Below are 60948 nucleotides of genomic sequence, written 5' to 3' on the forward strand. Positions count from 1 at the left end.
CAATTTGCCTTGTTGCCTTTAGATTTGTAGTTTTACCTCTCTGAAGATTACTCTGAGAAAGGAATTAGGTTGTTGTTAGGTTTGGCAGCAATACTAAAATTATACTTTGAGTAATCTACATTTAATTCAACAACATAAGGGAAAGTCCTTTATTATTTAATGAAAAACATATATTTTAAAACCAGCCACATTTTCAATTTAAATCTGGAAATTCATGTATGAATAAAATTAAAGACCACTTAAAGCTTTTGGTTAATTTTTATGTGGTACTACAAATGTGAGGTTAGATACGTAAACTGAGGGATAACCTACAATGCTCGAGAAGTGGAACAGTCAGAATTAGTCTATAAAAGTGATTTCAACCTGCTATAAAATATTGACTCATTTGGCCTTCATTTAACATCTGCCCGGCTGGTCCTGCAGCAAACCTTCTGCTTTCCTCCATTTCCTTGTCTCGCTTAGTCTTTTAAAACATGCTGAAAGTCAATTATCAGCACCACTTCTCTCTGACATCATTGCGCTAATACAAGCTGCTCTTGACCTTATGTTTGTGTGTCTTGAGCGGATGGGAGCGCCGTGCTTCTCCTGATTGGATTAACTTCAGATGTGGTGTGTGTCCGGGTCTATTACAACGGCTGTGTTGTGATTTTGAACCCCGAGCCCAAACTCTCCCAGCCCCCTCCTCCTCTAGCCACTGTCCCACCCCTCTCCTCCTTTACACCTCCCTGAAGGCCCGCACTCTCTACACGCCATCTCCCGGCACCCAACACATGAAGAAGCGCCACGGACACACATACACATATGCCTCTGCTCACGCCTCCAAACAGTCATATCCCATGTGTCTCCTGCACAGTGATGGAATGCCTGAAGACACCCTCTATCCCTCCATCCACACCCTCTGTCTCTCTCTGCTCCCCTCTCTGGAGGGGTCATCTCAAACGGAGAGCTTATAATCAACTCAATTAAGTGGGTCTGATTGCCATGGCAAATTGGTCTGGGTTATAACATTATCATTAGCGCCTCAAGTGCAGTCACAATGGGACACAGCAGTCAGACGAGAGCGGGACTAATCGGAAGGGAGGATGTAGTCACTCCGAACGGGAACTGAGGCAAAAGTTGAGTTTGTCTTTGTGGAGATGAGTTATTAGAATATAACTTTCTGTACACACTGCAAGAATGATATATTTTAACCCTTTCATGCACAGTGGTGACTACAGTGGAAAGCTAATCAAAAGCTGTTCTCTTGTGTATGCATGAGTTAGGGTTAGTGGAAAATCCTAGAAACTCTGCAGTTCATCGTTAGCGGCTAGAATCACTATTATAGTATTAGAATATGTTGAGAGAACAAATGTGAGAAAACAGATTTGCATTATTATTATTTTGATTTCATAGCTTTCACACACTATATTATTTTCTGCTATTGGTTTGTTAAATACATGTTTTTCTTTGTTAAAAAGTTAAATGCATGCACTTTTTTTCCCCATGAAAAATAGCATGATAAAGAAAAATTGCAATTGCATCGTTTTTTTTTTTTTACTCCTACAGAGGAAGAAAAACACAAAACAAAAACTTGACTGAGATTCCCATATTTCATGCATCAAAGGGTTAAGGGAGGGAATGGACAGTTAAAAAATTTGCATTCAGTACAGGTCTGAAGAGCAGAGAGTGTTGTTATAGGAGTATCTCTACTGTATGCCCAACAACACAGCTTGGATACCTGCTGGCTTAAAAACCAGTGGTTCACTCAGTAATTGTTTCTCCGTATATGATATTTGTTTCTTTTTGTGGCTCGCTCAAGGTGTCAACACCTTTCATAGTGACGGTTGTGGCTCACGTGCCCCGGAGCAGCCTGTTTGATCTTTTTGAGAACTGTCAACTTATTGCGTGACTCTATGGAAATTGAATTCTGTATTTATTTACACACCAGGTTAATAGAATAGATGCCTAGGTGATTTGAAAGTCAAACAACCACACCTGCCATTCATTTTGAGTCCGCTGTTTAAGTACACAAAGAGGGGATCATAACGAAGTGAACGGCTCATCCTCAACATTCATGCATCAAAATACACTATGGATTAATACAGCAGCAATAAATCCAGATTTCCATGATTGAAAAGCTGTTTCAGGGAATATTTTGTTGGATCCTCATCTACATTCTGAAACCCTGTGAGTGGCCTACATAAACCCATGCTCCTTGTGTGCACGTGCACGTGCGGAGAGGCACAGTGTTTGGTCTTGCACAGCAACACAGTGGCCCAGTTTGAGTAAAATCAGTGTCAATGCATCTCTAATAATGGGTGCTGGTGCATGTGCACGTGTGCGAGCCTCTTCCAGAAGCTTTAAACAGACTTGTCATGTTGGGAGACGCCGCTGTCAAATGGAGGACGAATCTGAGGATGTCAATTGAATGCCAAGAAATGTCTGTCAGTCGTCTTGACGTAGTTCTCTCCATTGTGATTAGCATCACTTAATATTCACGCATGCTTATCTGACTGCTGAGGCAGTGCCAAACTGACTGCTGTCGTTAGAGAGCATCACGCACAGACTCCCTGCGATAAACACGCGGATGATGTAACAGCCATGTGCCATTGCATGTCAATACGTGTCACAGCCCCTTGTACTCGGTGACGGTGTCACAGGGTCAATTCAACAAGAGGAAAATGATATTACTTCGCCGACTGGGGAGTGAAGGCCTGGCTCTCTTTGTGCCTCAGGCTTATGTTTGCATAGACAAGACTGTGGATTAGCTAAACAACACTGCCACTTACTGGCCACGTTTAAGCACTGAACAAGAAAATAAAGGGGAACATGCAGCTGGAATTAAGTCATGTGTGTTGAAAGGCCTGAAATGTCTTTTGCAAACTTATTGCACGAGTATTGACTTTTATTTTATGATTAAAAATAAATAGAGACCCGCACATGAATTAGGACTGGCTTGGTTTTTAAATCTACTACATACCTACATCTCTACTCTGCATGGTTTGCAAAATTTAAAAGGCTTTTTTCAGAAATGCAGCGTCTTCCCTCCCACACGCTAAATGCATCAAAACAGGAACCTCTTGAATTATTTTGTTTTATATTAGCAGTTGTACGTGTCAGTTTTGTTTCCTTGTTTCTCTACCACATAGTTTTTTTTTTTTCCACCTCTGAGAGAGTGTGTGAATGTGTATCATTGTGGCACTCTGACAGTCACGGCCGGGAGGAGGAACAGTGGTGTGCTTGCTGCAGATGGCAGCACACATTTTTTCATTCCTTAAACAGACACAAAAAGCAGCTGAGGGACCAGGGCCTGTCTGTAGATTGTGCTGGAGAAGAGTAGGTACTTGGCACAAGTAGCAGAAACAATTAGCGTCACATAAGCAGAGGCCCGAAGCAGTGGGAGAGAGAGAGAGAGAGCGAGAGGATGATGGAAAAAACACGGTATCTCATTTTCCCAGAGAAGACCTTAGCAGAGCTGCGTGCACCGCTCCGAGACGTTCCCTTCCTTTCCTCATCACAAATCAAACATTTTTTTGGGAGACAGTTGGTGTCATATCTCATTTAATTGATGTGCTCTTGTCGGTGGCATGTTTTTGTTTGTATCTGTGCATTTTTAATTAGGAAATAGACAGAGGAAGCTCCGTGTCCTTAGAGAGACCTCACATCCCACTCGCATCCCCAAAATTCCTTTTTGAAAAATTCCTGGCTACTGCCTTCCCGGTTCCTATTTTGAAGTTGGAAGATGAAACGATCTAAAGTGCGGTTTGTGAAAGAACTCTTTGCTCATTAAACTCTACCTGCTGTTAAGATGAAAAATGGTAAGGATCACTTTTGAAAGATGAAACTTTGTCTAAAACGTAGAACGATAGGTTTGAGAGAAAACTCATCAAGGCCAAATTCCATTAAAGTGATGGAGGAGGAGAACGACCCCAGGTTTCTTCATTTATATAATTATTAATACTAAGTTTGTGGTAAAATAAAATGTCATTACTGAATCACTGGTTTGATGTTTTGGGATGAATGTGGACACTCTTTCTTTTTTATAATTTCACGTTTACCACAGAACAGAAGGCAGCTACAAACTATATCTGCTGAAAACGATTAGCCCTAACATTTGATACGCCACCGTGTAAATGTAGTTTAAAAGATGAATAATCTAGTCTCATGATACCAACCGTCTCAGTGTCTGGCATGGTAAAGTGTCCTTATTAACCTCCTTCTGTCTAGCTGCTGCCCCAGTTTCTGTATCAAACTGTATATAATATATATTTTTATGTCTAAAAGTGTGAATGTTTCATTTCAGCTGGAAATAAACCTGAGATAGTGAATGTATTCTGCATTGTTCTTTAACACGGTTAAACATATTTAACAACAAATGCTGAACCCCTCACTCTTCACTTAACTCAGCAGACTACACCAAAAAAACAAAGAAACCCTCCTTATCTTCTTGCACCACTAGGGGGCAGTATTTCAGTGTGCAGGTTAGGTGTTGGGTGTTTCCTGCACCATTAGAATTAAAATCTAAACTAGTTCTGCTTGGATTCTAGTCACAAACTTGTTACTAGCTACTGAAAGTAACAAACATTGCAACAAGCAGCAGCTTGGTGGAATTCACACAATGAGGACATGGTTTTGTTGTGAAATATAAAAACTATTCACATTTCTAAAACGCTATGTAGCAACAGTGCAAAGTGCAATTTCACTTTTTAAGTGAGCCTGTTTGGTTTGCAACACAACCGACAAACAGAGTCTTCTGTAATACAGGACTTTGGCAAATAAAGAGAACAGACTCTCCAACAACATTTAGGTCTGTTCATGAGGTGTAACAGGTCCTGTGTGATCTGCCTTTAAAACTGTGTCTTTTCTATTCCCCACAATAGAATAGAGAAATAAAAACTAGTTTAATGATAAGAAATAAACTCATCTGACTGTAAAATAAAAGTAAATAAAATGCAATTTGTGGAATCATGGAACTTTTTTGTGAGTTTCACTGGAAAAAGAAACAATATATTAAAACTGAGCTCTCTGTTTACTATAAATAGAAAAATATGGTTATTCATTTTTACATTTGAATGAAATAAATAATAAAAGGTCCCAATATGATAGAAAAATCAATAAGATGAACCTCCCTCTCAAAGGTTAAGCAAAACAAACAAACACTGTAGATACTGTTACATAAAAAGGGCTGAAACAGAGAGAATCTGTGGATTCCAAGTTGATCAGTGTTTAACAAAGTCCTGAGTCCAGACCATCATGGCAACAGACATTAAAATGCTTTTTTGTGTTGGACTTGCCTTAGTACTAACAGGTATGAGAAGACTGATCAAGGCTGTGGAGTCTGGTAGGTGACAGGGATTTCTTACAGTGCTGGTAACCGTGGCTGTGGTTCTGTTTCCCGTGGATCAGGTGTGGGAAAGTCTGCCTTTATTGGAAAGAGCCACAGTGAGGGCAAAGACGATCCTGTGCTGCAGTATGTGGTTAACAACTCACTGAGGGAGCATCCAGTCCTCACCAAACTCCGACTGGTAAGAAGCGTAATCACTCCTATCATTCATTTTGTTCATTTCTCTGTTTAGTTTGCAGCTGTTTCAGTGCTTTGCTGCTCTTTTGATCACACTTAACTTAGTGTGGACAGACACCTTCCAACACTAATCTACATGCTGAAGCTACGAGCAGGTTATTTAGGTCGGACGAAGGCTGGTGGGTCATCTGGAGCTTCGGGGTAAAAACTGAAGAAGATTGAACCTTTGAAGTTGTGCTTCAAACTTTGTATCTCACTGTGGATGCTGCAGCACATGCTTAGAATAGTTTGTGTTTAAGTACAGTTTCTATATGTGTGTCACATTATCTCTACTATGTATACAACTGGATGTATATGGCACAGTACATGATGGCAGGAACAGTACTACAGGAACAGGACCACTAGAGGGCAGACTAGCTTTAGAGCACGCAACACAGGCACAATAAATGCAGACAAATAAGAACACTTGCTCTGTAATATGTTGTTGAATTACTCATGCCATTTAATAAAAGCTATTTAATAAGTTTATCATTTATTTCAGAGAACCCTTCAGGATCGGTGGAGTGTGATGATGGTTGCCAGTGAACAAGCCCAGTTCATGGCAAATCTCATTAAACTGATCAATGCAACTAAAGCCATTGAAATTGGTGAGATTAAGTGACAAGTTAAATGGATTAAAGGAATATTCATAAAATACAAAAACACTAAAAATATACTAGAAGCAAATAAATGTGTAATCATGAAATTAACCCTCTCCTGAATATTTAATGTTGAAATGCACATACTACTGCATCTTTCTGATTACACCTAGCAGATAAGATCATTTGAAAGTTTTATTGTCTGAATTTGACTGGATCCATATTAAGAATTTTTGTTTTGAACATTTTTCGTGGTTTTAAGTGACAAAGGAAAAAACTATTTACAAATATAATATGTTTAAAGATTCAATTACTGCTTTATTTGACCCGCAGGGATGTACACAGGATACAATGCACTTAGCATGGCTCTGGCCATGCCAGACAATGCAAGTGTGGTAGCCTGTGAAATAGAAGACACCTATGTAAACATTGCCAAGCCATTTTTTAAAGAGGTAAGAAAATGTCTTTTTAAACAGCCTGAAATCAATTTAATCATGTATAAAAACTGTGTCTACTGAAGGTAAAATATTAAATTATCTTGTCTTAAATTCTCTTAAATCTATATGAATTCACCAGTGCATCAAATCCACATCCCGACACTCATGCAACATTTAAATTTAGCTTTCTGCAAGTTTCGTTTTTGTGTTTCAATTAAAGTAAAATTGTGCAACAAACAGCACACTGTACTTTACATCTGTCTTCTGTCAGTGTATCTTCACAAAATGCTGTAGGCAGAGTAAAAAGGTGTCTGGTCAGGAAACAGTGTCACATAAAGATGCAAAGCCCAGCAGAGGAAATAAAATCAATTCCTATTTAAAAGCTCCTTTAACATTCTCTTTAGAAAACACTTAAAGAAGAAAAATCCCTGCCCATTGATTCATTCCTACAATTTCACCTTTTCCGTAGGCTGGAGTTGAAAATAAGATAGATATACGACATGAAATAGCCATGAAGACACTGGGCAAGTACTTTTATCCACTACAGTAATAACGTCCGATTCAAATTGGACTAATTCATTTTTGATTTTAAATTCTGATCTCTGTTTCATCAGATGACCTAATAGCAGCTGGGGGCGCTGGAACATTTGACTTTGTGTTCATTGATGCTGATAAATCCAACTATGATAGATACTATGAAAAGTCCCTTCAGCTCATAAGAAAAGGGGGAATCATTGCGATTGACAATGTAAGTACACCTAGAACAAGCAGGTCAAGTTTGCCTTTAGTCCAGGATACTGACACTGTGAGTGTTATCACATTTGTAGGTGCTGTGGAGCGGAAAGGTTGTAAACCCTGCTCCCAATGACGTCACCTCGCAGGGGCTGGATGCTCTCAACAAGAAGCTGCACAAGGACCAGAGGATCGATCTGAGCATGCTCACTGTGGGCGATGGGTTGACTATTGCCATTAAACGATAGTATAAAACGTGTGTGGATATGGTCCATGCTCTAAGCACATGTCATATATAAACATGTGAGTATGTTCATGATTTACCTGGCTGTGAAAGAGTTGATGCTGAAAGAAAAAATGTAAATGAAGGAAGTTTAACTGAATATTTGCACAATGTGTTATTGATTTTAATTAAGTTAAATAAATAACCACTGTTAAAAAGTAGTAAACAAACATGTGTGGTAGTGTGGCAGCAGTGTATGTGTACTTTATTACAATCCATCACCATCATAAACACTCCCTGTCCCCAAGTGATAAGTCACAGTCGCCTCCTGCTGTAGCACTAACACAGCAGGGCCTGGTGTGATAATAAAGGGCCAGTACAACAACTTAAGATCGCTGACATATTTAATAGCGCCGCACACAGCACTGCTGGCGTTGGGGACCTGCAGTCAGTTGATCCACGTCACCGCCGTCTCGGACAAATTGTAGAGTAAGCTCTCGTTAAGGCATCAGCTGATGCTTCACCTTTTCAGCACCGCGGACAGCTCCGTTGTGCGCACCGAGCAGATGGCGACGGCTATAAAAGCCCGCATGGAGAGTCTGCATCGGAGATCCACACCGACACCCCGAGCTGCCACAGCATGGATCACAGATACGACAGAAGCACTCGAGATGAGCATCTGCAGTACAAACCAAGACGTTCGGGATTAGATGGCGGTATGAATGTGTCCATGTTATCCGGAAAGTTCAACGAGAAGGAACTGATGCACGGCCTGAACGATCGTCTTGCAGGGTTCATAGAGAAAGTGCATCAGCTGGAGTACCAGAATGGTCTGCTGGAGAGGGAAATCGAGGAGATCAAGGGGAAAGCGAAACCCGCATCTTGTTTTGAGGAGGAGTACGGACCCGAGCTCAGGAAGCTGAGGCAGCTGCTTCAGGACATCACTCACCAGAAGCGTCAGATTGAAATGGAGCATCAGAATTTGGAGGAAGACCTGTCGACCCTGAAGAAACAATATGAACAGGAGGCTCGAAGCAGAGCAGATGTCGAGAGCAACATAATGGGCTTCAAGAAGGACATCAACGATGCCTATCAGGCTAAAGTGCAGCTGGAGAAGAAAGCGCAGGCTCTTGTGGACGAAATCCAATTCCTGAAGAGAAACCATGAGGCCGAGGTGTCCCAGATGTTTGACCAAATCCAAAATGCGCAGGTGGCCGTCAAGGCGCATGAATTTGGCAGCCCCGGCATCACTGCGGCACTCCGCGACATCAGGGCACAGCTGGAAGGTCACGCAGCCACCCCCGTCCAGCAGGTTGGAGAAACTTTCCGGTCCCAGTTTGCAAAATTAACGGAGGCTGCTGAAACCAAGAGGGAGGCGTTAAAGGCGACCCAGCAGGAGATTCAAGAGTGCAGGAGGCGCCTGCAGGCCAAAAACACTGAACTGGACTGCGCTAAGGGCACCAGGGAGGCGCTGGAGAAGCAACTTCACGACGTCGAGGATCGCCACAGGGAAGAAGTTCTCCACTATCAGGCAGGTTTTTTCTCTCATGATAAAAGTCGTGTTAGGTGATCACATGCGCCTTATAACAAATGTTCTCTCCTCTCTCTGCTCTAGAACACAATCAAAGAACTGGAAAACGAGCTCATCAACTGCAAGTTTGACATGTCTGGTTACCTGCGGGAGTACCAGGACCTGTTAAATGTGAAGATGGCTTTGGATGTGGAAATTCTGTCTTACAGGTAGGATTTACTACACCCAGAAAAGGTTCACACATTACTATCTGTATGCATTTACTATCTAAAAGTATTTAAATACTCTTAACCAGGAGTTCTTGCACATCCCTAGTGAAATCTGTCTCTTCTGTCTTGCAGGAAGCTTCTCTGTGGCGAGGAGGCTCGGCTATCCACAGTGTCCGACAGCCACATCTCCTTGCCTTACATCTACCACCAGTCCCCCATTTACACCCTCCCGTGCCTCAGCCGCCCAGGCGGACCACACAGAAGAGTAGAGCCTCAGTACAAGTTTGTAGAGGAGATTATAACAGAGACCACCAGGGAAATCGAGATGTCCGAATTTGAGGAGACAGGATCAGAGGAGACAGAAGCGGGAAAGGATGAGCAGGAGCGTGCCAAAAGCGATAGAGGGGGCAGTGAGGAGGAGAGCGATGATAAAGACAGTCGAGAGGAAGAAGGTGAGCAGATGTCTGATAGTCAGCAGAATCAAGTAGAGGCAGCGAGAAGTGCAGTAGATGAAGCTGCTGACAGGGATGAAAGAGTTCCTGGAGAGGTAGATGACGGTGATGAAGGGCAAAAAAGTAAAGAGGAGTCTGAAACATCTGATGCAGCTGACAAAGGGGAGAGTGGCAGAGATAAAAATACACAAAGCAAAGTTTTACTAAGTGATGAGGAAGAAAATGAGAAACATCAAAAAGCTGCTGAAAAAGAATCTGTGGTGACAAAGGTCACAGTTCAGAAAGATCTGGCTTCAAAACCAGACAATTTAACACCACAAGTCCCCGTGGAAGACGAACATCCCGAAATATCTGCGAGCGATCAAGAAGGAGATGCTGATAAAGAGGAGCCTGTTCATGAGACCCACCAAATATCCGAAGCTCAGGAGCTCAGCAGTGCTGTGCAGGGTCAAGATGAGGGGCATACGGTGGCTTTAGAAACAGCTGAGATACACACAGATGTCAAAGAAGAGAAAAAGAGCGCTTTATCTGTAGATACAAAAACATCAACAGCAAGTAAATCAGCCAAGAGTGAGGATAACGAACACAGCCACACGGAAACTGAAGAAAAAAGTCAATCTGCAGCTGTTAAAGACGCAGACAAAGCAGCAATAACCATTCTCGATGCTGGACATGATAGCAATACAAGCCAAGATAAGAAACCGTCGCCTGAACCAAATGAAAAAACCCTCCCTGAGGTGAAGGACCAAGTGCCAAACGGTGTGGAGAAAACTGAAACATCCAGAGCTGTGCTGCCAAAGGAGAAGACGACGGACAGTGCAGACGTCAAACAGTTCCCTCAGGGGCCACTAGAGAAGAGTCAGGCACACAAACCAGAGGTGGCCGAGGATTCAAAGGCAATAAGTGATCCTCAGGAAAAACCTTTGAAGGAAGAGAGCAGTAAGTCTGACAAATAAGAGAGGGAACAAGGGTAACCCTAGTTTAAAATAGTAGTTGATATGCAACTATCAGTGACAGTGAAGCTGAGGGAAGAGCTTCATTATTGCAGATGCAAATTCAAGGCACAAGCTGAGAAAAGCAAAGAAAACAAAACAAAAACAAAAAACAAAAACAAAAGCTTGATGCTGTAACCTCCACAGGAGAGAGCATGACTCTTCTGTTTGCAACAGCTTTGCCTCTGAGCCTGCAAGCGACTTGTGATTAAAGTGGAAAAGTGTTAAAATCTTTTGATTCACCACACAAACAAAGTAATTCTGAATGTAAATGATGTAATGCTGACATTTGAACTCTCTCTGCTTTGGTATGTGCTGACAAATAAATGCAATATAAAATTATCCAATGACTCCAACTTTTCTTATGACAACTCACGTTGATTAGTTCACTGCACTCTGCACCTGTTAAATATTTGATTCCAGTTTGTGAGAAAAAAAAAAAAAAAAAGAGTTACTGCAGCTTTGTTTTTCTTTAAGTAACCTCAACTCTACACAGTATGTATCCGAACAACTTCTTTAACCAGTTTGTTTTTCATATTTTGGGAAACGGGTGCTGTGAATTACTGTATTAGGGTCATTTCCTTTTGTTTCACTACCTAATATTCGTAGACTCTTCTGCAGGTCACTAAAAAATTCTGACTTCTAATGACAGTGTTGCTTTTGAAAGAGCCTCTTATCAGCTTTACATGTATGTACAGCTTTATTAAAGCTTTGTGTGGTGCATCAGGCCCAACTTCAGCCATACAGTTCCTGATAATGGGAGTTTCAATGGAGTTTTCCTATTAAATTCTTTAGTGTAGCATGTGAAGCTGCCATTCCAGGCTTTTAAACATAAGCTAGCGACACTGAAAATGCATCCATGGAGTTCAAAGACTTTATTGAAAATGTATACATACACATAAGGACCTAAAATATTTCCCGTGTGCTCCGTCTCTGGCCAATACAGGAAAGCACGTTCCGAGAGCGCACGTGTGCAACTTCCAAGTTACACCTGTTCTGAACAACGGTAGTTTGGCATGTGAACATGATGGGTTTTTATTTTAATACACAATGAACAAAAACTATATCTGCATTGTTGGCTGAGTGTAGAGGTTTCTCTCAAACTTACAGACCCAACTTTCCGCAACCCAAAAACTGCCCAGTTTAAGTGAAGCTCACATGCAGCTTTAAAATAAACAATCCTGACGGCTGACAAACAAAACACCATTATAGAGTTTTAGTTTTTCCACTGTGTGCATTAATAGGAAGGGCGAAGCAGTACTTAAATAATAGCGAGAAAAGCCTAGTGTACTTAATAAGCAAATAATCATTTGCAAATGAAAACTGTTTGGATGACAAAGGAATATCAGATGGTCATGATTGTAAAATCTGAATGAAATTATGGCAACTCTCACCACTCAAAAGTGTAAAACCGATGTTCTCACAAGAATGTGTCTGGGATAACCACAATAAAGCCACACAGACTTAACAGGCAAAGGGATTGTATTGATTTTCATAATTATGGCAGTGCTGGACAGGAACAATGACATGATTCATAAATAATACGACACCAGAATAAAAAGCAACAAAGGTAAAATATACCAGTGACAGAAGCACCAACTTGAAGTGGTACTCAAGAGTTTGTTGTCGTAGCCTTTGAACCAATCTCTCCAAGATATCCCCTTGCTGGTTTGAGGTGGATATACATTTAAGGCCAGATTCTTCTGATATTCCCTAGTCCCTTGCAGAATGAAGAAATCTTAAGCTTCTAATTCCAAACCCAGACCCAGCTTGTGGCCTCCTGCGTTGATGTTCTTTCCATCGACCAGGCCAGACAGGGTGAGTTTCACACCTGCATGGGCAAGAGAATGCACCCTTAGCCATTATATATGCAAACACCAAGTTACTTCTCTCAGTTAGACTTCAGAGAATGAAGCAATTAAGAGCTCATTAATTTAAAAATCCTCCATCTACTCACAAACCTGAATACACCAACTTACCTGGTCTAAGAGTCTGGGTGTACCCAATACCAACAAGGCTACTGTTGTTCACTTTAGCCTGTGGGGAGGAAGAAAAACATGACACATGCCAATTAATTGACAGTTTTTGCTTCTAGCTCAACAATCTCACTCCGATAATGTCTGCTGCACAACTTACACTGATGGAAGCGTCCTTATCCAGCTGGTATTTGGCTGCAATGCCAAAACGTGTGCTGTTGCTGCCAGCAGTCCAGGCCAGGTTGACTGCTGTCTCCAGTTTGTCGCTCACCTTCTGGTAGATGGAGCCGCCAAACTCTGATCCATCATTGCTTTAAAAACAATATGCACAAAAGAGATCTTATGCTAAGGGAAACTCAATTGGGAATTTCAACTAAAGCAGTGTTATTTGCACTGGATATCTCAGAAACTTATCTCCTTTGAGTATACTACTCATCACTCAATGTGTCCATCCCATTTCAGTTTCATTTGTAAACAGATTTTGTTTTACAACCTTTTCTCACTGTAAAACTGCAGCAGATAAAATTTGTGATAAGCTACCTGCTGGGTTACTCATAAGAGGTTCTATGACATTTTCTCTTCAGGCTGTTAAAGGTTTTTTGATTGGTAAGTTTTTGTGTAACAAAAGCAACTAACAGATAGTTACGGAGTTGTTTTCTTTAAGGATCTTTTGTTTTAATTCTTTAGACATTGTAATAAAAAAGCCTATTACTGTGTTGTTAAAGACTAACCTATAGTTCGTTATCCAATGTGTTGCATTTGAAGCCTGGAATACGTTTACATAGCTACTACTAAATCTCAGTTTAATTTTACCTTGTCATTAAATAACTGAAGGTTTTAACCTGTTAGTGAAGATTAAGTAAAGAAACGGTGCAAATAGACGATTAGAAATCCCATTTGTGCGAAATATTTTTCTACTTACACATTGGTGTGCAGCTGGAAGTCTCCGGTCTTGTAACCAATGGCAAAGTTGTTCTGGGCCATCTTGGATTTGGCGGTGTCAAAGGTCATCTGGTAACCAGCCAGCCACCCTTCATAGCCAACGACAGCTGCTCCATGAATGGTGGGGCCAGCAAAGTCAAAGTCCACATCACAGCCCAAGTTAACATACTCGCGCTTGTAGGCAGTCTTGACTTTGCCGCTCTTCTTGCTGATAATGACAAACACTACTTTGATCAGCCTCAAAATTAAATCCCAATGAAGTTTGATCAGTTATTAAAAAGCATTTGCAGGATGGACAGCATAATCACCTGAATGCAATTGTCAGTGTGAGACATTATGCATCATGTCTTTACATTGCTTTGATCCCAAACTATTTAAGTAACAAATGCTGTATAGGAAATTTTTAGCATGGCTGATTTTGATGTCTATTGTTCTAGTCTTAAACTCATGAGGCATCTGCTTTTTTTGTATTTACTCTCTCAATATTTCACCACATGATTAGAACTCATAAGTCCAATTCATTTCAGTTCAACCAGCTTTTGCCTTGTGGCAGGTGTTTATAGTCTGAGTGTGACACTGTAGCCTTGAACACAGTGTCTCAATGTAGCCACATAACTCCACCCTCACCAATATTCCCACACTTAATATGAAAACGGTGTATACCTTTGGCAGCATCCCTCATGTTGATTTACTCCTCAAAGAAAGTAAAGCTTTTGTTCTCCCAGAGACACTAAACTGCAATTCATCATATAATAAAACAAATGCACAAACCCTGGCAGCCAATCACAGCAGCATGTTACAGGAGACAAGTTCCATATTGGGACTGGGACCACATGGTCAGCAGTTACACTTGTCAGAAGCATGTACAGATCATATTGCAAAAATCACTCATGTAAAGAGGAAACAGGCAGAGCAGGCAACATTTGTAGAGGGTTTAAAGTTTTTATAATTATAGATTTGTCACAACCATGTTTAATCATCTTACCCAGTGTTTGGTGAGAAGGTTGTGTCAAAAGTCAACTTCAGTCCTTTGGCAATCTGTGACGAGAAACCGCAACAGAAACCATTTCATATTTAAAGAAGTCAAAGTTGTTTGTCATATTCAACATGTAGACGTAAAACAGCTGCAGAACAATCTGAATATTTTCCTAACCTGATCTTCAATAGTGATTTCTGTTCCCAAGGTGTTGTCAGTGTTCCACTTCTCAGTGAAGGTCAGGCCATATTCTGACCTCTTATATTTAGTTTCCAGGCTGCCTGCAACTTTGCTGGTATCAATGTTGGAGGAACCAGCTGTTTTGAATTCCTGCAAGAGACAATTTGAGAAAAGGGGATCACAAGAAAATGTTAAAGGCAGGTGACTCTGGATGAAATAACTGCCATAACAACCCAATTCTCCACCCCATACTGTTTCCAGTTTGAATTTTCTTTATACATGAGGAAGTTAAAATACTAGCACAGTTACAATACATTCTGTTTTGCACTACATAGAGGTATGCCAATACCTCCATTTTGTGATTGTTACAATCACAAATTTTTATCTATGATTTTTATTTTCTGGATTTTAGCTTCCCCATAACTTTCCATTTACATAATATGTACATTCATGCTTATCTACATTCATCTTCTTGGCACTTTGTACACAGCTCATCCCACAGAATCTTAAATATGAATTCATCACTTTTATGTTTATATGTGTATTATTATTACTGTATTATTGTAAATGTTTATGTTTCAGCTGAGACCACACTGTACTGTAGTACATGGTGTTTGAATCTAATTTTGAATCAGAAAGATCTAACTCAGCTCTTTGCACTTGCATTACTCTTTGGAGTACATCACTACTTGTGAGAACTTATATTTAATTTGCCGTAAAAAAAAAATGCTATACAACTTCTGGGAAATTTCATGTGGTTTGGTTTCACTATTCTGGTTGCTGGGTTGCTACTCGTAGGTCTAAAGGTGTTGTCAAAGCAGAGTCAGAAACGTGAGTCAAGGTGAACTTTCATACTGCAAGTATCATCAATATCATTGTCATATGCCGCTTCCATGTGCAGTTTTTGCAGCTTACCACTCCACTGGCTGACTTTGTCTTGACATCAAGCTTCACCAAGCCAAATCCTAAAAAAAGAAAAAGAAAATGGTGAATACAATTTTAATATTTACCAACAATTTTAGCTAGACTGGGAAAATCTAACATAACTGCACTACTTAGTCAAACTGTATGAAACCATACCATAGCCTTTGTTGAAGATGTCTTTGGCAGACTTGCCCAGGTCAGCGTATGAAGGAGGCACGGCCATTGTATCTGTTGAGAGAAGGAAAGTTTGTTAAATAAATTTTTATAGCACACCCAAAGGCAATTCAAGGTGCTGTACACAAGCAGATAACTAAGGTGCTGTACACAAGCAGATAACTAATTTATCAGAATTGTAAAGTCAAATGAACATAACTCAATAGTAAAATTTATGTCCATATAAATAACTGGCAAATGGCAATTTGTATTGTATGATGGAAGTGAAAGTATACAAAGACACAAAACTATATATGCATCTGGAGAAATATCTATAATAATATGAACATTGTGTTGAGACTACACACATCTTGATTTTAAATTTGAGAAGGATTCTTATACAAGTAGAAAACAGGGCTCGTCGACATGAAGATGACAGTATCTGCAGCAGTGCAGCAGTTGCCAAAGGGCTGAGTGGAAAGTCACAGAGGATTTGACATTTATAACCAATACCTCACTACTAGTAGCAGACTGGACACGACTGTGGAAATACAGCCTTTGCTACACAACACACTAAAATATTAACAATGGCAACGAGAGCAATGGTTTCTCTTTCCTATCAACACCTCTGACTTTTCAGTGCTGCAGGTTGTCACAACAGTGCAAGCGCCTGACACCGGATAGACAAGGTTACCAACTTGACAGAGACAGAAGCCAGAAGCCATTTTGCTACACCGGTGTGACCAGTTGAGGCCTGGATTTTATACTAGTTACTCCTTTGAACTGACAGGTACAGCTGGGCGTGGTAAGGAACATGTCAGCGTCAATTAGCTGGGCGTGTTAATTAGCCAGTTCACCGGCTTTAACGTGAACAGCCAACTACTGCTAGCTAGGCCACAGGTAGCTTAACTAAAATATAGCATATAACATTAACAGTGGAAGTTATGAAAATATTCATAGAGTAACACTGTGCAACACACAACCCTAGCTGTATATAAAACGTAAGATATAGAGCAGAGGGGCTCTGTTTTTGCATGACATGTGCCAGACGCAGGAAACTGAGAGAAGCTAGCTTAGCTAACTTTGCTAGCCTGTCGACTACCGGCGTGTGTCAAGCACGCCTGAATACCGATTCCCGTTGCTTATGGAGTAAATTAACAGCACCAAAGTGAATAAAAGTGTCTCTTACCAGTGGAAGATTTGGTTTGCAGTACACTAAAGTTACTTTATTAGAGATGTTCCGCACACCGCACGGCTGAAGCAGGCGTCACCGGTTGGAGGGCGAGCTGAAGGAGACTGCACTGCAATGAGTCCTGACCTATCACAGCGCAGCTCAGGACCCGGGGCGGCCACAGTGGTGCCTGAGCAAAAGTCATTTGTGTTACAGTATGGTTGCATCATGGTTGTATTATCCAGGAAAACTGTGGTGTGCACCAAATGCACAAAATAATCAGTGCATCTGTTTCATATTAACTACCAGCACATATGTGTTAATATAGCTTTCATTTTGCTGTCGACAAAGATCTGGGTTTAATAGATTAAATCATTTAAAAAGTCGATTGAGCTACAATTATCAGTTCCAAATTCAGTGTAGCTTCCCTTTGCTTATGCAAATAATATAAAAATGTATTTTAGATGCAAAGTCAGTAGATCCATGATTTAAAAAGAAAAGAACTGATCCAGTGTGGTGGTAACAATAAACACCAAATTGTTGGAACACTGGCTTGAACAATAGCTGCAAACAGATTGTGTTATATCAACATCATCATGCCACCTACAGCCACAGTGCTGTGATAAATGAATACATCTAAATGTCTGCTACTTTATATAGGAGGTGAAATCAAGTTCTGATGTATCCTCCAGGCACTGCAATTAGTTCTTTATTCAGCCAGATTAAACACCACTCTCTTAACATGTAGCCTAAAATACATGTGCAATAACATTCACAACACATGATTAGTATGGATTGTGTTTATAAACATATACAAATAGAAATACTGTATGTTATGCCTATTGCAAATGTATGCTGACTTAATGTGGTCTATAAACTCAACATATAGGGCTATAAACTAATAATAATTTTACATTTTGTTGTTGTCCCTTCAGGTCAAACAGGTCAGTGTTACTTCGCAATGTTTTGCAGAGCAAAGCATGACAGTGGAGAAAAAACTGAATAAAAAAGAACTTTAATGTGAATGATATCACACCCTCATCTTCTTAACCTGTTGGAGATAAAACAAAATGTAATGAAGCAAGAGCAAAGAATGCACGCAATACAAATAAAAAAACTATGATTGAAAAAAGTGACTAAATGACTAATTTAATTTAAAGGGCTGGCAGAAAACACTAAAAGTTTTTTTCTTCTTTTTTTTAACCTTTTATTTTGTTTCTTTAACAACATAGCCCATATATACACACACAACATACCTTGTGTCATGTCGTTTTCACCCTATGTTGAAGGAGCGAAGCAAATGTTATTCACAGTGTATTATTATTAGAGTACAAAGCCATTTCATGTAAATACTTAAGGCACACAATTTATAATCAAAGTAATCGGTGGTTTATATAATTAGCTTTGTGATGGCAGACATGCTCAGTTCAAGGACAAAAAGCCTCAAGGACAAGCAAGTGTTATAACATGTATGTAATAATATTATTAAGCGCACATTTTCAGCTGTATAGTGTACATTTAAGACATAAAACAGTGAAATCTTCAAACTTATCCTGATGTTACGCCAATGTAATGATAATTCTTATTTTGTAATGAGATACAATAGCGCTACCTGTGAAAACTACACTGAAAAAAAAAAATTTGCATATCGTACCGTCATTGTGGTTGATTCTGCCTTGGATTGTTCTAAACATGAAACAGTGAAACAATAAAAAGAAAAAATTTAAATCCTGTTACTGTTAATGTTCAGTGACATTAATGCACAATAATGTACTGTCTCAAACAACATATTTAGGAATAATGACACTTTTTAAATGTATTGAAGATTGATTGATTTTAAATGTATTGAAGTTAGACTTACTGTGCTTTAAGAACATAAACCAGATGAATAAGGCCACCGCAACAAAAAGCAACATGGTCAGACGGATAGTGAAACTCTTTAGGTAACTGGAATCACTGCCAGAAATTCAAAGCACCCAAAGCACAATTAAAAAGGATGTTATTGTTTTATAAGTCTATTCTTTATTTTATTTATACTATAATCTCTCTGTCATCAAAAGAGACTCTTCTACTATTTCATTCGAATGTAAAATGACAAGTTTGTAAATGTTATGTATATTAATAAAAAAATATCAGACCTGTCCTGATGCACTGTGGAAGGATCTTTGGTTGTGTGCGCAGGCTCAGGAGTGATTGGATGGTCTGCAAATCAAAACAACACGTTGATCACCAGAGGAATATCAAAATAATAACCGCCAAACTCAGATTTATATTAAAATTAGTTAATTGGTTGTTTAAGTCTCATAGCATAAACTAGACCTGTTGTTGTGATAATTTATGCTTACATTGTCTCCATGAAATCATGTAATCTCCTGATTATGTACACAGAGATTTAGAATAACTTAACAGAAAGCAAATTCAAAAGAAAATCGTGGGAATCCTGACAACAAAATTTTCATCTTTCACCAATGGTTTTAAATGTGCTTATAGGTGTTTTGTGGGATCTTACCTCTGTTGACTGACAGGTGAAACAACCCTCTGTTGTCGGACCCACCATTAATCTCCACAGCACACCAGTAATAACCAGTGTCTTCATCTGTGGCGTCTTTTATGGTCACAGTTACTAATCTTTTCATTTTGTCATCAGAGATTGAAAACTTACTGGAACTGTGTGGTTGGTCTGTTCTTACTGCATATATGCAGGACGACCAATAATATCCTTTACACAAGTATTTCACATTGTTTATGTATTGTGAATCATAGAGACATGGGGTAGTGATTGAATCTCCTGCTTTTACTGTAACTTTACTGGCTGTAATGATGCTGTAAATTCCTGCAATAAGAAGAAATTCAGTATTTTAAAGCATAATGTATTTACAAAAAATATATATAGCCTTTCTATTGTAGATGTTCATATTGTTTTAGCTGTTGTGTTATACATTAGATCACCATTGTCTTCACAAACTGACCCTTAGAAGCATAAGATATGAAAATTAAATGAATGTTGTCATATACCTGTGAGTCCGGTGAGGATGAGGAGAAGGTAAAGAGGAAAAGCCATGTTGGTGAGTTATAAGTGAAGCAGTGTGCTAGGCTTGGATGAAGTACAATGATCATCTTCTTCCTAACTTTTCTAACTTTCTGTTGAATACTGTTGATTATGTTGTAAAGTTCAAACCACTTCCTGAACAAAAAGTGAAGTTGCATAAATTGTTAGTTAGACAATAAATATCTATGCAGCTAGGTAGGTGTGTGAAGAGTGTTCATTTATTTTAAACATGGAATTATAACATGATGAACAATCAATACAGTTCTTTAAAATAATTACCATATTACCATATTTTGAATGTACTTATGTGTAGTTCCAGTATAGGTTTTTGTTAAGTTGAATAGATGGGTTAACATTTCTACCGCTGCATGGATAAAAATGTGCAACGGCTCAAAGGTGTACAGGGACTACAAAGGACAACAAATTCTAACAATATAGTGTGATATATGTATATATGTTATATTATATATATATAACAATATAGCATCGCCCTGACAGATAAAGCAGACAAAGTTTTAAATTTGACTCTAAAACTAAATGTGTTGTTGGCGCCGAGTCATCGTGCTGTATGTAACATCCTGATCTCTTGCGTCAACCTGTTAGAGAAGGATAGGAAACAGGAAGGGTAATTAAGGGCAACACATTGACAACTCCAACAAAATGACTAGAAACAACTGAAAGACAGAATGTGAGAAATAATGTGCATTTGAGTTCAATCCTTTAATTGCAGTATTTACCCTTTTTACAGTTTGTTGTCTTACGGTAACCACAGAACTATACATCACGTCCACATCTGTATCAAATGATATCTGGATGAGGAAGTACAGAGAAAAAAAAAAAAAAAACAGAATTGAACACGTTCTGCTTCTGATGAATTTTAATCTGTTTTGAAATTAGTCAAATACAAATAAGTTCTTGTGCATCCTTTGCTTGTATGGTTTAATACACATTTTAGATTGAACTGTGTTAGTATTACCTGGCCTGGAGTTTCTCTCGCATTCCCAACATTACAGTATATCACATCCTGTCCAGCCTGTGTGTGTGTGTGAAATGAGAGAACGTAAATTTGACAATACACTTAATTGATTTCTAACAGTGTTGACTGTATTCTTAATGCTGTACTGCAGTTATTGGTTACCTGCTCTGGAGTTTGGCTTTTGTGTTTAACATCACAGTATATTACTTCATCCTCAACCTGTATTGAAGTAGCACACATCCTCTCAGTTTGTAGTTTCACAGTGTTAGTGTAGTTTATTTTAAATAAGACAGCTATGACGGTGGCTCTGACTGTAAAATCTAATCCAGAGGTTTGGATAAAATCCTCTTTACTTATCCTGGCTAGTGTTTAGACCCTGTCAAGACTAGTGTTTTCTTTATTGTACCCCTTGCAGTGCTTAAATAACAGAATAGAATAAATTTGACTAAAAAAAGTTTTGATCTAGAAACTAGCTGACAAAACTAACATTAATATACACTAGTGGAATTCAATTTGTTGGAACTAAATGAAAAGATAAAGCATCAGTTATAATAATTACAATTTATTTTGTGGGTATCATGACATAGATATGAATATATCTGCTTATCTTACCTTCAGTGTAGGTGATGATTCCAGTTTGCTTTGCTCTAAACAATGGAAACTTGTATTATAGAGTGTCAGTGTTCAGTGGTAATGTCTAAAAATAAAACTGGGAAGCGGAAAATGTACAAACACAGCCACACAGACTTACTATGCTTTTTCAGCTTATACCAAGTGAACACTGTCACCATTACAATGAAGATCAACAAAGCCAGAGGGATGACGAGGATCTTTATGTCAACTGTAGAACTGCAGCAGCAACAGATATTTATTAAGATAAAAAAGTCTTTTTGTGTTTAAGCAATGCTTCAATTTAATGCAACGTCTGTTGATCTTATATTTTGTCACCAGAGATTAAAAACTTTCTTGAACTATGTGGTTGGTTAGTTATTACAAATGAGTCTTATTTTCTGTATTAGTTTAAATTATAATAAAATGTCTTTTAATGTCTCTAAAGACTGCATGTATGAAGGACTTTATGCACTGACCTGTGCTTTAATGTATTAATTGCTTTTTCTTCACTGTGGGCAGTAGTTGGTGATAAGATGGCTACAATTAAAAAGAAAGAAAGCCCAATGATTAGTAGAATAAAATTACCACAATTAATCCTAATATCTTTAAGAGCTTCATCAAAACATTTACAAATGGTTGTGCTTGGCATAAATGTTTAATTCATAATCAACCAATAAAATAACAATGTATGTATAATATGTATTATAGTGTAACTATAGTGTATAGTTCACAATTTTTTATGAAATACTCACTAGTGGAAGGTTTTTCAGTTACAGTTAGATGCACTGGCATTTGTAAGTTTCCTTTCACGCACAAATACCAGCCACTGCTCGCCATCGTCAAATTGATCATAGTCACAGTAGAAACACTGTGGGCTTTCACATGGATGATCACTTGTGTACTATCTATTGATCCTGATGACCCTGTCACACAGGACTTGCCTTGCAGCCTCAGCTTGCACCATTCAATTTTTTCAGAGTTACTGTCGTGGAAGTATATGGTTATATTGTCGCCATTAAATCCTGTACTCTCCTGATGATCCACGTAGAGACTGGGGGTATCTGAGTAGAAAACAAATTCATTAGAAAATAGTAGAAATCTCCACAACAAAAACACAACTTGCTAAAATTTCACAAAGGATATTAAATGTGGTCATAGTTGCTTTATGGGATCATACCTCTGTTGACTGAAAGATGAAAATACTCTCCGATGTCAGACCCACCATTAATCTCCACGGCACACCAGTAATAAACAGTGTCTTCATCTCTGGCGTCTTTTATAGTCACAGTGAAGATTCTTTTCATTTTGTCATCAGAGATTGAAAACTTTCTTGAACTATGTGGTTGGTCTGTTCTTACTGCATATGAGCAGGATGACCAATAATATCCTTTACACAGGTATTTCACATGGTTTATGTATTTTGAATCATAGAGACATGGGATAGTGATGGAATCTCCTTTTTTCACTGTCACTTTACTGACTGTAGTGATGCTGTAAATTCCTGCAACATGAGCAAATTCTGTATTTTAATGCATATATTCACAATATTCTACTGTCCTATGACATACATGTCATTGATATTCACATAAATTTTTCAGCATAATCAATTATAGTAGTCTCTACAATTAATGATCTTAAACACTGATAGGTTATCAGACAGGGTTATATAATAATAATAATAATAATAATAATAATAATAATAATAATAATAATAATAATAATAATAATAATAATAATAAATTTATTTATAGAGCACTTTTCTAAACATATGTTACAAAGTGCTTCACAAGACAGACAAGAAACACATGTAGCCCAACAAGATCAACTATAAGTTGTATATATAAGTGAACTCACTATGTTAAGTTTCACTCATATGTCACTATCTGACATGAGGAGCAAAAATACATCATGCTCAAACATTTAAAAAAATAAAATAAACTGACTGACCTTTTAGTCCAAAGATGATGAAAAGATAGCCGAAATAAAGAGCCATGTTGGTGAATGAACAGAGTTAGACAAAGCAAGAAGAACAAGTGCAACACATGAGAAAGTTTTACCACCAATGTTCCTTAATGTGCAACTGTATCCTCTTATGTAAGACGTCTGAAAGTTGAGTCAAGGCAACTGAACTTCCTTCTTGTTAAAATGTATAATATTTAATAAGGAGGAAGTCCAGTTGCCATGACTCAACTTTTATTATTTATTTATTTTTTTATGTTTTTGTACAGAGGGTAGAAACATGACCGTACAAATGGCAAAGTGTTACTGAACTGTCCTAATAATTTCCTATAAAGTGTGCTAGTTTTTAGTGTTAGGTTTTAGTGCCAGGTTTCCATGTTCGCAGCAAAAAATAGGTTAGTTTAAAAAAGAGAAAGATTACCCTGCAGTGATTTGTGAAAAAACTCAAGATGGCAGCATAACACAATTTGATCACATCCACTGAGTTTGTGCAGCACTGGAAATATACTGTACACTCACTGGCCACTTTATTAGGACACCTGTACAAACTAATGCGATTCAATAAAGTAGCTCTGCCATAAATACTACATTATGTTTTTGGCCCCATAGAGGAAAATGAATGAGGAAGCCAAAACCCTAGATCAACCGCTTAATATAATTTCTATAATAACCACATTGCAGAATCATCATATTTCTAACAGTTTCAAAACGTGAGATACTATAATGCTGCAAAAGTAGTAATTATTAACTTAAGCCAAATGTAATATTGTAAAAAATTCTGGAGGTCTTAAAAAAATCTAATAAAAAGTGTACCAAATGAATATACTACTTGATAGAAATGTTTTCCCACCCTTGCAGAAAATGATCATTCTTTCCATTAGTAATTTGCAGACATTTGTTTAGTTAATGAATAAACGTCTTCATTAGTTGTCCAACAAAAATATCCAATCTACTATCAAAAACTTAATTTAAGAGACAAAAGTTGTGTTAAGTATACAGGTATCTAATTTATTACAAGTGAATAATATATGTTACAGACAGCAGAAAGACGCAACAAAAACCTGGTTATACATATATATATATATATATATATACTGTATATATTATGTTGTTACTCATAATCTGCATCTTAACCCCTAAGCCAGGGAGGGAATTCCCCAGCAGGTGCAAATGTTCACAGCCGTGTTTCACAACTGTCTATTTTTTACCCGGTTATACTTGCTGCATATGGCGGAACAGCAGCTGTGGAAAAAAAGACACTTCTCTCTTTCACTGTCATTTGTTGTGGTGTCATGAAAAAAGGTTTAACAGGAGATATTTCAAATGAACTGACAGGAATGAAATAATGAGCGAACATGCATACATTTGATGTGAATAACATTGACCTATAGTTTCTATCCAATTCTGAAATTGTAGACACCCTAGATTCACGATGTTTTGATAAATACTTAGCAAATAAATAACTCAATGTATAACAAGTAACAGCAAAGAAATTGTCTCCAAGTAACAGATACACAGGTAAAGAGGCAAGCAATCCACACTTCCAATTTATCTGCTAAGCCAGTGTGCTATATACGACAGTGTCTTCATTTGTTATAATCTGTTGGGAAAAAAAGTAGTCAAAATAGAACATAAAATTGGTCAATGGTGAGAAAGTCTTGGACAGCAGGATACTGATCAGAGTGTGGCAATTAGTGCAATCTTAATATTTACCCTTTGTGAATTTGGATGCGTGGTGATAACCACGGAACTATAAATTACATCCTCATCACTCTCACCGTATGACCTCTGGGTGAGGAAAGTAAAACATGAACAAAAAGAGGGAAGTGAAAACATTAAATTTTTAAAGAATTTCGAGTTGCTTTGTTGCAGTTTCAATATAACAGTGTATAATTATGGGGCTCAAAACAATTATATTTGCTTTCTTTGATAGCAATTAGGAGATTAAATAAATAAGCGTCTCCTACCTCTGGCATGGATGGTGCTGCTGCTGCTGCTTTGGTCTTCTCTAAATGTGAGACAGTAAAAACACCTTATTACTCTCAGTGCACAGAACTGACAGTGCTTCAGCTTCGACAATGTTCAGCTCAGACTTACTGTGCTTTTTCATCATGAACCAGATGAATATGGCCACAGTTACGCTGACAATCAGCAAGCTCAGAGGAATGATAAAACTACTCAGATCAACTGAAACACTGCAGCATAAATGAACACATAAAAGCATGTGAATTAAGATGCAGCGATGTGCTCTTCAAACATTACTACAGTATCATGTTAATTACAGCCTATGCATTTCTAATATATATATATATATATATATATATATATATATATATATATATATATATATATATATATATATATATATATATATATATATATTTCACAACTCACCTAAAACTCTTAGATCAGACTTTTAGATGAAATTACTAGTCAATCATATATAAAAGATAACATAATGTTTTTTGAGCCTCCTTGGGGGCTTGAAGGTTTAACAATAGCAGAGCAAAATTACAGTAAAAACATCCAAATAATAATAATATTAATAATAGGAATTTATTTGAAGGGGTCACATTTGTTCTTAATATGATATGCTATTACAAAAGTTACTGACATGTGGTGTTGAAACTGTGCCGTGGTTAGGGCTTTGTTTACAATGCCAGATGTGAAGTTTACAGGATCAGGGGTGTCTGACAAGGTGGTTAAACATGTTGTTGTATGTGTAGCTATAAAAAACATAACAAATAAGAGATCACTACAAATGTGAGAAATACACTTATTGCACACTACTTTTATATCGTTGTACTTACTAGTGGAAGGTTTCTCAGTAACAGTTAGATGAACTGGCATCTGTAAGTCTCCCTTCACGCACAAATACCAGCCGCTGCTCTCTGTCCTAAGGTTACTCATAGTCACAGTAAAAACACTGTGAGCCCGAGAATCAATGGTCACTGTTGTTCTAGCCAAGTTTCCTGATGACACTATCACGCAGGATGTGCCCAGCCTGCACCACTTCACATCTCCGGAGTTACTATAGTGACAACTAATGGTTATCCGTCCTCCATTAAATCCTGTATTCTGTTGATGAGCCACGTAAAGGCTGGGAGTACCTTAGTAGAAAACAAACTAATTACAAACTAGAAACAGGTGAGCTCTGGTGAAATTCAGTCGATAGCAAAAATGTGACACTTGCAAAATAATTTTCTTTAAAATTGTTTAAAAATGTCACAAAGGAAATGTGCTTATAGGTGTTTTATGAGATATTACCTCTGTTGACTGACAGATGAAAATACTCTCTGATGTCAGACCCATCATTAATCTCCACAGCACACCAGTAATAACCAGTGTCTTTGTCTCTGGCGTCTTTTATAGTCACAGTGAAGATTCTTTTTATTTTGTCATCAGAGATTGAAAACTTTCTTGAACTATGTGGTTGGTCTGTTCTTACTGCATATGAGCAGGACGACCAAGAATATCCTTTACACAAATATTTTACATTGTTTATGTATTTTGAATCATAGAGACACGGGACAGTGATTGAATCTCCTTTTTTCACTGTAACTTTACTGACTGTAGTGATGCTGTAAATTCCTGCAATGAGAAGAAATGCAGTATTTTAAAGCATATAATCTATTTACAGAAAACAGTTTCTCCTTTACATAACCTTTTTATTGTAGATGTTCATATTGCTCTAGCTGTTGTGTTACATATTAGATCACTTTTGCGTTCACAAACTGACTCTTAGAAGCATAAGATGTGAAAATTAAATGAAGGTTGTCAAATACCTGTGAGTCCGGTGAGAATGAGAAGAAAGTTAATATGACAAGCCATGTTGGCCAGTGACAAGTGAACAATGGGGCCAGACTTGGATGCAGTAGACTGATCATGTACGGTACTTCCTAATTTACCTAAATTAAAAAAAACCACTTCAAACCACTTCCCCTAACTTTGTCACCTCAGACAAAGTATTTCACAGTTGTTTGTGTGTGATACAGACAGAGATAGTGAATGAATGACACTCGCTAACAGTTGTGCTGTAAATTCCTGCAGCATGAACAAATTCAGCATTTTCATGCCTATATATAGCTAACAATTACTGTTCCACTGAAGTTTTATTAAATTGAATTGACTGACATGCTATTACAAAAATATGTATTTCTTACTCATGCCATTATTGTGTTACATAACCAGTAATTCATTAGTACATGTAAAATGACCTTTTGTGACTGGCCTGTGAGGATGACTGGATGAATGTGCAACACAGCTCCACTCAACACTCCTACTTCTCTTTTGAATTACACATATTCATCTTATTTATTTGATATGGTGTAGATCTCCCTTGGACTTTCTAAATTGCATGCCCTTAGTACACACTGCTTGAATTATCCGAATGTAGGATACAACTAACAAAATGGAGTCCACATGAGAAGGATTTAATCAGTACTGCCAAACGTCCAGGTTTTACATCCTTTATCCCATTCTTCCTTAGCACTTTGATTCATGTTTTAGTGTTTAGCGTGCTGTAGATCACACTTCCATCTGCTGGTTCAATCTAGACCAAGCACAGAGGAGAGATGCTAAATAATTATGAACTCATCATGACAACAGAACTGTCATCTGAGTTATTATATTAACTGAAAATCCCCAGTGCCTCAGTTCAAAATGAAACGTTTTATCCTTTCTTACAATGGTCATGCTCTCTTTGGGCATATGATCCTACTGGATGAGATACACAATCAAAGTGGCACAGTTCTGAGGGCAAACTGGAGAAAAATATGAGCAAATGTGTTGTCAGGCACTGTTAGATCTTCTTACCTTCTTCTCGGCTGCTATATGTTGATTATGAACAATGGTAGCGTAAAGCCCGTCCGAAGCACTCCCGACCTGTGAAGTCTATGATGGATACGCTTTCATTATGAATCTCATTTGAATCAGAATATGCTAAAGTTATTTGTAATTTTCCATTGAGTTGTTTGCTTAATGTGTGCTTGAGGAAATATCTAAGCATATTACTATGTACCAGGCTTATGTAGATATAGTCATTTGTAGTCAACAACTCACATTTACTTCAAAAATTGAATAATCAAGCGAAATTTGGATATAATGTAATATAAGTTATTTTTTATGAAGCAAAGAGAAAATACGCCACTGATGAAGATGTATTTGTAACCAAAGAAATAATGGGAAATACATGTTATATCTTACCTCATTGACCACAGGCCCCTCAGGCTTGCGCTTATCTAAAACACACAGGCAACCTTTTAAATGTGTTAATATTTTAAATCTGAATTTGTTTTAGCAGTGTTTGTGTGAGCCTCACAGCGTCTAATCATCCTCCATCCACAAAAGGCAGCAGGGACAAGCAACAGCTGTGAGGCCACGATCATGATGATAGCCATCACTTTAGTGGAACTAGACAAAAATACAAATAAAAATTGATGCAGATTAGATCTACGTTATACAGTACGACATAGGTTAATACGTTTTGATTATGTTTAGATGGGTAGAGGAGAGGCAGACATCAGATCTGAACACATTTGTTGAAGTGTGAGAAAGTACAGAGTACACACCTCTTGCGTTCATCTTGCAGGTTCTCTCCACTTGTCCCGATTACGGTAGAGTTTGTGGGTTGGGCTGAATGTGGCTCGGTACTTGTGAGCTGGTGAGTGCCTGTGAAGAATATACATTTAAAGGGTCAAGTTAATTTGAACCTTTTATGCTGTATTAAATTAATTATTTTATCATAACTCTCACACTTAGTTTGTTTTAGGGTTTACAGTATCCACTGGTCCCATTTGTTATTGATTCTGATTTATAAAGACGTTTTTTATAAAACTATGAACAGTTTAGTTACTTACTTGGTGTAGTGCTGCTTATTGAAGTTGTCTTAATTGAGGGTAATTCATGGACAGTTATATGCACTGGCATCTGAAAGTCTTTGTTGTTGCACAAATACCAGCCACTGTTCTCCATCCTCATTTCACTCATAGTCACACTGAAAATATTGGGGACACTTTCATTAATAGTCACTGGTGTTGAAAGTAACGATTGACGTGGATCCATCACACAGGTAGTTCCCAGTCTGCACCACTGTATCGCTTTTAGATATTTATGGTGGCACATGACAGTCACACTCCCCCCTTCAAATGCACTCATTTCCTGTTGGTCCACGTAGAGACTTGACACACCTAAAAAAATAAATGACAAGCTTAAACTGTTTGTTATTATTATTTGACACATATAATTGTAAAAAACTATTTACAGAAATGTGTTTTTACCTGTGGTAACAGACAGCTTAAAGTATTGTCTAACATCTTTCCAGTTTTTAATTTCTATAGCACACCAGTAATACTTGTCCCTCTCTGACAGATCATTAATAGTCACAGTGAAGGTTGTTTGATTTACGTCATCATCGATTGAAAACCTTTGTGAACTACTTTTTTGTTGGTTTGTTTGAACTACTATTTTGCAGAGCATAAAAGATCCTCCTTTACACAGGTATTTGACATGGTTCCTGTAGCTCAGATCATAGAGACATGGGATAGAGATGGAGCCTCCAGCCTTGACTGACACGTCGCTCACAGTAGTAATTGTACTGTAAATTCCTGTCAAAACAACAGTAGACATTTATTTTACAGTGGTGCCTTCAAATAAACTGAGTACATTTAATATATGAGTTACACATGCCTCAGTGAATAGCTATATGAAACATTTGTCGCACGTTACTTTACTTTCTTTTTTTAATAAACAGTGCCAATGACATTGTTTTAATTATAAACCTTGGTATATTTAGTTATTTTGAAAAAGTCTTGGCGCACTTACCTATGAGTCCAGTAAGTATCAGGTAAACGACATATGAAGCAGTCATACTGGCATCAGTGTTGAAACTGAATAAGTAATTTTAGTATTGCAGTTGGTGATACCAACTGGGTTGCTTCCTCATTTTAACAATGGTCTCTTTGTCCTGCTGTACCAAAAGCTGTTTTATTGACTTAGATATTATACTGTTATAATTATATCTACTTCAACATAAACCTGGAATGGGCTGCAGATAAACATTTGCTTGAAGTTTACTGTGCTAAAATAAAGGATTGAATCAAGATTCATATTGTTATATTTCAGGTTCAATACTGTATAATTTACTGTACATTTAAATAAAAATGAAGCTGAAAATATACGTTCTTAATTAATTTATATCTATACATGTCTTCTTTGAAGAGGTTCTCAATCTTAAATAATCAACCTTTGTTAAAAAAAAACTTAGTAAACATTATTAAAAACAAATAGTTTATAGTAAACTAAATAGATAAATAAAATGTAAGTTCAGTAAAATAAAGTTTAAGATTCCCCAACCTTATTAAGCAAATTTAAACATATGCACTGATGAGTCTGGCAAATGTGGACAGTTGTTGCTGTGGCTGCTGGAGTGAAATTGTTTCCAACTACAATAAAGAACAGGACAGATCTGCTTCATTATGCTGAACTCTGATGTAGCAGCATCCAGAACAAGGCAAGGCAGAAGGAGACGGGGATCATTTACTAATTACTGAGGCCACTGTCATGTACCACTTATTCAGATTTAGTTTGAAAGTGGCAAATTTGTACTCACTATTCACAGCACACCTAAGTCTTTTTCTTCTCTTTCGGCTTTTCCCATCAGGGGTCGCCACAGCGAATCATCCTTTTCCACCTAACTCTATCATGGGCATCTTCTACCCTCACACCAGCCAACTTCATGTCCTCTGTTAACACATCCATGTATCTCCTCTATCGTCCTCTTGCCTAAGCCTGACCTCTGAATATAGCAACAAAATGAAACAGTACAAGTTATGTACTGGTTTCAGATGTACAAGTCTCAAGTCAATTATTTTACAGCCCTTCTACCCACAGCTGATAGTTGAGTTGACTTTAAATGCTCTCTTGCACCGAGACATCACCTGAGTGGACTCATTTAGAAAACAGCTGGACCTCAGCAACATGGCGGACCGTTCGCGTTCGTCTTTGTCGCCTTTTGATGACGTCTTTATTAAAATTCGCACAGACGGCGCGAATGCAGAAACGACAGGAACCGAGCAGAGACATTCAGTCCTGTTTAACTTAAATAAACATTGAGCTGAAGCTTGCTCCAACTGTGCGTTATTAGCAACATTAGCCAGTAGTTGTATATTTTATTCTTGTTTAACGACTCTCCTCTCCGGTGATGGAGTACGGAAAGGAACGAGTGGTGGCCCTGGTGGATATGGACTGTTTCTACGTGCAGGTGGAGCAGAGGCTGAATCCGGCTCTGAGAAACACTCCCTGTGTGGTGGCTCAGTACAAGACGTGGAAAGGAGGCGGGTGAGGGGCTCTGCTTTAATCTGTTAACTGTCAAGAGTCTGGATTTTAGGAAAGCTCAGCACTCTGAGCAAGAGTTTGACATGAAACTCAGGAATCCAGGTTTAGCCACTACATGAACATGTCTCAAAGTAGCACGTAGAAGTGACTAGAATGAGGAACTTGGATTATCATATCTCTTTTCTTTCCCTCCTTCAGCTAACAACTGCAAACTCTCAGAGCTTGAACTGACCATTAAATGTTTAATGAATAAAGTGTTTGTATGACTTGGAAACATGCTTCTCAGTTACACGTTCATCCTTTAGCATCATAGCTGTGAGTTACGAGGCCAGAGCCCGTGGTGTTACCAGGAACATGTGGGTGGCCGATGCAAAGAAACTGTGCCCGGACCTCCAGGTGGCACGGGTGCGTGAGTCTCATGGCAAAGCAGACCTGACATTGTAAGTGCTAGTGATGTACTATACAGTCCATACACCCCCCCCCCCCCCCCCCAAACTTCTTTTTGATAGGACAGGATTAATATTAAGTAGGTGTAAATAGTTCCACTCTCCCCTAGTTACAGGGAGGCAAGCGTGGAGGTGATTGAGGTAATGTCTCGCTTTGCTGTGATTGAGAGAGCCAGCATTGATGAGGCCTACATGGATCTGACTGCTGCAGTGCAGCAGCGGATGAAAACCATGACCGACAAACAGATAGAGGCTGACCTGCTGAGGACAACCTACATCCAGGGGTACCCACAGAGATCATCTGTAGAGGAAACATCTGCTGAGGACGCTGTCTTGGATAAAGGTAGACTATAAACCAGAGACAGTACAGAGTGTAGGTTATATGTGTTTTAGAACAATTAGAGCCCAAAAGACTACCACTCATTTACTAATGAATTTTTTCAGCACTGGACACATAAAACTGGTGATCACCGAAAAGTGACACCTAACAAAACTGCAAAACTTGTTAGGATGTATTCCTCTCACATTGTGATTTTTGTTCTCAGAGGAGCAGCGGTCCAGAGGTCTCCAACAGTGGCTGGCATCCTTGCCTTTCCCCCCGTCGGGGGAGCAGGGTTCGGCAGAACTGCAGCTAACTGTGGGTGCAACCATCGTTGAGGAAATGAGAGCAGCCATCGAGAAACACACAGGTTTTCGCTGTTCAGCAGGGATTTCACACAATAAGGTAGGATAAACTCTTATTGTTTGATTACTATACAGTAAATATAATGCTTATGCAGTAATTCTATTTGCTATATGGTCATAATATAGTTAACTGTTTCCAGGTACTGTCTAAACTAGCCTGTGGTCTGAACAAACCTAACCGACAAACTGTTCTTCCTTTGGACTCTGCAACAGAGCTTTTTAACTCTCTACCCATCTGCAAGATGTGAGTTTAAAGTTTTATTCTTCACTAAAATATGTTTCAATCACATTCTGACATAGTCGGCTTCTGTTGTCACTCCTCCAACAGTGTTCACTGTACTCTTGTGTTGGTTATTTCAGCCGTAACCTGGGCGGCAAGCTGGGTACCTCTATTTCAGAAACCCTGGGAATAGAAACGATGGGAGATCTGACTCGCTTTTCTCAGGCCGAACTAGGACAGCACTTTGGAGAAAAAACAGGGTAACACAAGACAAATACTTCTTTACAGGTCAAAGGTCTTTCCTAATTTTTGTATTTAATTTGGCAAAATCTTCACATAGTCATCATAGTGCTTTATTTTTATTTGTTGATTTACACCCTACTTGTCTCTTGTCAGTTTATGCAGTGACTCATGCCTATAACACTAAAAACATTTCTTCAGTGTATTTCTGGACAAACATTGCATATCTGCATTCACTATGAATGAATAATGAATCTCTCTGCTTTGCAGGCAGTGGCTCTATGACTTGTGTCGGGGGATTGAGTTTGAAGCAGTTAAACCCAGACAGCTCCCAAAATCCATTGGCTGCAGTAAAAACTTTCCTGGAAGGACATCTCTGGCTACAAAAGATCAGGTACGGAATACCAGTGTCTGCACCTTGTGTTCAAATAACCAATTGTAGTATTACAAGTATTACTCAATCTATCTTTCACTTTTAGTTTGTAATATTGACTATGTCTGAAAGTGTAATAACATTTGTTGAAGGTCTTTTATAGTTTTTATGTTTATAACTGCTGTCTAGGTGCAACATTGGCTTTATCAACTGGCCCTTGAGCTGGAGGAGCGACTCACCAAAGACAGAGAAGCGGTGAGAATTTCCACTCAGTGATTTGACATTGATGTTACATTTAGTGAATATGGCTTTTACATTCATAATGCCTGTCCTTTCTTACCCTTTTACAGAATGGTCGGGTGGCTAAGTTGCTGACAGTTGGTGTACGACAGCTGGGAGATAAGAGACCAAGCAGCTTCTCCCGCTGTTGTGCTTTAGTGCGCTACGAAGCGACCAAAATATCCAGCGATAGCTTTGCTATTATCAAGAGTCTCAACACAGCAGGAAACCAACAGACAACATGGTAAAAAGAATACAACTGGTTTAATATATATTGTTGGTTATTGGATAAAGGGATGTTAAGTGATTTATCCTCTTTTTTTCTTGTGTAATGTCCCCAGGACTCCACCCCTTACCCTGCTACATCTTTCAGCTAGCAAATTCAGCGATGCTCCATCAGCAGGGGGGATAGCTGGTTTCCTTTCCAGTGATGTCACTTCCACCCAGAACATGTTCTCCACTACTCAGTCTTCCACTCAGTCCCTATCTGAACCCAAAAATGACTCAACATGCAAACAGCCTGGCAGTATTCAGTCTTTCTTTCAAAAGGCAGCTGAGAAACAAAAACAGAAAGTAACAAAAGAGGAGGAGGAGGTGTATGAAGACCAAGGCTCCATGTCTTCCTCCTCTCACAAACCTTCTGCAACTGATTGTCTGCTGGAGACCGCCACCAACTTCCCGGCTTCTTCACTCACACCCTCTTCTCACTCTAAAAATGGTTCTTCCAGCCCCCATCTTGGCATTTCATCTTTCTTCCACAAGAAGAGTCTTGAGAGAAGCTTACAGGTTTGCGCCTCAACACTGAACAAGTCTGAAACGGCACCTACCTCTGGGTGTGCGAATATAGAAGACTCTCAAACCACTGCTGACGTGTTGACAGACCAGCAGACAAATCCCAGTTCTGATTTAACATCTCATCAACCTCCCTGTGTAGAATTAACGGATGCACTGGATGTGGATTCAGAAGTAAAGCACTGTCCTTCCAGTGTGGCCAGAGAAGACCTGTTAAACTGTGAACGTTGTGGCCTAGAGGTTTTGGTGTGGGAAATGCCTGAACACAATGACTATCACTTTGCCCTGGATCTCCAGAATTCCCTCTCTTCATCCGCTGGTTCAGCAGCCATCTCTACGCCTTCCTCCACCACCTCATCGTCTTCCTCTGCATCTTCTCTCAGAGTGGGAGCAGCAGGCACAGGCCAGTCCTCCCAGGGCAAGACAAAGAACCGAGGCAATTCAGGACCCCAACCAAAAAGGCAGCGCTCTCAAGGTGGAAGTATGGGCACCCTTGATTCCTTCTTCAAGAAAAACTGAAGATCTGCCATAGAACTGAATTTTAAATTACATAAAATACATATTTCTTCTCTTGTATTTGCTCAAATAATAGAAACTCCTTCCAGGACTGATTTTAAATTGCTGATTTAAGTTATCTAGCTTTATAATAATGTGAACAAATTAAAGAAAACACATTTTTTTATTAGATAAAATACATTTCATTAAGTGGTTATTTACAATATAATAAAAATAATATATTAAAAATATTTTTGTACTTGGTAGTGTACATTATGTTGTAATATTCTGATGTGCCAACAGATGCCGGTATTGAGTTGTAAAGCAGAACAGAAAGTACATTTGCCTTTTGCAAGAAAAAGGAATATACAGTATATTAGGAATGCTGTTAAATACAGATAGTATTGGTGTGGTTATTCAAGAACAACTGAAGTTATATATTTTTTTGTGTTAATAGTAGTCAGGCAACAACATAGCTAATCAGCCAGCACAGACCACCCGTTCTACTTGTGATAAGGCCTGAGCTTTGGCTTAAAGGTGCAGTGTATAAAATTAAATTGGAAAATCTTATTTATAAATAGTAAGTATTAATAGTGTGAAATCAGCTGCAAATACCAACTGTTGTGTTTTCTTTAACTTTAAACAAGCCTTTTATATCTTTTATTGCACCATGTTTCTACATAATCTAATGTAGAAAAATGTTTCTACATAATTGTTATAGCTCAGAACAAACCAACCAAACACTCTCACCAGAGAATCACATTCTTCTTGATTTGATGACATAAGATTATTCCCTATTTTGACTTTAAAACATCTAGCAAATTCAGCATAATTTAATGACACACAATATGTGGAGCCATAGGTTGACCATGGCAACAATCAAGAGCTGTGGTATGCTGATTTGTTTACATTTTTCTACAGTGACAAACCTGTTTTTCTGTAGTGCCGAGGTAATGAGACATTGGAATGAGTGACTTAGTAATGCATTGTCTTGCATCAGCTGGGGAACAGGAGGAGCCACGCCAAAACCTTTTATTACAGTTTTCTATGGTGAGTCATGTCTGTGACGTGAGCAAGTAAACAAAAACCTGGGTGCGGTGGAAGATAATATAAAACAAAATACCGGCAAAACACCAGCTAAAGAGACAATAAAAGTTTATTCATGTACATCATGATACACATATTGGATCTGTACATAAATATTGCATTTCACCCAAATAATGATCAAAACTCTTTCAATTCAAAGGAAAACAGGTGTTAAATGTGACTGCAAAAAAGATGTGTCATTAAGAAAAGGGCAACAGTGAAAAAGTGAATGAACTGTAAAATCTGGAACCACTAGAAATCTATAAAATACTTCTCAGATGCGTTAAAACTAACTAGTCTAAAAAATATTTTGGTTGAAATGCGCCTACGTTTTCCTCTGTGCGTGCACACAAACTGTGCATAACTACAACGTGGGTGCAACAAAACAGGGCACACATTTCAGTTGTCCTTTCTATCATTGATAGAGGGACAGTGGGACAACAATTTATGTAGAAATCACATCAAACATGCAATAACCAGACATGGTAAAGGCCAACAGCAGCCTTGAACAGAGTAGTATTAACATTCATTTTCAAAGTCATTAAAATTGTTTCTAGTAGTAGCACCAACTTTTTTGTTGTAAGTTGTAAAACTCTGGGGTGTAATGAACTCAACAGTAGTTTCATTAGGCACTGTATAAAACCCCTTCAAAGTCAGTGACATCAGTAACTTCTGTGAAGAGACAACATCAAGTACCTCAAACATAATTGCTTTCAAACAAAGCTGCGTCAGTAGACAGCTTCACATACTATATAATGCATAATTAAACACATCTCTTTGGGAGTAACACCCCAGTCTTTTTCTCCTCAAGTCTGCAACAGAAAGCTCCACTGGAGTAGTTCTGTGAGAGTGGAATGCTGACTAATAAGATCTCTACTCTGACCTGAGTAACTAAAGCACTTGAAACATAGGCAGCAAGATCATTAACATCTTATTGCACTATCATGAGGCATTATTTGTGAATAAAAAAAAAATTTAAAACAACATAATTCTCACAGACAAATGTGACTGTTATAACGTGGACACACTAGCTCAAGTTCGAACTTTGCATACCTCACCTTTACGTTCATAAAGTGCCCTTGTCAGCAATACAGCCTGAAGCAAGATGATTTAGCTTAAAAACAACAGGCGTGCTGTGTCTGAGAACCACAAACGCATCTCACATAATTCACTAACATGTACGAAAACATCATTATGATCTAGGAGAATTCAAAGTTAGTGAGATCGGAGGCTTTTCCTCAATAGTCAGGCACTATGCTGGTAACTTGGACAAGCTGCTGTGGGGCAATTACAACAATGGCATTGATGATCCAGGCTGCACCTAAACATCCGAGCATTTCACACATAAAGGTATATCACCACTGGCATTCTTGCTAAGCGTGTGCGCATCTTGGTCAAAGTGTGTGTCAGGAGTGTGTTTAGGCGTGAACTGTGTGAGCAGCACTTCAACACAGGTGTAAAAAAGCATGTTTCCAAGTTGCCAATTATTGATCTGTGCAGTGCAACTATGTGTTCTGTGTGTCTTGACACTCAATGTCACTTTGGTTGATATTTCTGTGAATGTGATGATGTGTACTGTATGTTCTTTTCAGTGCTAAGAGAAACAACACTTGTTAAACCTCAACACCAGAAACACATTAAAATATCAGCAATTACTTGAAAGGCTAAAGAGGGCAAATTAGGAAGGCTTTGAAAAGGCTTTGGAAAAGGGCGATAAAACAACACCGTATTGTGTGAGTGATTTACTGTATCGGGAGCAGGGCAGAGGGTCCTTTAGAGGAAGCAGGAGGTGTTTATAAAGCACCTTTTTGAGTGGGACGGTGTTATCTGTTGTGGTTGTGTGAAATGAATTTAGGCTTCCTCATCTTCGCTTTGGGATGGTAAGTACTGGGCAATTGGCTGCAACTTGGTGACGTGGCCAATACCTTTGGTCACACCCTCTCTGAAGAGCACCTTAGCACCCACCTTAAGGTACTCTGGGTGCTTGATGAACTTAAAGAGAACTACTGCTTTCTCCCCTGTTCTCAGCTCCTCCTGTGGAACCAAAGAGAGTCATTATTAGGATAATACCACTGGCATTCAGCAAACAAAGATTTCAGAATTAGAGGACAACATTTAAAGTGGAACCGTTTTCGCTGAGTGGATGAACTAACCTTGCCATACACAGCTTCCACAGTGGCGGTCTGTCTCACGTTCCCAATGTGCACAGTAACCTGGAAGCCTTTGTGGAAAGTCTTGGCATGGAAGAGCAGCACAATCTCAGCTTCAAACATCCAGCAAATGGTAGGATCCATCTCTGGACTCACCATCACCATTCCCTGCAAGCGCAAAAACATTGATATTAAATTGCCAACTTCTCCCACCTACTATTTTTTCCATATGCCACGCTGAGCAAGAAAGTACCAAATCAGACATTTGTTTTCATGAAAACACAAATATGACATCCTCTCTCTAAATACTGTAACTGGAAAACAGCATAAAGAAGTTTAGTTTTAAAGCTTAGTTTTAGTTTCCGACCTTACGAAGTAGTGAGCGGTCAAAGTCGCCCAAGGCAAGTGTGGCAGCCTGGCCAGCCCTGAGTACTCGGCAACCGGAGCGGTTCCTCTGAATGCTCCCAACGGTCAGCTTGTGGAACTGGCCCGAATCTGTGGGCCCTACTACCAGCTGATCTCCCTCACGACAAATACCACTGTCCGATCAAAGAGAATAGTGGGTGAAAAAGAGCTCAGGAAGGACAAGACAAAAATATATAATAATACATAAACAGATCAAGAAAGCATTTCAAAACGCTTACCTGTAAAGGGTACCTCCCACCACAGTCCCCACCTCTGGCACTGTGTAGATTTCATCCACCTGCAATGTTAAAGACTGCTGTCAATCACATCACATACTGTATGGCATTTTCAAACCTATAGTGAATTTGCTCTGATCCCAGTCAGCCAACCAGTTGTTGGTTAAACATGAGCCATTTTGGCCTCTGTTCAGTTTCCTTTTCCAGATATAATAGTACAGTAAGTAAGCACATGTGGTTTTGGTCTGCATTTGAGAAACATTGTGGTTTCCATAGCTGTTGACAATAATCACAGGATTCAACTGAAGTAAAGAGTAGGTGAGAACACTCCTAAAATTCATCTCAGACGTACCTGAAACTCAGTTAGCTGCTGCATAAGCTCCTCCTGCTCCTTGCTGTTGCTGAGAGGAGGGATGATGTTGAAGAAAACCTTGAGCAGGTCTAGACTCTCTCCAGACACGCTGGACACGGTGAAGATGGGAGTGATGCTGAAAGAACAATCACAAGCACAATTTTAACCCTCAGTGACAGAGGAAACACACCTGTAACTCTTAAACACTATAAGTTACACTAGCACACATTTAATAATGTACATGTGTTTCTTACTTGGGCGACTGGGCAAACTGTTGTGCTGCTGTGACTGCATCGTCCGTACTGCCTACAACCATAGGCACCTTGTTGCAGCCTGGCTGCTTCAACACACGCTCCAGCTGCCGCACTGTACGTTCTACAGTGCCCCGCGTACAAAGGTCTATTTTACTGATGACTATGAAAATTGGCACCTTCAGTGCCATTGCGAGCCCAAGATGCTCCCGTGTTGTACCAGCTGGAAAAGAAAGACAATGAGAGAAGGTTGGTAATAAATTATGCCTGTTGTCCGTCTTACCAAAGCAGAGAAGCTTTTAGATGCAAGAACATAATGTTTAATTCATGTAGTGAATCGGAGTTAGTAAGATCATGAATAAGCTGATCAGGAAAGCTGGCTCTGTGCTAGGGGCTCCTCTGGAACCTTTAGAGCAGGTTGTGGAGGGGAGGATGCTGCACAAACTGCTGAGCATCATGGAGAACAGCTCACATCCTCTCCACAGCCTGCTTATCAAACAGCGGAGCAGTTTTAGCCAGAGACTTCTCCAGCTCCGCTGTGACAAGGAACGGTACAGGAAGTAATTTGTGCCAACAGCCATCAGCCTGTACAATGACTCCCTGACAGAGAGTCAGTGTCCACACTGATGGTTTAACAGTGTGTAACTAAGTCACTTTACATTCAAGTCCTACTGTGTGTTTTGTTGGTATTACTGTCTATTCTCTGTGTTATTCTTGTACTGTGTTTCATGTATTGTTGTGTAGATCATGTTACTGTAATGTTCAAATGTTTTTGTGTGTAATGGCTGCTGCAACACGAAAATTTCCCCTTGGGGATCAATAAAGTATCTATCTATCTATCTATCTATCTATCTATCTATCTATCTATCTATCTATCTAGTCATTATGCTTTTATCCACAGCAACAAGCCCTGGAAAAGCACAAGGGTGAGACAGGTTCATTAAACAGGCACTAGTAGAGAACACCATATAGATACACACACTACTGCCTTAAGTAGAATCTAACCTATGATCGTCCAAGTACAGAACAACACCATTCATATCTTCATATATATCATGTGATACACCTGAGTCAAAAAGAGAAACTAAATTTTAGAAGTCACTAAAATGTTCTAATCTATTGTGACTTAGATGATATTGCTTATCTAGAGCTGAATGTAGGTCTGAGGGTCAGGAGACTTATCAGCTTGTATAAGCTGATAAGACTAGGTAAAATTTCCTATGACGTATGATTGTTAAGTCATTAGGGGCAGCAGTTAGGATAGCAAAGCAGAAAACACTGAACCTTATATACTGTTACAATGCCAAACAAGACTTTGATACGACAAGTTACTTCTCACAGAGGCAGGAGTGCCCTGGAGGCATCCATGGTGGATCATATTTCTTAATAGAATATATCTTGATTTGGACATAGACCTGATTTTAGTCTGTGTGATTAGGAAGTTTAAGGTTACTGACCCACAACAAACATTTACATGTACGCATTGACTGAAAATACCTTGACCCATCATCAGCTGATCAGTGGGTTGTTATTCTAATTGTGTGCCATTTTAAATGCAACCAAAGTGAAGTTGGATATTAAATAATGAAAATAAAAGACCCTTCTCCTTTCTAAGCTACTGACAAAGGAATTCCAAGTCATCAAGCATCACAGAATGACACAACAAGGTTGCCAGTGATTTTGTTTTTGGCTTGTCATTGATACATTCCAAGATTAACCCTATGCCTTACACAGATCCATTACTCCGTTTCATAATTTAAGCTGTAGGTCTTGGGTTGCAGACACTATGTCCCTTTTCAATCTGTTGCCTGTCTGAGGCGGTACTCATTCTTGACCCCATTTCCTCCTATAGCATGTGCTATTTTAGAATATCCAGCCACATAAGCACAGCAACAACTACAGAACAAATATGGAAATAAATACAATAAAAACATACTCTTTACAGGAGATCACAAACTTTTAACAGTGGGTTCTCATCTAGACCCACTTGTAGTGCCTGTCAAAGCCCCCCCCCCCCCCCCCCCCTCCCCCTTCCTCCCATTCATCTAGCTGAGTTGTCAAAGCTATAAATGTGTCAGGATGGCCGAGCGGTCTAAGGCGCTGCGTTCAGGTCGCAGTCTCCCCTGGAGGCGTGGGTTCGAATCCCACTTCTGACAGCAAAGTTTTTCATTTCCCCTAAATACCAAAGCCTACAAGTAAAATCACAAAGGTGTTTGACATGTCCAGCAAGTTTAATAAGAAAAAGAACTGTCTAGCCTCCAAGCTGTTTTAGCAGCTCATATTTCAAAGTATGTCCTTCCTGCACCTTGGTATCATACAAACATCCTGCACTCATTCTCAACTGTTTTCATAAAAGGTCTTAGATGATGAAGGCATATAATGCACTATTACAAAATCAATAACACATGTTGAAATATTAAGTGAGGCTCATTATTATCAGAAAATATTTTGAATAGAACTAATTAGTCATCTTACAAACAACAAACACTTAAAACCTCAATCAAAGCTGATCTGCTTCACTTAAAAATATATCATAGATCAGTCTAACAGTTGAGTCTCACTCTTATGCAAAAGGAAACATCAGCAGGTATTAGGGGCATAACTTTAGGTGGCTGCCAATGTCAGGTTTTCCAAGTTCACATGAGATAAAGCGCAGAGCTGCTTTGGGTGTGTCAGTGGACTCTGACATGAATGGATGGTATTTGAGATATTTTGGAACTAGTAGAGTCAGCGGGGGGTGAGAAGGAGGGGGTCAGCTGCTGTGCTGGGAAAGGTGGTGAGTTACATAAGCACAGATATCAAATGTTTGTAAAGTGCTGGGTATGGAAGTGCGGATTACATAAACACAGGCTAGCTGTAACACATCTGACATCAGCAAGTCTGTATTACCAGCCTGCGTCCCTGCGACACATTCACTTCACTTCACATTCAACTTGGCTGATCTGAATGGTCAAGCACCCATGATGTTCAATTTCTTACAAAATCTGGGGGAAAATAAAATGAATGGACACTAACCAATGCCAGTATTTGCGCTGACGACCAGCATAGCGAAATCTGGACAGTAGCTGGTGAGACCAAAGATGGTGGTCTTCAGGTACTTGTGGTGACCCGCCAGATCAATGAATGTGATCATTTTAGAGGCACTCTCACAAATCTCCTCTGCTGTACGAGACTCGCTGTAATTCACAACCTAAGAGAAGAAGAAATTATACGTGTGTCATGTCCTACATTATTTTAAAAAAAGTACAACAGACAAACAGACCCAACATTATCCTGAGTTAGTACTTTAAAAGTCTGGCCCAGACTAGATATCAGTTAGTGATGTGTGCTACTGTAGCTGTGCGTGTTCCAACTTGTCTTCAGCATCCTATGTACTTGTACTCTTTTCCATTTTAATGAAGTCTCACAATCTGATTTCTTGTTCAGGCAATTCTTCACTATGCAGACGTATGCTGCATTAGAAACAACCAAGAAGGCCGAACTGCGAAAGCTGTGTTTTTTTTTTTGCACTGAGGTTTTACTTAGAAGTCTATATTTTCAATGCGGTTTATATAACCTGTTTTTTATTATCCATATGATTTGAGTACTCTGCACTTCAACTTAAAATTAATCAAACTTGTGCACACCTCAAATATTTTCTGTTGTTCAATCTTTTCTCACCTCTCCTTTGCTGTTGAAGCCAAGGATCTCAAAGCTGATGCTCGAAGTGCGTCCAGTCTGGATCTCATGGAGATGTCTGAAGAGGTTGAGCCTCGCTCTTCCTCGTCCATTGTCCAGCTCACCCTGTGTCAGAACACCCAACAAAGTGGACTTTCCCGAGTCTACATTACCCAGTACTGCTACTCGTAGGTCTAAGAACTGCAGGAAACATACAGTAGAAAAAAATTAAATAAAAAGATTTAAAAATCAAAGACAAAAGACATCTTCACAATAGCCTCACTAACCTGCTGGTCATCTGGCACCTTGCGAATGAGAACTTCAGCGATCTTGCGAGGAACATCCAGGTCATAGTCCACCTCTTGCTCTCGGAGAACAGTGATGTCAGCTCCAACTCTGTCATTAAATAACACAATGTTAAAGTGCAATTTATGAATTGCTTATAACAAAAATAAGAATTTATTAGGTAATATGCTATTAGGGACTGATGGATTCTTTATTTATCATTGCTTCAATTAAGAGATGGAGAACTCTTAAAATAACTAACTGCCAAACTGAGACAGTAGAGGTTGTGTTAAAATAAAAACTAAAATAAAGATACTTTCTGTACTTACTTCTCTGCCAGCCTATGGAGCGTCTTCAGTGAGGCCCTCATATCTTCCTCTGATAATCCCACCAGCATGCCATTATCCTCAACACCTATTTGATAGACAGCTTCACCCCGACCCTCCTGCAGACGCCATTTCATTTGTGTTGCCAGGTGCTCAAAGCGGTATTGCGTGGGGTTCACCAACTTCAGCTAGACAAGGGAGAGATTTTAAACATCTGTGTTGAACTTAAACCTTGACTGTGGGACGTTAAATGGGTGTAGTCAGTCACTGAATATTTTTAAGGCAGTTAAACAAACATTCAAAGGATTACTAAGGAGTGAGGTAGAAGTAAAGTGTTTCTGACGTGACAGGGGAAGCTGTCCCTACTACATATACTAAAAATGTTCCTGCTGATCCACTATAGTATTGGTTGTCAATGGAAAACCATATGAAATTGCTTTCCTATATTCTGGCATATTATCCAGAGTATATTTGTGACAGCTTATTGTAATGATGGTTCTTCTATATCTATAGGCCACTTCCCTATGAGCTGTTCAATGTTAAACAATATGTCTGTGATTATTTTTGGTCATCATAATTGCAAAGGTGCTACAACTGGCCTCACTTTGCATGCTTGCCTTTATAAAGCAACCAGCTCTTTTTTCCACCAAAATATATCTTGAAAACAACAAAGACTGTGCATGACGCTGCTTACCTTGTACTCTATATTTCCCTCTTCAGCCTAGGAGACAGGGAGGGAAACAAAGAGATAATAAAAACAGACAGAACATGAACAACAGCTGTCAGACTTTAGGGGTGTGAGACAACAGGCTATTGAATTGTTGAAAGACACAAAGGAGGGCAAACTGTCTGAATAGGCGGCCAGTGTACCACAGTGAATAGGTAGCCACTGAGGGCTATACAAACTAACTGCTTAGCTGGCCTTACTACACAGCTACTTAATGTGTTATTACACAAATGAGGTGGGTGTGTAAAAAAGAAAAATCCTATGTGGGACAAATATCTCAAATGTATAATCACAGTTAAGGTCAGTCAGTGCTGGACAGTGGGGCTGGTTACATGCAGGGGATCAGCTGAGACAACAACTGAAGCCATGGGATATGTTGAGACTTGTCCCACTAACATCACCAATGTAATGGTAGTGGGGATACTGATCACCTATTTGAGTCTTTCTGTAATCTAACACTGAGCCTCAACTACTTCTTCCTGGCTTCAAGTTATGTTAGGTTGACTTAAGGTGGCTTTGGCTTAACACATGTTTATCTTTGGATATATATATATATATGATTATCACGCTTTGTGGAGTTGGATAACTAGTCATCGTTTACAAACACATGATCCAAGCAGTCTTTAGTTTCTGGGCAGTAACACAGACCTTGGCTGAGTAAATGTCAGGGACTGTAATAGTAACATCAGCTAACGCTACTCTGGATGTAGGTCGACCCAGTCTCCACCCGCCCCCTGCCAGATATTTACAAACACAGCTGTTCCGCTTCTGCTAGCTAGCAACAAAACATAACTAACTAGCTAATGTTAAGACATGGGGCGTAAAAATGAAACACACGCTTGTTTTAGTGCTGTGAAACGACCGTGAGTGGCAAATGTTCAGCCAAATATAACCATCTCATTCATTTCCCGTTAGGTTTCCGACAAAGCTAGCTACGTGTCACAGCAAATTCAAAGACGAGCAGAGGAGCTGGTTAACCCTGACGACAGGAAATGCAAAACACCGTCGTGTGTTTAAGAGCTGCACATCTTGATATGCACATAAAAAGCCATTTAGTGTCAGGTTAGCACCGTGTGAAGACTTTGGCAGCAGCGGTAAATAACATTAGCTTGATAATAACAGCGGCGCATTAGTTTTAGCCTTACCTCTGGAGGTAGATACGGGGTGTTATTGCTTGGTTTGAAGTTGCGAGAGAATCGTGTCTTTGATTTCTTGTTGTTCTTTGTACAGGATTTTCTGAGGGATACCCCATGGCCATTTCCCGGCTTGACGTTGGACGCAGAACTTTGAGATGCAGAGCAGTGTCCATTTCCTGAGCCAAATAACTCCAATACGCGCGTATCCATCAGCTGCTTTGGCACCTAACTTGTTAGCTTAACACTACCAGGATAAACAAGATGCAGTTGTAAAAAAAAAAAAAGGCATGCAGGTGTTTCTGTTCGAGCGTAATTATCCTGCTAGTGGTGTCTTACAGCTCCTAAATAAAAAAAACAAAGCGGTGGCCACCCGCAAACTCTTCAAACCGAACAATAACAGCACGGTCCGAGGCTGTCGCTTTGACTTTACTGTGTGCATACGTCACAGCTCGCAATGTCAAGGGGTGTGCCTGATTTCTACGACTGCGGCAGCGCAAGCGAGCGGCGCCCTTTGTTTTCACGCGTGCACACGCCGATGTGTGGGGATGAAACCCCGCCCGCTTCGCTTGCCCGGTGTGTGCAGCGCGCACGCCGACACCACTTTGCAGCGCTTTGCATCAGACGCGGTGGGACGCGGCTACAGCGCAGACCTGCATGTGTCTGCGAACACTTCACAGGCTGTAGCTTTAGAAAACATGATGAAACAAGATCCAAGAAGGTGTCATGGTGTTAGAATTTGACCTACAGCTTGACAAGGAATTCCCCTTCAGCTGTGTATTTACATTAAATAATGAATGACATACACACCATCAAACAGGCCATGACAAAATGATGCAAACATGCTGTTATTCAGTTTTTTTTCTTTATTATTATTATACTAATAAAATGCGTTTATGTTTGGTTGTTTGTTTTTGTTTAGTTTTTTCTTTCTTTGCAGTTTCACTTTCTGTTAAGCATGTATTACACCCCTAAAGGTTGAACATACTTGAAAGGTTGTTGTACTTTTTATGAATTACAATATACCATAAGATGTCGACAAAAGGTATGTGTTTTATAACAAAATTCTCTTGACCACAGCTAAAAGTGCGGTGAAGTTTGGTTGAAGTTAAAGTTAAGTTGCTCATAGTTCATTAGCATCATTTGACACTGGGTACAATCTAGTAATAGCTACTGTATATCCTATTACTATATACAGGGTTATTTAAGTCTGCTTTTTATGCTATATTATATATGCTATTTTGTAGTTTTCATTTTTTAAAACAGTTATATGTTATATATTTTAGATTAGCTTTTCTCAAGATGATCTGTATTGTAGTTGCACAAATTACCTTAAACTGTGTTATTGCAAATTACATTTTAGTCTGCCCCAAAAGGCACTGGTCTGTTAAAAGTAAACATGGTGCATTACAACACCAGCTGCTTTACAGAGCTTTGGCCAACTCCCCTGTGGGAAATGAATAGTTCCAGAGTTTGGCATTTCTGAAACTCAGTACTGATTGGCCAGGCGACCTCTGACGTAGGGGCTCAGCCTAGTCCGTCCTGGCTGAGAGAAGCGTATTTGGATTTTTAAAGCATTAGGTTTCTTCAAATCTCCATATTCACATCTAAACTTGCTTGATTGTGCTCTTTTGATCAGCATGATTTTTCCACTAGTGATTCTGCTCTACGCTGGATTGCTGCACCAAACCTCAGCACTTGTCCGCATGGATAAACTAGCAGACAGCAAGATTTGTGGAGATACAGATTGCTCATGTAAGTCAAATCATGAAGCAGGAGTGTAACATTGCTAGTGTATCATAAAATAAAAAATCAAGCAATAAAATGCATGTGTTTGCTAACTTAACACAATGATAGTATTCTCATCATATATAATAACATGTATTTGAATTCCCCCTTTTGTTTCATGTACTTTTTCAGATGTCCTCTCCATGGCCACAGCTTTGGATGACTTTATAGCTCCTGACTGCAGATTCATCAACATCAAGAAGAGCCAGATGGTTTATGTATATTCTAAACTCGTACCAGAGGAGGGCGCCGGAGTCTTCTGGTCTGGAAGTGTATGTGCACGTTAGTCACATGTTATCAGGCGGCGTGGCACTGCACACCTGCAGTCAGTTAGGTTTGGAGGATGTGCAGTAGCTGTGATAAACAAACACAGACTCTGTGGTCGTGCTGACAAGAACAAAATATCCCAAAAGACATTTGGCTGCATTGACAGTTTCCTTGCATCTGAAATAAGCAAGCGTTTGAATTATGCCAAGTTTAGTAAGGTTCAAAGCATGAAGCATTTCTAATGTGGAGCTTGTGACTTTTTTATAGATGATTATAGATTTTATAGATTGTTTTTCACTGGCAGGTTTACAGTGATCGGTATGTGGACCAGATGGGCATCATTGGATACTTCCCCGCCACTATGGTGAAGGAGACATACAAGTTTACAGAAGACACAGTGACAATCCCCACAACAGTGAGTGTATTTGTGTCCTCTGTAAGAACATTCATTTCTCTCTCATCTCATTTCGTACTTTTCATTTTTCATAGCAGGTTATGTAGCTGGTAGCTGACTTTTACCTTGTTTTGTTTTCTTTCAGACCTCGGACTTCTACTGTGACTAAGGCATAACAGACTGAATCCTCTTTCCTCCCCGTTCATGCTTTTAGTCACTCAGGCTTTTATATGAAAAAGTAGATGATTGTTCTCTCAAGTTGTGTGTTGTGTGCATGTGGAACAAACACTTATACTGAACAGTCTTACAGGCTTATACCCTTGAATCATCCTGAGGTTTTTTTTTGCAGTGTCAAGGTTGTTCAAGCAGCAGGTGAATGTATTCTTTAAGAGAAACAATGGCACAGGAGCACATTTATGAAATCCATTATCTACCACCATTATTAGTCATGTTATCTATTTTTAGTAGACACAATACCAGTTATTATGTATTTTTGTATTGCAGGAATATTATACATTAGTAGCAACGTACTCTTTCTAACACAGTGATTGAAAAATATTAAGAATATAATAATAATCGACAAATCATACTGAACTTTTACAATGTGGGCTTTTTATCAGCATGATTAAAAGTCAAAAAGCTGCAAATGGAAATGTCTTTTTTAGGTGCTAATTTATTATGTATGAAGCTACATGTCTTTTCTTTTTTTTTTATTCAAGACTCATGTTTTGCTTCCTCTTTCTCTTTTTCTCAAATGTCTTAAACATTCATCAACAAACATTACTAAAATCTACAGATGACTAATGTAGGTTACTGTTTGTATAAGTTAATATTTATGCAGTTTTTAATTTGACTGCTGCACAAGCCGTTTTTGCTGCAAGATCTGTTAGACTTGCTAGTGTAATTTGACCTTGGAAGCTCTGATTTAAAGTTTTCCTACATTACAGTTATAAAATTATTTTGTATGCACCATCCCTAAGTCACACACCCACACATACACACCTTTCAAATAACCGCTATGATTAAACATGGTCTGTGGTATTGTCACAGACTCTAAGACTAAGACTCTTTCCAAAAGATGATTTGAATTTCTTTTTGACTAGATTTAAATTGATCATTATCCCTTCTTTATGCATCACAGCATCCACCCAGATACAGTGGTGAATGTAATATCCCAATCAAATGTTTCCCATTTACAACGATGGATCAAACCCAGAGACGTTTTATGGAAGACTCGCTGATTTATTTAATGTTCTTCTGAATCTCCAATTCATTTCTCTGCCATCAGGAAGTGTCTTACATGGCAGGTGCATGCATTGATTTGATTATAGGTGCTACAAACAGCTAATTTGTATTAGTTTCTCAGAATGTCAGGCTTAAATGTTTAGGAAATAGGGCTGTCACATATTACGGTCAATCTCTTATCCCCCTCTCAGCCCAGATCAATACAAACCTGATTGAAATGTAGACGTGTACCACAAAATGTCACTCAGCAAAAACATACCGGGGGCATATTTGAGTGGTCTGTCAATGCAGGGACAATCTGACAAGAGAGGATTCCTAAAGTAATTTTTTGTAAATAATATCAATTAAGAAAAATAAAATGTCATCTCTCTCAATATGAGGCCATGTTGGCTATGAAATCGCTGTCATTACACAGTATGTACAGAGGAACTGGATGCTGAATGCAATAGTAATTTCTAACAATTGTCCCAAAGAGGTGAAACGCTGTGCATCTTTTCAGGTGATTGCCAAATGCAGTTGTACAGTGGTTTTAGAAAGTATTCATGGTCCTTTGCAGTCAGCATGTTTTATTTTTGCTCTATATTTAATTTGAAATAGGGGAAATTGCCTTTTTGCTTTTAATAACAAAGTGAAAACGTTTTACGTTTTTGCAAATGTATGAAAAACCAAAAACTGAAATTGGAAAAGATAATCAGCCTTTTAATCAACATTTTGCCTCCTTGGCAGTTTTTTTCTCTACAAGCTTCTCACATTTGAATTTTGCAGTTTATGCCATTGTTTTCCTGGCAGATGCCCTCATACTCCGACTGGATGGGAAGCATCTGTGAACTGTAGTTATCTTCAGGTCCATCTTTAAACCATAAGTTGTCATGGTTTAATTACATTGGATATAAAGACAAGATGATTTGATTATTTAAAAAGAATTCGATTTGAGTTGAAATGAGCATTAAACTTCACAGGACCTTGATCTTCATGGTTTCACCCTTCTGGCCTTCCATCTCTGCAAAGGGTTCTTGGTCACATCACTGACTTTCTTGCCCAGGAATCAGTTTTGCTGCATGGCTAACTCTAGGAACAGTCCTGGTGTTTTCAAACGTCTTTAGCTGAACTTCTAGAAAATGCTTTCATACCCCTGCCTGGATCTATGACTCACCAAAGTTTTGCTATGGGGCTCTTACCTGGACTTCGAGGTTAGCTTTTTTGTCTGGACTTACAGTGTGAATTTTGTGACCCTTTACACATGTGCGTCTTTCTGACCTATGCCAGATTCCATTTGTCACAAGTCACAAGACACTGACCACAAGTTGGAGTGTTACAGACAAAGTGGGGTTATGGAGTTTAAGTAAATGAACAAAAATCACAGGTTAACAATTTAAACTTTGATCTTCAAAACAAAAAAGTATGCAAAAAGTCAATTGCTTGAATAATATATTTAGTTATAAAATGTGTATGTATGTATGCAAATCCACAAATCACAGTAAGTTACCCCTGTCTATTTGCTGAGAAATCAACACCTTCAGGTCTGGTTAGTATCTGAGAGTGACATCGTGGACTGAGGAGTCCTATATTTTACTGCTTTTATCATCACATGGGTTAATGTCTGGCCTCCTTGCTTGTGATTCTGTACAACAAGTGTAGTCTAGTAGATTCTGATCAGAACAATCAAATGACTTCTTGATTCCAAAAAACTTCAATTAATGAGAAGAGAAAACCAGCAAACTGTAACCTGCAAAAGATAATTTCACAAAGGTTTGTGAATTTGAGGGTGGCATCAATTTTGTCCAGGCCAGTTTCATTAGTTTGTTGTGTAATTTTCCACCAGTTAATTTTTAGTACATTTTAATTTATTATTACTTTTGTCAGATTTAAGTTATTTCAGTGACCTTTGTGGGTGCCAATAATTTCGTCCACGTCTGTACAGAATATCCTTAGACTTATCTGGAAACAGAAATGAGGTGGGAATAAAAAAAAAGATTGAGGTTAGAGGAACATTTGAAGAACAAATATCTTTGTTCCTGGAAATGGGATGACTCAGGGTGAATGTTTTTGATGGCCAAACAAGGGGCTTTGTCCCTCAGAGAGAAAGTATTTACTCAAGATAACGGCAGAGAACTACATTTGGTCTCCTCAGAGTGATGGAAAATGCTTTATGTATGTACGCATGACTCAAGGCAAATGCATGTGTGTGTGTCTATAGTGACTGACCTAATGCGTAGTGTCTTAACGGTGCTTGAATGATGGGCGCTTGCGGCACAAATTTTCTTCAAATGCCACCTCCCTGTCGGTTTGAACTCAATCAATCAATCAGTCAGCATCAATCAATTACCGACATGGCCTGCGGACAAGCAGTCTCCTTCTCACTTGATGAAAACTGGTCTCATTTAAAAATGTATTTGTCAGCCTAGTTTTATGTCATAAATATGCAAACGCAAACTGGCCACGTCACGTCAACTGGTGCCATATTTCAGGAATAAAGTGACAACATCACTGATAAACTGAGAAGGAAATGCAACTTCAACAATAATCATTTTCCTGTCTTTTCTATCTTGCTCGCTCTTTCTCTCGCTGTGTCTGTTTTATATCTATGATTAAGATAATTGCATGGCCTAGTGTAATTCCACCCATTTCCTCTGTCACATAACCACACAAAGAAACCATTGATTTTATTTCTCGTGTGTTCAACCCTCCAGACACCCTCAGAACTGTATCGTAACCATCATTTGAGGGTTACTGTTCTATTCTGGTTCTGGAAAAAATCACCATTTTAAAAGACGTTCGGTTTTTTTTGTTTCCTGTGATGAGAGAACATTTGACTGCACAGTCAGTCTTAGGTAGTGAGTATACATATACTTCTCCAAAGGACAGTGTTACTGCTTTCTTGAAAGTGTGAGTAAGAGAATCAGCTTGGTTGGGATGGAGGGAGTGTAAGTGAGCTAGGAGTTATTTCTTCTTAATGTCAACTGTCACCTAGATTTCTAACACACCTGAATAAACCTTTTATACAGTGCAACCTTCTTTTCACATTCCCCATCCAAGGAAACTAACTTCCCTCCTTTTTTCCCCCTATTTTGTCCGTTGCCATGATTACCAAAATGATCGGAAATGTTGTGTGTGTGGGGGTGGGTTGGGGTTTAGGGAGTGCAAGAAAGTGGTTGTGGGTGGTGGTGGGGGAGCTGCGCTGCGATCATCTAAAAAAGGATTTCTAAAAAGCAGCTAATGAAGATCTTGCAGTTCAAAGGTCACAAAGCTGAAAGTAAAACAAAGGAAATGAATGATGGCGCCAGGAAATTAGGTGCAGTCATTAGACTGTAATTTTTAATAAATGCAGAAGCAGGATCCCCCATTCTGAGACTTGCTTGACATATGAATTAGATAATAAATACATAATTATAAGTCCAGCAAGAGGCTAGCTCTAATAATAAAATGTCAATGCTCATAAAAGTGTTGACACTAAGTGGAAATAAATCATCAAAACATCACAAATGAATGTTTGCCTTGTCAGTCAGACTCCTTCCACTATTAATTTGCTTTTTTTCCAGTGTGTTTGTGTGAAGCAAATATTTTACTGGTCATCATATTGTTAGCCAAACAGTGACCTCAACAAAAGTTGTGATCATGCACATTGCACCTAGATTCAGCATGTAACTAGAAACATGACATCAAATGCTAATGCTGTGTGTCTGTGAGGTGGCGCAGTGGTGCAGCACTTTTGCAGGTTGCTCGTGTCACAGCTGGGAAAGAAACCGTTACCCTGCCAAAACCTTTCTGCATGGAATTTGTTCTCCCATTGTGTGTGAGAGACATGCAGGTTAGGTTAATTAGCAACTCTGAGTTGCCCGCAGGTGTAAATGTAAACCTGAGCCTGAATGGCTGCACGTCTCCGTGAAACAATGGTTTGCATGCCCTCTTTTGCCCAATGTCAGCTGTGTTTGCCTCCAGAAATTCTCAGGCGACTGAAAAGAGAAAACACTCTTATCATTAAACCAATGAAAATCTGCAACAACAAAACGAGAGTCATTATTTTGGGCACTGGAAAAAAAAAATCTCTTGAATTCATTATCCTGCAAACATGTCTAGGTCCCACAGAGCTTAGAAAAGCTCTTTCATAAACAAAATCATAACCATGCGGAACAAAGTGAAAACAATGAAGCTGTCTGAGGGCTATCAACAAAATACCACATCTTCTATTCATTCTTTTGGTCCTTTGATTGTAACACAGTCTTGACTATTCACTTCATTAAAATGTAAATAATGCATGTGTTTAGATAACACATGGCTGGAGGTCTCGGAAGACACTGTCTGCTGTGTTTGATGCTTACTTGTCATGACATCATCTACACCCTGCAAAGAAACACGCTTGAAAACCCAGTACTGTGTGACACTCACAAAAACAATGGAGTCAGTGCATTTCTTCACTTTGTTTTTATTTTCCTCCAATATAGATGGCCCAGAAAAGGTAATTAGCTTACCTCAACAGAAACAATAGAAAACAGACAGAGAAATCATGGACTCCATCTTTTCACAAGGAGTCTCCCTGACAGATTGTTTGCTGTAAAGAAAAGTAGCAGGCTATCTATTCCCATCTATTAGAGTTGTGAATAGCTTCCATCCGAAATCTTGCATAGTCTATCTTCAAATGTTTTTTTTTTGCTGGGGGAGGGGTGGGGGTTGTCATGACAACCAATTACCCATTACAAAAGGAGTGAGGCTAAGCAAGGCAATTAAGTGGTGGAACCAACTTGTGTGTTGCAGGAATTCTGCTACTTCTCGTGCACAAACGCACCAAAATGTTCTTGTGTGGAGTTTGTACGCAGCAGTATTTGCTGCTTTGTGCTTTATTTGAGTGTTTGTATGACATTTTTAAGAGCAAACGTTTTATTGCAGGCATCATTTTATAATTCAATAAATATTTTCACTAAATAGCTTTTGACTAGCTCTGCTGTAAGTAGTGATGTTTCATCAGTGAATTATTAATTATGAGTTATTTTGTGAATGTTAACTTGTTCTTGTTTCTTTGAAGTTTCATATCTTGGTCTTGCAGCCATATAAGGCTTATTGCCAGAGAGTGACGAGGCCGACAGTGATATAAAAAAAACAAAAACAACCTGCTGTTGTAGGACTATACCCATTGTGGAAAAGAAAAAATAGCATATTATCTATTCGCTAAATGTCAAACGTCAAATTATAGCATACAATGTGGCAGAGCATGCACACGCACAAGCATTAAAGGTATTACAGCATGTAGTTGGGTGTTATCGGCACAGCGTGCACATTTAGTTGAGACGTTCAGTGTTCTTGGTATTAAGTGATAACTGCCATGACATACTGCTGTGTACAAAACACGTGGCTCTGAGCTATCGCAGGTTGACAGCCCCCGAATGCATGTTGGTTTGCAGCGCCTGTAAGCAGTTCATAGATGAAGCAGGTTTGTTAAGCGTAATGGTCCTTGTATTGATTGGCTGGGGTATCCTCGCAAATCGCAGGAGCAGAATGAACAATGAGATTCTCATTGAGGATCTCTAAACGCATTTCAGCTTGTAGTTTTATTGACCCTCCTGGAGCGGCCAGAGGAGCAGAGTTTATTTACACACTTTGCTCACGGCCTGTTTTTACAATGGCATGATGGATCTGTGTAAAAGGTGTTGCAGGAAGTATTGCACATCATTCAGTGCACAGTTGACTGGTTGTAATGAGGTGAAAAGCTTTTAATATTATCTAACGTGGTTATGGTTAGTGAAGTTGTGAAGTGAAAACAATTAAACGAAATTCAAATGAATTACCTTTACTCTATTAAATAAATGAGGCTGCACTGAATAAATTAATCAGAACAGGAAGGAACTGCTAATTAGCCGTGCTGACTTCACAGTCAGTAGGCAGAATGGCAGGCTTATCGCTTAGCTGCTGTCAACTCGGTGCAGTTGCTGAACCATAAAGAGACTGTGGCCATCACTAATCCCGAGCTAGATCAAGCAGGTGCAGGGTCTCACATCTGTGTTAAGAGTCTGATGAAAGGTCTGAAATACGGTGTGTCCAAGAGAGTCACTGCCGCAGCTTAGTGTGTGCGTGCACTGCTCACATAGAGAGGACGTCAGCCTTCTCAGCTGGGTGACGTGGAAAAAAAAACATGCTTATCCACACGCATTATGCACATGCACAAGACTTGTTCCTAGGAACCGATGCTTAAATGTCAAGTGACTGTGTTAATGACTTTTTGTCTAGATTACTGGAAATGTTTACTACGTATCACTCTATCTGGTTGTGGTATTAAAGAATCCTGCAGGAACCTTAAGTATTACCAAATAGCTAAAGCGCTAACTGTCTGTGGCATGGCCATGTTTACACTGTGCCTTGTGTGGCCTATGAAGAATAATCATTGTTTGCTTCCTTAATGGACTATGTTCGTTGACTCCAAGCATATAGAACAGTACAGGAAAGAGGCTTGGAAACCTCTGAGATACCATTACCATTAGTCCTAATGTCCTTTTAAAATGGAAAGAGCATCAGAGCCCACACTCTCAGACTCCTGTGTATGCTGTTTATTCTGTTTGCATGACACAGCTCCATTGTCATCATATCCTGCCAAGGTCACTTAGCCTGTTCCCTGTTCCTCACATACTCATTAGACATTAGCCTCTTAGCAACATAAGCACATTTCTGAAAATACATTCCATTCCTAGTATGTTTATTAAGTCATTTTTTATTTGTCCAGTTGCAACCAAATCTCCAGGGTTGATATTTTAACATTGTTGACAAAAATTTGTTTGCTTTGAGTGTTCACTTGCACTTTCAGACACATTAATTGTAACAGAAAGAGAAGGAATAACCAATCTCTTGCTCATACTACAATTCCATTAGTCATTAGTCATTCCATTTTTGGCACAAGTACGTTCCCAGTGAGTTCCCAGGATGTTGTTTTACTGTTATGCCTCAATTGTCAGGCTGTTTCATCAGACGTTGTAAAAAGGATGCCATTTTAAACAAAGCATCTTAAAACATCAACGCCTCAGACGTCAGATTGGAGGTAGCTGACTTTGCTGATTGCTTAATGAGCGTATGAAAGGAAATGGGAAAGTTGGCAGTGCTGTGAATAGCTGAGGCCTAGGTCCAGAAATTAACTTTGAGGTAATGTTTTCCACAGTGTCCAATCAAAACCATCAGCAGCCAATTTGTCTGAGGTGTTTGAGTCTGGCGTGTCGGGTGTCACGCTGCATGATACACTTGTTACGGCTATTAAACCACTGAAGTCAAGATCGCTTCTGAGTACATGCTGAGCACGAATGCCTGCCTCGTTGATGAGAATTGCTCATTCACAAACTCACAGTACATTTCTGTTTTGATGAATTGAGCCATTAAGTGACAAAGAGCTACGGCTGTTGACAAACGTCCTCCTAGTGGTGCATATTTCTGACTAAAACCCACGGCCAAACAAATTCTTCCAAACTGCCAATTTGACAATTCTTCAGTTTAAAACATGAAAGAAAAGTGCATCTCTTTGGACATGTTTCATTCTGTTTGAAAGAAGATGGAGTGTGCAAATAGAATTGATAGATAGAAGTAACAGGAGTGTCACAATGCACAGAGTATTTAGGTGAAGCAAGATCTGCATGTTACAGATACTGGTAGGATTTTGAAAGATGTTATTTCATTCAAATTCACATTAGCTTTCTGATTAATCAAACCAGACTGGATGTTTTTTCATCCTCCCTCTTGTTCAATGAATATGATTCATCTCTGATGTTAATTTGCATGTTCTTTTATTCCCTCCTAGGTGGTGCATTCATTTGCAGCACAGAATACTCACCTCAAAATAAGTAATACACAGGGGGAAATAATTATTGTGATTATGCATAATCTTTGCCTGCACAGTTGTTTTTCTTTTCCAATTAAGCTAAATTTATATTCGGAATATGCTCTGAATAACAAAACAGGTGCTAGCATTGCTCTCCCTGCATTTCCACTGCTGTTTGGGAGGAAGGCTGCGTGACAACAGTACTGCTACAGGCTGCAAACGTAGGACTGTTGCTCCAGAGACCATTAATAACAGCAGAGCTTTCCCCATATTGAGACTGAGCCTTGGCACGAACCCAGCAAGTTTGTGTTTGTTTCATTTGTATGGAGATTTATAGAAGGAGCTGGGCACAAACAAGGAATGACTATTTTTCATTTGTGGAAAGGAAAATGATTGCATAGTTTATCTTAGCAGTTGGTGAATAAAACATAACACTGTTGGTGAAATAAAATTATAATGGGTGGTGCGTTTGTTTACTACTTTCAGCACAGTGTCAAAGATAAACAATTATGTGCTGCTACTAACTTTCTAATGTACTACAGCCTTGTAAAATTCGTATTATTCATGTTTTTATATGAACAATGGGTTACGTTCAGCTGCAATAAGCTTGGTAGCATCTTTTAGCTCATCATTTTGATTTCAGTAACTTTAATGTTTCAATTATTAACATAGAGCAGTTAGGCATATTTAGAATCTACCTAGTGGAGCATGCAGCAGCTGAAGAGCTACAAATTTCCTTCAGGAGTTGCTAGACAGAAACGAGTCAAAATGAATGTCGCTCTGTATTTAATTTGATATTTATGAGATACTGTCAAATGTCAACGTGTGTACTGCATTTCTAGCTCGTTTCCACTGCTGCTAGCACTGAAACATGCAGTATATGCAATATATTATCCCTAGTAAAGTGTTTTTTTCAGTGATCAATTTGTATGCTCTCATTGCAATAGAGTTGTGTAGTATTACACATAGCAGAATCATAAATGACATTTTTACAGTTAGTGTGTCTTGAGGGTTTTCACCCTAACGTCGTACTACAATCACTTTCAGGAGTTGTCAGGTTGCACCTGCACATCCAGTAAATATGGGAATGTGGCTCACTGTGTCAGACCCATATGTCCATGACTAGACTATTTGACTCGACTTGAAGTACTACAGCACTTGCTATGCTCAAGGTTAGCTCAAGGCTGGTGAAAAAACGAAAAGGCACGATGAAAAGGTCTTTCCAGAGACTCCCTCAGACCTGCAGGTAGAATGTAAACAACACAAATTTAGGAGCTGAAGGGGAGAGTAAATGTTAAAAAAAGAGAAAAAGAACAGAATCATATATGAAAAGGACATTTAATCTTCTTCTGTGCTGAGCTTTGTGGTCTATGACAAATTGAGCCTTTGTTTCCATCTGAGCTGGCCTTTCTGTCTGCCACGCCTCACCGCACATCAAGCCTAACATGGCCTCATGTTATCCTTTTGCTCCCTGCTATCTACTCCTCCAGCTGGCCTGATGGTAGTGATATATCCGTACAACACACTGTTACAGCCCAATCTGCTTGTGGAGTAGCTGCAATTAAACCCCTTCTTCCTGCAACTTACTCTGGCAGCTCTTGAGTGTCAGAACAGAGACTTCATCTGCACACAAACTACAACTTAGATTTTATATGTGTCAGTTTACATACATCAGTGAGGACTATTGTTGTCGTTGTAGGTTTTGATATCTCTCTACAGGCAGGGGCAGGCAGTAACTCCATATGATATAGCAACAGTGGAGCCCAGAGACACAGAGAAAGAGACACGGAGAGAGAGAGAGTGAATGAAACCATCAGAATTGCAGATCTTGACATTATGTGCACTGCAATCAATGTAGATATAATACCCAGAGTCCCCCCACTCACTCAGAGACATCCTGCCCTGCTCGGACTGACACTGAAGGAGCAGTACAGTATAGAGCTGCCTCTGAAATGACAGCTTAAATATGGGGAGGGATAAGAAAGGCCTTTCGCTTTTGTCTTTTTATCAGTCTCCCCCTGTGCTGCTCTTAATTTCTGTGACACCATCAGAAAAGGAAAATCTAGTGCTGAGAGGCTCATGGGTCTATTCACTGGTCTTTACTTGAAGTTTAAAGTAGGTTTACACTCACCTGCTCCCTTAGTGAATGTAAATGCATATAAGTGCCTTAGAATCTAAATGAGAGCTAATGAATGACATTTAAAATCTGAAAATATGCATAAAAACATTCTTGAGAGCTTCTCTGTTTATTTGATTTAGTTTTGAAAACATTGCAAAGTGCAGGCGATGAAAGATCGGCGCTATTGTCTCCGAGAGCTTGGAAACAATTGAGTCTGGTTGAAAGGTTGGTGGCAGAGGCTGCAGAGGCTTTGTCACGGTTTTACGATCAGTTTGTTTTGGTCTCCGAGTGTGTGCATGCTTGATTATCTGAGTATCAGCTTGTAGCTGCCAGTATAATCTCTCCTGCTGCTCTCGCTGAAACTCATAGCAGAAACATGCTGACAGGAAGCCTGAATCCACTCCAGCCTCGGGCAAGTATGAAAAATTAAAGATCCATGTTTTTCAGCTCCTCCTGCAGCAACGCTGCAGATACCTTTGCACAGTCTTGCAGGGTTTCCCTGCTTATACAGTATGAAACAGCATTTATATCCATTTTTTCTAAAAGTCAACTGAGCTTAGAATAAACAATGAAACCATATTTGTACGTTGGATGTTTATTTGAAACAGAAATGATCCACAACAGTAAGTGCAGCCAGATAAACACATTTTGGCAATTATGCACAAATCAAACCGTTAACAAACCATAAAAAAAGGTTACATGACTTTCATCTTATCCACTTCTCCTGTTAAGGAATGTGGGAGTGCAGGAGCCAATCCCGGCTGTCATTGGCAGAATACATCCTGCATGGGCTGCCTGTCTTTCACAGAGCTGACATAAAGAGACACACAAACATTCACAACTATGGCAATTTAGAGTCTCGAGTTAAATGAAGAAAGAGAAGAGAACAAGCAAGCTCCACACAGAAAGGTGATCTACCTGGATTCCTTCTAGCTGTGAGTCAACAGCGCTAATCACCACACAATCTTAGCACCTCTTTGAATTCTACTAGGGGGCATGAGGAGACAGGTATTGTTAAATGATAATTATTATTATGATCTCTGTTTTCTTCCCGTCAGAAAAGTGTTGAAATGGGAACACAATATTTGCTGACTCTCACTCGGGGTTAATTCTTCTTCAAATATTTAATCGGAACTTTCCACTAGCGTTCAGTGAAGATGTACAATCTCAGATATCAGTGCTGACACTGTGGAAACTGGTAATGCAATACGGTGAGATCAAGTGATATCTCATCATCAAATAA

At 39.1% G+C, this 60948-nt stretch overlaps 9 protein-coding genes and 1 non-coding gene across 13 annotated transcripts; 5 read left to right on the top strand and 5 right to left on the bottom strand.

Annotated features, from left to right (window-relative positions):
* Nucleotides 1-5183: 5183 nt before the first annotated feature.
* comtd1 (catechol-O-methyltransferase domain containing 1) lies at nucleotides 5184-7707 on the top strand. Its single transcript, XM_026356872.1, has 7 exons — nucleotides 5184-5287; nucleotides 5386-5504; nucleotides 6042-6147; nucleotides 6472-6590; nucleotides 7045-7099; nucleotides 7190-7323; nucleotides 7403-7707. The coding sequence occupies exons 1-7, from the start codon at nucleotides 5233-5235 to the stop codon at nucleotides 7553-7555; spliced, it is 741 nt and encodes a 246-aa protein (XP_026212657.1). The 5' UTR covers nucleotides 5184-5232; the 3' UTR covers nucleotides 7556-7707.
* A 275-nt stretch (nucleotides 7708-7982) lies between these two features.
* On the top strand, nucleotides 7983-11038 carry LOC113159888 (neurofilament medium polypeptide). Its single transcript, XM_026356871.1, has 3 exons — nucleotides 7983-9061; nucleotides 9146-9270; nucleotides 9403-11038. Exons 1-3 carry the CDS (start codon nucleotides 8171-8173, stop codon nucleotides 10676-10678), a joined length of 2292 nt encoding a protein of 763 aa, XP_026212656.1. The 5' UTR covers nucleotides 7983-8170; the 3' UTR covers nucleotides 10679-11038.
* A 536-nt stretch (nucleotides 11039-11574) lies between these two features.
* On the bottom strand, nucleotides 11575-17194 carry vdac2 (voltage-dependent anion channel 2). The gene is made up of 9 exons (XM_026356807.1): nucleotides 17055-17194; nucleotides 15869-15940; nucleotides 15704-15753; nucleotides 14786-14938; nucleotides 14618-14670; nucleotides 13613-13840; nucleotides 12851-13001; nucleotides 12694-12751; nucleotides 11575-12545 (listed from the first exon to the last, which is right to left on the bottom strand). The coding sequence occupies exons 2-9, from the start codon at nucleotides 15933-15935 to the stop codon at nucleotides 12454-12456; spliced, it is 852 nt and encodes a 283-aa protein (XP_026212592.1). The 5' UTR covers nucleotides 15936-15940; nucleotides 17055-17194; the 3' UTR covers nucleotides 11575-12453.
* Nucleotides 17195-17729: 535 nt separating this feature from the next.
* Nucleotides 17730-20243, bottom strand: LOC113159855 (CMRF35-like molecule 3). The gene is made up of 7 exons (XM_026356808.1): nucleotides 20052-20243; nucleotides 19546-19869; nucleotides 19175-19238; nucleotides 18898-18992; nucleotides 18691-18722; nucleotides 18293-18314; nucleotides 17730-18087 (listed from the first exon to the last, which is right to left on the bottom strand). The coding sequence occupies exons 1-7, from the start codon at nucleotides 20095-20097 to the stop codon at nucleotides 18083-18085; spliced, it is 588 nt and encodes a 195-aa protein (XP_026212593.1). The 5' UTR covers nucleotides 20098-20243; the 3' UTR covers nucleotides 17730-18082.
* A 38-nt stretch (nucleotides 20244-20281) lies between these two features.
* LOC113158398 lies at nucleotides 20282-27496 on the bottom strand. Its single transcript, XM_026354295.1, has 17 exons — nucleotides 27418-27496; nucleotides 26900-27223; nucleotides 26443-26742; nucleotides 26247-26358; nucleotides 25730-25827; nucleotides 25600-25640; nucleotides 25322-25420; nucleotides 25202-25232; nucleotides 22851-23192; nucleotides 22426-22734; nucleotides 22150-22210; nucleotides 21813-21910; nucleotides 21674-21708; nucleotides 21224-21280; nucleotides 21062-21118; nucleotides 20823-20894; nucleotides 20282-20681 (listed from the first exon to the last, which is right to left on the bottom strand). The coding sequence occupies exons 1-17, from the start codon at nucleotides 27461-27463 to the stop codon at nucleotides 20619-20621; spliced, it is 2145 nt and encodes a 714-aa protein (XP_026210080.1). The 5' UTR covers nucleotides 27464-27496; the 3' UTR covers nucleotides 20282-20618.
* A 597-nt stretch (nucleotides 27497-28093) lies between these two features.
* On the bottom strand, nucleotides 28094-31616 carry LOC113159853 (CMRF35-like molecule 3). Of its 4 annotated transcripts, XM_026356805.1 has the most exons (9): nucleotides 31242-31616; nucleotides 30986-31074; nucleotides 29911-30237; nucleotides 29491-29820; nucleotides 29203-29302; nucleotides 28953-29044; nucleotides 28838-28872; nucleotides 28448-28525; nucleotides 28094-28184 (listed from the first exon to the last, which is right to left on the bottom strand). In XM_026356805.1, the coding sequence occupies exons 3-9, from the start codon at nucleotides 30107-30109 to the stop codon at nucleotides 28131-28133; spliced, it is 888 nt and encodes a 295-aa protein (XP_026212590.1). In that variant the 5' UTR covers nucleotides 30110-30237; nucleotides 30986-31074; nucleotides 31242-31616; the 3' UTR covers nucleotides 28094-28130. The 4 variants fall into 4 exon arrangements, with proteins under 4 accessions (XP_026212590.1, XP_026212589.1, XP_026212591.1 ...); XM_026356804.1 differs by having other exon boundaries at nucleotides 30986-31616; XM_026356806.1 differs by lacking the exons at nucleotides 30986-31074; nucleotides 31242-31616 and adding an exon at nucleotides 30455-30954 and having other exon boundaries at nucleotides 30127-30237.
* Nucleotides 31617-31832: 216 nt separating this feature from the next.
* polh (polymerase (DNA directed), eta) lies at nucleotides 31833-35826 on the top strand. The gene is made up of 10 exons (XM_026356800.1): nucleotides 31833-31969; nucleotides 32272-32406; nucleotides 32523-32755; nucleotides 32958-33136; nucleotides 33237-33340; nucleotides 33457-33576; nucleotides 33827-33950; nucleotides 34119-34184; nucleotides 34280-34452; nucleotides 34550-35826. Exons 1-10 carry the CDS (start codon nucleotides 31833-31835, stop codon nucleotides 35517-35519), a joined length of 2241 nt encoding a protein of 746 aa, XP_026212585.1. The 3' UTR covers nucleotides 35520-35826.
* Nucleotides 35827-36633: 807 nt separating this feature from the next.
* Nucleotides 36634-46558, bottom strand: gtpbp2a (GTP binding protein 2a). The gene is made up of 12 exons (XM_026356109.1): nucleotides 46116-46558; nucleotides 44938-44964; nucleotides 44247-44431; nucleotides 43920-44028; nucleotides 43636-43833; nucleotides 42991-43165; nucleotides 39979-40198; nucleotides 39725-39860; nucleotides 39376-39434; nucleotides 39099-39270; nucleotides 38735-38899; nucleotides 36634-38615 (listed from the first exon to the last, which is right to left on the bottom strand). The coding sequence occupies exons 1-12, from the start codon at nucleotides 46314-46316 to the stop codon at nucleotides 38433-38435; spliced, it is 1830 nt and encodes a 609-aa protein (XP_026211894.1). The 5' UTR covers nucleotides 46317-46558; the 3' UTR covers nucleotides 36634-38432.
* On the top strand, nucleotides 42049-42131 carry trnal-cag. The gene has a single exon. It is a non-coding gene; the product is annotated as a tRNA-Leu (tRNA).
* A 1068-nt stretch (nucleotides 46559-47626) lies between the features above and the next one.
* LOC113158232 (otoraplin) lies at nucleotides 47627-49205 on the top strand. Its single transcript, XM_026353983.1, has 4 exons — nucleotides 47627-47858; nucleotides 48024-48163; nucleotides 48463-48573; nucleotides 48698-49205. The coding sequence occupies exons 1-4, from the start codon at nucleotides 47744-47746 to the stop codon at nucleotides 48719-48721; spliced, it is 390 nt and encodes a 129-aa protein (XP_026209768.1). The 5' UTR covers nucleotides 47627-47743; the 3' UTR covers nucleotides 48722-49205.
* The last annotated feature ends 11743 nt before the right edge of the window (nucleotides 49206-60948 follow it).

This window comes from Anabas testudineus, chromosome 15 (assembly GCF_900324465.2).
Source record: "Anabas testudineus chromosome 15, fAnaTes1.2, whole genome shotgun sequence".
NCBI classification, from domain to species: domain Eukaryota; kingdom Metazoa; phylum Chordata; class Actinopteri; order Anabantiformes; family Anabantidae; genus Anabas; species Anabas testudineus.

Bases quoted from the DNA above. Each gene is read 5' to 3' on its own strand.
- comtd1 (XM_026356872.1), top strand. From the start codon at position 5,233: ATGGCAACAGACATTAAAATGCTTTTTTGTGTTGGACTTGCCTTAGTA. The intron at 5,505-6,041 runs GTAAGAAGCGTA...CATTTATTTCAG, and splicing joins TCCTCACCAAACTCCGACTG to AGAACCCTTCAGGATCGGTG. The intron at 7,100-7,189 runs GCAAGTACTTTT...CTGTTTCATCAG, and splicing joins AATAGCCATGAAGACACTGG to ATGACCTAATAGCAGCTGGG.
- LOC113159888 (XM_026356871.1), top strand. From the start codon at position 8,171: ATGGATCACAGATACGACAGAAGCACTCGAGATGAGCATCTGCAGTAC. The intron at 9,062-9,145 runs GCAGGTTTTTTC...TCTCTGCTCTAG, and splicing joins AAGAAGTTCTCCACTATCAG to AACACAATCAAAGAACTGGA. The intron at 9,271-9,402 runs GTAGGATTTACT...TCTGTCTTGCAG, and splicing joins GTGGAAATTCTGTCTTACAG to GAAGCTTCTCTGTGGCGAGG.
- vdac2 (XM_026356807.1), bottom strand. From the start codon at position 15,935: ATGGCCGTGCCTCCTTCATACGCTGACCTGGGCAAGTCTGCCAAAGAC. The intron at 14,939-15,703 runs GTAAGCTGCAAA...TGTCTCTTGCAG, and splicing joins CAAAGTCAGCCAGTGGAGTG to GAATTCAAAACAGCTGGTTC. The intron at 13,002-13,612 runs GTAAGTAGAAAA...TTGTTTTTAAAG, and splicing joins TTCCAGCTGCACACCAATGT to CAATGATGGATCAGAGTTTG.
- LOC113159855 (XM_026356808.1), bottom strand. From the start codon at position 20,097: ATGGCTTTTCCTCTTTACCTTCTCCTCATCCTCACCGGACTCACAG. The intron at 18,723-18,897 runs GTAAGTCTAACT...TTTCATGTTTAG, and splicing joins GTTTATGTTCTTAAAGCACA to AACAATCCAAGGCAGAATCA. The intron at 18,315-18,690 runs GTACGATATGCA...CCTTCAACATAG, and splicing joins CAGAATCAACCACAATGACG to GGTGAAAACGACATGACACA.
- LOC113158398 (XM_026354295.1), bottom strand. From the start codon at position 27,463: ATGGCTTGTCATATTAACTTTCTTCTCATTCTCACCGGACTCACAG. The intron at 26,743-26,899 runs GTAATATCTCAT...TTTTCTACTAAG, and splicing joins TCATCTGTCAGTCAACAGAG to GTACTCCCAGCCTTTACGTG. The intron at 25,828-26,246 runs GTCAGTAACTTT...TTTATGCTGCAG, and splicing joins GCACAGTTTCAACACCACAT to TGTTTCAGTTGATCTGAGTA.
- LOC113159853 (XM_026356803.1), bottom strand. From the start codon at position 30,500: ATGACTGCTTCATATGTCGTTTACCTGATACTTACTGGACTCATAG. The intron at 29,303-29,490 runs GTAAGTAACTAA...TATTCTTCACAG, and splicing joins AATAAGCAGCACTACACCAA to GCACTCACCAGCTCACAAGT. The intron at 29,045-29,202 runs GTGTGTACTCTG...ATTTTTGTCTAG, and splicing joins CTGCAAGATGAACGCAAGAG to TTCCACTAAAGTGATGGCTA.
- polh (XM_026356800.1), top strand. From the start codon at position 31,833: ATGGAGTACGGAAAGGAACGAGTGGTGGCCCTGGTGGATATGGACTGT. The intron at 32,756-32,957 runs GTAGACTATAAA...TTTTGTTCTCAG, and splicing joins GGACGCTGTCTTGGATAAAG to AGGAGCAGCGGTCCAGAGGT. The intron at 33,341-33,456 runs GTGAGTTTAAAG...TGGTTATTTCAG, and splicing joins TCTCTACCCATCTGCAAGAT to CCGTAACCTGGGCGGCAAGC.
- gtpbp2a (XM_026356109.1), bottom strand. From the start codon at position 46,316: ATGGATACGCGCGTATTGGAGTTATTTGGCTCAGGAAATGGACACTGC. The intron at 44,432-44,937 runs GTAAGCAGCGTC...TCCCTTGTCTAG, and splicing joins AGGGAAATATAGAGTACAAG to CTGAAGTTGGTGAACCCCAC. The intron at 39,271-39,375 runs GTAAGCGTTTTG...TTGATCGGACAG, and splicing joins GTGGGAGGTACCCTTTACAG to TGGTATTTGTCGTGAGGGAG.
- LOC113158232 (XM_026353983.1), top strand. From the start codon at position 47,744: ATGATTTTTCCACTAGTGATTCTGCTCTACGCTGGATTGCTGCACCAA. The intron at 48,164-48,462 runs GTATGTGCACGT...TTTCACTGGCAG, and splicing joins GAGTCTTCTGGTCTGGAAGT to GTTTACAGTGATCGGTATGT. The intron at 48,574-48,697 runs GTGAGTGTATTT...GTTTTCTTTCAG, and splicing joins CAGTGACAATCCCCACAACA to ACCTCGGACTTCTACTGTGA.